The following is a 72,089-nucleotide window of genomic DNA, read 5'->3' on the forward strand; positions in this document are numbered from 1 at the left end:
AAAGTTAAGTATTAGTGATTTCACTCCACTTCAAATACCCATTTTTCTATCCGACCGAAAAGTAATGAAATCAATCGGTGTAATTGAAGATGTTTTGGTTCAAACAAATCAAATGGTAATCCCAACCGACTTCGTCATCTTAGATGATGCCCCCCTAGTCTTGGGAAAACCTTTTGTGCAAACTCACAAAGCTTTGAAAAACCGGAAATTCAACAATCTACCTCTTCAATTAGGGGCATTCAAAAGGAGCATAGATCTTGAGCGCTCAATGAAATACCCTTTTGGCAATAATGACCCCCTAATTGAAGATGAAGCTGAGCCACCCGATACAACCGACGAAGAAGACCACTTTGTCGATGAAGAGGTAGCCATAGAACAAACTTTTAAAGTTCTTGATCTAGATGAGCCACAAAATAAGGTGTCTCCTAAAGACCCACCCATTGAGCTCAAAGAACTTCCTAAAGGTTTGGAATATGCTTTTCTAGGCAAAGATGGTAGTTTACCTGTAATTATTTCGTCTAAATTAACTAGCATAGAAAAAGGAAAATTAGTTAACCTACTTAAAAAACACAAAAATGCGATCGCTTGGAAGCTTGTAGATATTAAAGGAATAAGTCCTTCCATGTGCACGCACAAAATTCTAATGAATGATGACTACAAAACGGTGATTCAACCACAACGAAGAGTGAACCCCAATGTTCAAGAAGTGGTTAAAAATGAAGTCATCAAGCTACTCGACGCCGGACTAATCTACCCTATCTCCGATAGCCCGTGGGTAAGTCCCGTCCAAGTAGTCCCAAAGAAAGGAGGTATGACGGTAATAACTAACGAGAAAAATGAATTAATACCCACGAGAACCGTCACAGGATGGAGAGTCTGTATAGATTATAGGAGATTAAATGAAGCAACAAGGAAAGACCACTTTCCTTTACCCTTTATTGATCAAATGTTAGAAAGATTATCCGGTCATAAATTTTATTGTTTCTTAGATGGTTTTTCAGGTTACTTCCAAATACCGATAGCACCAGAAGACCAAGAGAAAACAACTTTCACATGCCCCTACGGAACTTTTGCATATCGACGCATGTCATTCGGTCTATGTAATGCACCTGCAACATTCCAACGTTGTATGGTCGCCATTTTCCATGATATGATTGAAAAAACCATGGAAGTCTTCATGGATGACTTTTCCATCTTTGGAGACTCATATGATCAATGCCTCGATAATCTTGAACGAATGCTATCCCGATGTGAGGAAACTAACCTCGCCCTTAACTGGGAAAAATGCCATTTCATGGTAACAGAGGGAATAGTACTCGGGCATAAAATCTCAAGCGAAGGAATGGAAGTTGATCGAGCAAAAATAGAGACTATTTCTCGATTACCTCCTCCATCCTCCGTGCGAGCCATCAGAAGTTTCCTAGGGCATGCCGGATTCTATAGAAGGTTTATCAAGGACTTTTCAAAAATTTCAAGACCTCTAACAAAATTGCTTGAAAAAGATGCACCCTTCATCTTTGACAAGGAATGCAATCAAGCATTTCTAACCCTCAAGGAAATGCTAGTCAATGCACCTATCATGATAGCACCAGATTGGAAATTTCCTTTCGAAATCATGTGCGATGCAAGCGACTTTGCTGTTGGAGCAGTCTTGGGACAAAGAAAAGAAAAACATTTCCACCCAATTTATTATGCTAGTAAAACTCTAAATGATGCACAAGAAAATTATACAACTACTGAGAAAGAGTTACTAGCGGTGGTATTTGCTTTTGATAAATTTCGTTCTTATCTTGTTCTTTCTAAAACAATAGTTTATACAGACCATGCAGCCATCAGGTACCTCTTCAAGAAGCAAGACGCAAAACCCCGTTTGATAAGGTGGATTCTACTCCTCCAAGAATTCGACATTGAAATCAAGGACAAAAGAGGAGCAGAAAACACTGCTGCGGATCATCTCTCGCGCTTAGAAGACCCAGCTTTGGAGACAACCAGGGACGAGCAAATCAACGAAAAATTTCCCACAGAGTCCCTGGAAATGATGGAAAGCAGACAAGAACCATGGTATGCCGACTACGCTAATTTCTTAGCCAGCGGTATAGTCACCAGAGGATGGCCACATCATCAAAGAAAAAAATTCTTTGCTGATGTAAAGCATTACTTTTGGGAAGACCCCTATCTTTTCAAAATGTGTGCCGACCAATTCATCCGAAGGTGTGTCCATGGTAATGAAGCACGAAGAATACTCCGTCATTGTCATGAAGGTCCATACGGAGGACATCATGGTGCCGCAAGTACCGCAAGAAAGGTATTTGATTCGGGATTTTACTGGCCAACCATTTACAAGGATGCACAAAACCTTGTAAAGACATGTGATGCCTGCCAAAGATCAGGTAATATTTCTTCCAAAAATGAAATGCCTCAAAATGGCATTCTCGTTTGTGAAATCTTTGATGTGTGGGGACTCGATTTTATGGGACCCTTCCCACCTTCAAAGGGAAACAAATATATACTTGTGGCAGTCGATTACTTGTCTAAATGGGCAGAGGCCGAGGCTCTTCCAACAAATGATGGAAGAGTAGTGGTAAAATTCCTGAAAAAGTTGTTCTCTCGTTTCGGGACACCAAAGGCATTAATAAGTGATAGAGGTACTCATTTTTGCAATCATCAACTCGAAAAAATATTAACAAGGTATGGGGTCTATCACCGGGTCTCAACAGCATATCATCCTCAAACAAATGGGCAAGCCGAAGTAACTAATCGAGGTTTAAAACGAATACTTGAGAAAACCGTAGGAATAAATAAAAAAGAATGGGCCGACAAACTAGACGACGCTTTATGGGCTTTTCGAACCGCTTATAAAACCACTATAGGCACAACCCCATATAAACTCGTCTATGGAAAAAGTTGTCACTTGCCAGTAGAAATCGCTCACAAAGCCTACTGGGCAATAAAAAACGTAAACTTAGACTTAGAAGTTGCCGGTAAAAATCGATTTTGTCAAATAAACGAATTAGAAGAACTAAGGAATTATGCATATTCTAACTCCGAAATTTATAAAGAAAGAATGAAAAATTTGCATGATAAATATATTAAATCTAATGAATTTCGGGTTGGAGACCAAGTTCTATTGTTTAATTCGCGACTTCGATTGTTCCCTGGTAAGTTAAAGTCTAGGTGGTCGGGACCTTTTTCAGTCACCCATGTTTTTCCACACGGTGCAGTAGAAATTAAAACTCGAAATGGGACACCATTTAAAGTCAATGGTCAACGGCTGAAACTCTACAGAGGATCCATCGAGGATGAGGAAGAGGATATCGCACTTCAAACGGTCAACGAATAAACTCATACCCGACATGTTACAGGTAAGTATACGTTCAAAACCGGTAAAATCATCTAACCATTTTTCGGAAATAAGGGGCATGCACACGAACACGTAAAAAAAAAAAAAAAAAAAAAAAAAAAAAAAAAAAAAACTTCACCCGGCACGGGGCCGTGTCCGCTGGACACGGGGCCGTGTCGAGGCGACTGTCGGGATAAAACCCTCTTTTTCTATCAGTTACACCATTCCACACGCCCCGTTTCACCGAAAATCCTCTGGTTAGAGGCGATTTTCTGCAGATTTCGAACGTTACCACCGAACCTAACAACGTCAAGGTATGATTCTATCCTTCTTAGTAGTTAGATTAGTTACTTGCATGTAGTTGAAACATCAAAAATTGGGGGAAATCTAGGGTTCTTCATGTTCATCCGGATCGAACTCAAAATTTTTGATGAAAATTGTTAGTAGTAGTTTAGAGTAGAGTAGTAGGAAGTAAATAGACATGTATTGTTGATAGATTTGTCCGATTTCCAACTAAAAACACAAACCCTTGTTCTTGAACCGAAAAACACAAAATTGAAAGGGTAAATGGTTTGATTTTGGAAAAATGACACTTAGGGTTTCATTTTCGGGGGAAACCGCTGCTACTAGGCTAAAAATTTTCAGGTTTTCGAAACCGGGACGAAAAAATGAAAATTAGGTGTTACAGACGCCTGGACACGGGGCCGTGTCCGCTGAACACGGGGCCGTGTCCAGCCCACTGTTTGCAGTTTTCAACATGAATTTCCATGTTTCGCACTAACTTTTGTTGTATTCTTTTCAGATGTCTAAATTCACACGGTTTAATGCCAGCGAACTTGACGCCAGGGCTCGCTACGAGGTCCTACAAACAAGGCCCGAAGAGTATCCAAGGCGGGCATGTACTGATCTGCTGACAATGGTAAACCAACTGGACCGCTTCAACAACATAGTGACGGGTCCACTGCACGTCGCATTGACTGCCCGACTTCGGTCGGTCCATCAATGCACAATGGAGTTTTATAGCACGTTCGTCTTCAACTCGAGATGCGAACCGTTTGATCACGAGGCGGTCGAATTTCGATGTGGAGGTACGACCTATAGAACCTCCATGGCGCAGTTCGGATCAATCATTGGGCTGTACAAAGATGAAGAAGCAGGGAATGAAGAGAATACCGGGGGATTGCGAGACTTGGACGCAACTGAACGCCAAGCCGCATGGGCTCAAATCGGTGAAGGGATCTACAACCCAAGCAGCACAAAGAGCACCAAACTGAGGGACCCGTTATACCGCTACATCCACAGGCTCCTATCGTACTCGCTGAACCAATGCCACAACAGTAGTGGCGTTGTTGGGTTGAAAGATTTGGTTGTCCTTCACTGCATCCACAACCAGAAGCCTCTAAATGTTCTGTACCTCCTACTGCGAAACATGCACCTAAACCGCCTTGCCTCTGCTCCTACACCAATCTTCTTCGGAGGATGGGTGTACCGTCTCTTCAAGCACTTCACGAATATCCCAAGGTCCTTCGAAAGGAGTCCATGGTCGGGACGGGTCGATTATCACATTTGCCGATCCATGAACTTGCTTTATGAAGCGGAGGACGGGACGGTGAGCTTTCAGAGAACGCAAGGCTATGCATGGAACCCGCAGGAGGCTCTAGTTCTTCATGCACCACATCCCCATTTTCAGTATCCACCCCAAGGCGATGCGGGCCAATCCTCCTCCCAAGGAGGTGGTTTTCCTAACTTTCAAAGTTTACATGATCTTTTGCAGGAAAACCTCATGTGCTCAAGGAACACCTACAACCTCGCCAACAACACACACCACCGGGTTGGGGCTATCGAACGCAACATTAACGATATACAAGATGATATCGGTAGCATCCGGGAGTACATGGCGAGGCAAGGGGGTGGAGGTGATGGTAGTGATGAAGACATGGAGTAGGAGGCTTGGAGGAACAAGGGGCTAGCTGGTGATGAGCCCACAGGTTTGATTACCCTTCTTATCCATCGAACAATTCATGGCCTGCGTGCCATTTGTCAAACAATTTACTTTCCTTAACTACTTTTTATCTTTATTTTGTTTTTACTCTATGTTTGGATAATGAAAAAAAAAAAAAAAAAAAAAAAAAAAAAAACTTCTCTTCTACCTATTCCATTTGGGAGTGTAAGCCACATTAAAAGAGTTTTGCTTGAGGACAAGCAAAAGTTCAAGTGTGGGGGTATTTGATGTGTGTAAAATGCAACATATAAAACAAATCAATTAAGGCATAAAACTAACCCTTTTTAAGTACTAATGTTGGAAAAAGAGTGTTTTTGTCTTCCTTTTGTATTTTCAGGATGAAATGAGCTCAAAATCACAAAAGAAGCAAAAATACCACTAATTCTACCATAAATACAAGAAAAGGAACAAAAGTGGACTGCCCGGACCCTCAACGGCACCTCCCAAGACAAAGAGAAGAAAACAGAGTCTGAACACGCCCCGTGTCCAGCGAACACGGGGGCGTGCCCAGGAAGCAGCAGATAAGACAAACCAGTAGAAGCTTCCATTGCTGGATACGGGGCCGTGTCCAGCGAGCACGGGGGCGTGTTGAAAGTACAGCAGGCGCATTAATTGTAATTCGCAATTACAATTAATGAAGAGAGAGAGTGTCAGACGGGCACGGGGCCGTGTCCAGCGGACACGGGGCCGTGTCCAGCGGACACGGGGCCGTGTCCAGCGTTCTGTCCAGCCTATAAATAGAGGAGCTTGGTTTCATTCTCTCTCATCCCTTGGCACACCACCTCTCTCACACCTCATCCACCACCCACCACCACCATAACACCATCATCCACCACCATCATCCATTGTCCATCGTAGAGTGTGTGAGTCGTCTCGGGATCCAAGATTGATCGTAAGAGTTCTTGACAATCAAGGCCATGTTTGCCTAAGTCTCTTACATCACTTGGTGAAGACAAGTGTTTAGTATAATACTTTTTATTTTTAATCTTTTGCACTTTTTATTTGGTTTTGTATTAATGACTTTAATAACTAGTTACTTATGTTGAAGGTGATCTTTCCTTATCGTTTGTCCGTGGTGTCTTGGCATTATTTTACTGTCTATATAAAATAAAAGATTTTCACCATTCATATCTCCACGGTCTATATGGAGGTATGTTGGCTACCTGGTCGGGGGTTAAGGGAACGGTTTGGTAAAGGTCTTGCCCTTGTTCAGCGTTTAGAGGTCCTGCTTGGGACCTGGGTCAAATTTAGTAGGATTTCCTTCAATGCCCATAGGTATTGGATGGCGGGGATCCAAACTCTTTGACCCCCTCATAAGCTAACTACTATTAATACTATAACCCGGCTATTTAGGACTGTATCCTTGCTGACTCAGACTACTTAGCCGAGGGTAACGTCACCGCCAAAAGCGGGGCCTACCATAATTTGCATTAATAGCTTAATTCATTATCTTTCAATAATCCGACCCTTTAGGATTGTATCCTTGCTGACTCAAACTACTGGGTTGAGGGTAACGTCGCCTTCAAAAGAGGGGCCTACTACAATAACTAAGATAATCTCTTAAACAAGTGCAAAAGTGCGAAAATAATCAAAGGTTATACTAATACACGTGTCGGATCCAAGTGATTCATCTTGTCTATCTGTTTTTATTTTATTTTTATTTTCAGCATTTAGTTAGTTTTTATTTTTCTTAGTTTAAAACATTTTTCTCACTTTTTGATTTGATTAGACGTTGAGGATAAACCGGTATTAAAAGCTCTTGTGTCCTTGGACGACCTCGGTATCTTACCAACATTATACTACGTCCATGATGGGTGCACTTGCCCATATGTGTGTTTAGTGTTAGTGAATATCGTGTTTTATAAATTTAAAACTTGGCTAAAAGTGTAAAAAGGGTTTAATTATATATTAAAAACATATACACACTGACACGCATCATTTTCATAGTGATCACTTACTAGTTAGCTACTAACTAGTTTAAATATCCCAAAAACAGTTAGTTAATTATTTACATCATAAACATTGTCTACAACAAGATTAATTAAACGCGGAAGCTTCAAAATTTGTGTTTGGTTCTTCAAAACGTGCTTGATCGCCATCTGGATTAAGTTCCACTTCACCTAGTGTTAAAACCACTTAAAATGGAAGTTTTGACTTTATTATAATTCATAAAAACAAGTTCAAGAATCAAACAATCGAAAATAAAATAAAAATCCAGAATTTAGTCTGTCGCGTGTCGCACCAGGCCTTCCCCATTTCGTCGCGTGTCGCGAGGACTCGGTTTTCCAGTAGGTGCAGGTTTGAGACCTGCATTTCCTGCCCAGCTTCGAATTTCGCAATACGAACTTCAAATGCTCATAACTTTTGATCCGTAGGTCCGTTTTAAGCGATTCTTTTTCCTATGCGTCTGTAATTTAATTATTGACGCGTCTATTACATTTATTTTACCAAAATTCGAGTCTACAGACCGAATGTCTAAAATCACAATTTTGCTTAATTGACCCACATAGTTAATACCAATTCTACTATTAATGCTAATGTAACTTCATGGCGCATTTACCCAATATCCGGGGCTTACGATCATCGACACTTCATTACCAAATCTATGGTTTCATGCTCTTACGATCCGTCATCGCTAAATACTAACCAAAACCAAATCATTACTACGTAACACACATTTATTCGACCCGTTTGGCTCATTTATGGAATCCTCCATTTCTAATGACTACCAAACGTTTTTCAAAGCTAATTTATTTCGTTCAATTAAGTGATGATCACCATCACCTCAACTAATACAATTCCTTATACTAGAACACAACTTCAAATATCTAAAATATCAAATTTACATGATGTAACGGGACATGTTACTTGCCTTCAAAGCGCACCCTTCAAATGCGCGTCACCACTGGCTTGTCCACTAGACGCTCCGGTTTCCTTTACTATAGAGTTCAACCACAATATGTTTAGAACTCTTTTCTTAACGTCTATCGCATAGTTTGCCGAAACTTTACAAATATGCGTTTTAGCTCAAATTTCAGATTTAAGCCTTCTTTGAGGCATTTTTACAAACACCTTAAGGGTATATTTTCTCAAAATTTATAATCAAGTTCATGGCTTGTTATTTAGCCAATATTAACATCAACTAAGCATGTTCATATCAATTTCACATGATCAACATCTGAATTTACTTCCTAGAATTCAAATTACACTAGAACAACAATCAAATTCTACTATTTAGCGTGTTCCCACAAAACCCACTTATCACCTTCAATGGTGATTATTTATTCATAAGAATTAGGCATAATTTCAACACATAATTGTCTAGGGTTCACTCCTAGACTCAATATTGTTCCTATTCCATCAATATAACACTCATGCAACAACAATTTTCGAATTCTCTATGTTCATCCACAAATTCAAAATAGAGATTTCCTATAAAATTCTCATACCTTATGACCCCCTTACAGTGGGGATCACCAATCTAAGCTCGGATTTCGTTTGGAACTGATTTGTGCCTTCAATTTGTGAGTTTTGTGTGAGTTAGGGTTTTGGAGAAACCTGGTAGCCCCTACTGTGTTCTATTCGATCCACACACACACCAATGTGTGTTGGATTTTTAATTCTTTTGTTTTAATAAAACGTGTTTCACAATTGGCACAATTAACCCTCCTACTTTCATGAGGTTTTTAGTTTAAGTGTTTTAAACGCTCTAACTTAGTATCACTAGACTCTTATCTAACTATGTTAGTTTTATTACTAGTTAGTTTATCCCGTTTAATATCAACGTTGGATTTATAGTAAAAGATTTATATTTTAGGGGTGTTACATGTCCACCCCCTTAAAAGGGTTTCGTCCTCAAAACCGAGATATGTACCAAATAGAGTCGGGTAGAGGCGCCGCATTTCCTCTTCGGATTCCCATGTTGTATCCGAACCCTTTCTATGCTCCCACTTGATCTTAACTTGATTAATCTTCTTATTCCGCAAATCTTTAATCTTCCGGTCTAGAATCTCAATTGGTCTTACCGCATAGTTAAGGCTATTGTCCACTTCGATATCATCGTAGTGGATATAAGCCATTTCCTCACCTAAGCACTTACGGAGTTGTGACGCATGAAACGTGCCATGAATTCCGCTCAATTCTTCTGGTAACTCAAGGCGATATGCCACCTTCCCAACCCGTTTGATGATTTTAAAGGGCCCGATAAACCTTGGGCTTAGTTTCCCTCTTTTTCTGAATCAGATAACACCCTTCCATGGGGAAAATTTTAGCATAACCACGTCACCTACCTGAAATTCAATCGGTTTTCATCTTTTGTCTGCATAAGACTTTTGTCTGTCTTGGGCCGCTTTCAAGTGAGCTCGAACCACGTCAATTTTCTCGTTAGTGGCTTGGACAACATCTTTATGGGCCAGTTCACGCGGACCCACTTCACCCCACCACACTGGGGTTCTGCATTTCCTACCATACAACATCTCATACGGGGCTATGCCGATGCTGGCATGATAACTGTTGTTATAAGAGAATTCTGCTAATGGCAAATACACATCCCAACTACCCCTGAAATCGATAATACACGCTCTCAGCATGTCTTCCAGTGTCTGTATCGTTCTTTCACTCTGTCCATCCGTCTGTGGATGGTATTCAGTGCTGATAAAAAGTTTCATCCCCATCTGTTCATGGAAATTTGGCTAGAAGTGTGAAGTAAACCGGGTATCCCTGTCCGACACAATAGATACAAGTACCCCATGACGTGCCACTATCTCGTTTGTATATACCTCCGACATCTTTTCCAAAGTATATGTCTCACGTATCGGAATAAAGTGAGCACTCTTCGTCAATCTATCCACGACCACCCATATAGCATCAAATCCTCGGTTCGTCCTAGGCAGTTTGGTCAATAGGTCCATGGTGATATGTTCCCATTTCCAAACTGGAATTTCCAATGGTTGCAGTTTTCCATATGGTTTCTGGTGTTCCGCCTTGACTTGTAAACAAGTCAAGCACTTCTCTACATACCTTACAACATCCCTCTTCATTCCGGGCCACCAATATTTTTGTTTTAGATCATTATACATCTTGGTTGCACCCGGATGGATAGAATAGCGGGATTTATGAGCTTCATCGAGTAGAAGCGTCTTAACACCACATGAATTTGGGACCCATATTCTTCTGAATCGAGTCTTCAATTCGTTGTTACCATCCGCCAAATCCTTCAACTGACCAACTATCCTTTCCTTTTTCAAGTTTTCCTCTTTTATCGCCTCGGCTTGTGCTTCTCGGATACGTTCAAGTAAACCCGAGGTTACAACAAGCTGCATCGACCGCACTTGTATTGGGACATAGTCCGTTTTCCTGCTCAAGGCATCCGCGACAACATTAGCCCTTCCGGGGTGGTAATGTATTTCGCAGTCATAGTCTTTTACCGTTTCTAACCATCGCCTTTGTCGCATATTTAACTCCTTCTTATCGAAGAAGTATTTCAAGCTTTTGTGGTCAGTAAATATGGTGCACTTTACTCCGTATAAATAGTCCCTCCATATTTGTCACACCCCCAAAATCCACACGCGGAGTACCACCGCTTGGAGGCGTGACTGACCAGGATCAAGCCATCAATCATATCAAACCATAGCAATTAATAATAGAAGTAGTTAAAGTAAGTCACCACGACATGATTGATGCTCAAAATCAAATACTGTTTAAGTAGCGGAAGCAACATAAAGTAAACTCAAATTAAGTTATAAGTTCAATAATGTTCATGATCCATCTGCCACAACGACCTGCTCCTCCCTGTGCAAGCTCCGTAATGTACCTAAGGTCCTTCAAGGCATGCAGCAAATAATCAACAAACTAGTTGAGCGAGTTCACCGAAAGTAAGTTCATAACATAGTGCATAAGTATAGCTAGTGGGGGGTTTCCCATACTAGTGTGTACTAAAGGTGGGGGGCTTCCCATGTTTATCCCGGCTAATGAGGGCTTCTCATTAACGGTACTTACTAGACTAACTTCCGACCATGTGTTCTTCTTTACCGAGAACAGGAAAACGTACAGGGTCACGTAGGCTTTACGTGACGTGCCCTTCCCCGAGGACAGTGGTACGCGTGGGGGCTACGTAGGCTTTACGCAGCGTGGCCTTCCGACCTGGAAGCCAGTAGATGGTATTGGGTTACGTAGGTTTTACGTAACGTGTCCTCCCGACCCGGGAGACATATGGCAAATATACTGGGTTACGTAGGCTTTACGTAACGTGTCCTGACTAACCTGAGGACGATGGTCTATAGTCTGGTATATGCGTAAGTACGAGTAACTCCTTTTACAATAACATATCCAACCCAATTCCCAACCCGGGAATCCCATGCCTTGGCTGTGTGAACTCACCTTGGTTTGCTCGGCAGATACACAAATAAAGACTCTTGAACTAAGGGTGGTTAACCTCGTCCGATTACAAGAAGGAGAGTGTGATCCGATCGAGATGATGGTCCTGCCGTCGAGTTCTAAGCAAGCCGAGAGAGAAAGAAGCAACTAGGGTTTTCTTGTGTGTGTTTGTGTTTCGCAAAGGTAGTAAAACAAACCCCTTGTTCCGGTTTTGTGTTGCGAGTGGGGAGTGGGCCGAGCCCACTCGGCTGCCTAATGGACCCGAGAACAAGGAGTGGCCCAATGGGGCTTGTGCACTCATATGAAGTGTCGTGCGGTTCGGGTCATGATGTGCGGTTCGGGTTTGATTCGATAAACATACAAACATAATATACACACATAAAGCACATAACATCATAACATTTATTAGTTCGAAATGTCACATAAGCACGTAACGTTACATCAAAGCAAGTCTACAGTTCGAGTTGTCACATTATCCCCAACTAATTGGAAATTTCGTCCCGAAATTTGGTATGCACTCACTGAGGAAGCTAGGTAAACTGTATTGTTCACTGATTTTCCTGGGGTGTCACATCCTCCCCCCGTTGATCTGGAATTTCGTCCCGAAATTCCGAAGTAGTAGCTTCAGCCTCAGTAGTGGTAGCATTGGTTTCGAATAACTGGGGGTACTTTTCTGTCATCCTGTCTTCGCGTTCCCAGGTGTACTCTGGGCCACGTTTGGAGTTCCAACGAACTCGGACAAGAGGGATTCTCTTGTGTTTGAGGACCTTCACATCCCGGTCCGTGATTTCAACTGGTTCCTCGACGAACTGCAACCGCTCGTCGATAGTAAGTTCCTTAAAAGGAATGATGAGGTTTTCATCTGATAGGCACTTCTTTAAGTTCGATACATGAAAAACATTGTGAACTGCCCCGAGTTCAGCTGGTAGGTTCAACTTGTAGGCTACCCTGCCAATCTTTTCGATAATTTCGAATGGTCCGACGTACCGCGGATTTAGTTTGCCCCGTTTGCCAAAACGAACCACACCCTTCCAGGGTGAAACTTTCAATAAAACCCGGTCCCCGACCTCAAATTCCAATGGCTTTCTACGCTTGTCCGCGTAGGCTTTCTGACGGTCGCGTGCTGCCGCCATGCGTTGTCGTATCTGTGCAATCTTTTCTGTGGCGTCCACTACAATCTCTGGACCCGTAATCTGACTATCCCCCACCTCTGCCCAACAGAGAGGTGACCGGCATTTACGCCCGTACAATGCCTCGAAGGGAGCGGCTTGAATGCTGGTGTGGTAACTGTTATTATACGAGAACTCCACCAAAGGGAGATGCTTTTCCCAGCCGTTGCCGAAATCGATAACGCATGCCCTAAGCATGTCTTCGAGTGTTTGAATCGTTCGCTCAGACTGCCCATCCGTCTGAGGGTGATAAGCTGTGCTCATGTCTAATCGTGAGCCGAAAGATTTGTGCATTGCTTGCCAAAGTTCTGACGTGAATCGTGCATCGCGATCCGAAATGATAGACGTGGGCACCCCGTGCCTCGAGACAACTTCTTTAAGATATACGTCTGCAAGTGTGGAGAACTTGTCCGTTTCCTTAATCGGTAGGAAGTGTGCAGACTTGGTGAGTCGATCCACGATCACCCATATCGTATCGTTCCCACGCTGGGATCTGGGTAGGCCGGTAACAAAATCCATGGAAATTTCTTCCCATTTCCACTGAGGTATCTTAGGCTGTTGAAGTAGACCAGCTGGCTTCTGATATTCAACCTTGACTCTTGCACAGGTCAAGCATTTTCCAACGTACGTAGCAATGTGGGCCTTCATACTAGGCCACCAATAAGTAGTGCTGATGTCGTGGTACATTTTATCCGACCCTGGATGTACCGAATAGCGAGACTTGTGCGCTTCATCCATTACAAGTTCGCGTAAACCGCCATAAAGAGGGACCCAAATCCGGCCCGTTACATAGTAGGCGCCGTCTGCCTTCTGTTCCATCTGCTGTCGTGAGCCGCGTAAGGCTTCAGCCTTGACGTTTTCGGGTTTCAGTGCTTCTGTCTGAGCAGCTCGTATCTGTGCTGGAAGGCTAGACTGGATCGTAAGCTGTAGCGCTCGCACGCGCTTCGGTAAGGTGTCCTTTCGACTCAGGGCGTCAGCCACAACATTGGCTTTGCCTGGATGCGCATTCATAATCGTTTAGTAACTCGACCCATCGTCGTTGACGCATATTCAATTCCTTCTGCTTGAAGATATGCTCGAGACTCCTGTGATCGGTGTATATCGTGCACTTGGTACCGTACAGGTAGTGTCGCCATATCTTAAGCGCGAAAACAACAGCTCCCAGCTCTAAATCGTGCGTCGTGTAGTTCCGTTCATGAAGCTTTAGCTGACGAGAGGCGTAGGCAATCACTTTATCCCGCTGCATCAATACGCAACCCAGACCCTGTATCGATGCGTCGCAATATACAACAAAGTCATCCGTGCCCTCTGGCAATGAGAGAATAGGCGCGCTGCAAAGCCTATCCTTTAGGTATCGAAAAGCAGACTCCTGGGGCTCTCCCCAGCGATAAACGACACCCTTCTGTGTTAGTAGCGTAAGCGGTTGCGCGATCTTCGAAAAGTCTCTAATAAACCGTCTGTAGTAACCTGCCAAACCCAAGAATTGGCGTATTTCCGTCGGTGTACGCGGTGCAGGCCAGTTTCTGATCGAATCTACCTTGGATGGATCGACATGGATCCCATCCTTGTTCACTACATGGCCTAAGAAGTGGACTTCACGAAGCCAGAAGTCGCATTTAGAAAGCTTAGCGTACAGCTGTTCCTTTCGAAGGAGTTCCAAAATTAGGCGAAGGTGCTGCTCGTGTTCCTCCTGACTCTTGGAGTAAATCAGGATGTCGTCGATGAATACTATGACGAACTTGTCGAGATAGGGTTTGCACACCCTGTTCATTAGATCCATAAATACAGCAGGCGCGTTCGTTAACCCGAATGGCATGACGAGAAACTCGTAGTGACCGTAACGAGTTCTGAAGGCTGTCTTGGAGATGTCCTCATCCCGGACTCTCAGCTGATGGTACCCCGACCTCAAATCTATCTTCGAATAGTAACACGACCCTTGCAACTGGTCGAATAAGTCGTCGATGCGCGGAAGAGGATAACGGTTCTTCACCGTCACCTTGTTGAGTTCACGGTAGTCGATGCACATCCTGAACGTACCGTCTTTCTTCTTCACAAAGAGTACTGGAGCTCCCCAAGGCGAAGAGCTTGGTCGTATGAAACCCTTTTCCAAGAGTTCTTGCAGCTGCTTTGACAGTTCTTCCAATTCTGATGGAGCTAGACGATATGGTGCGCGAGCTATGGGTGCTGCTCCTGGAGCGAGCTCGATCTGAAATTCGACCTGACGGTGAGGCGGTAATCCAGGTAAGTCTTCAGGAAACACCTGAGGGTAATCACGTACAATTGGAATATCCTCCAATTTCTTTTCTTTTGCTGAGGCGTCTGAAACAAGAGCCAAAATGGCTGTGTGACCCTTACGTAAGCATTTCTGAGCCTTCAAGAAAGAGATGATGCCAACCACTGCACCACTCTTGTCGCCTTGAACTTCTAGAGGTTCCTGACCGGAACGAGGAATGCGAATAACCTTTTCGCTGCATAAGATTTCTGCCTGGTGTTGGGAAAGCCAATCCATTCCAATCACGACGTCGAAGCTACCCAAAACTATGGGAATGAGATCAATGGAGAAGGCTTGGCCAGCTAGGATAAGATTACAACCCTGAACTACGTGCGTGGCTTCTAGACTTTTACCGTTAGCTAACTCTACTACATGTTTGGTGGGTAAAAGTGTTGGTGCACGTTTTAGCAGTTGACACATTTTCACAGACATATAGCTTGTATCCGCACCCGAATCAAATAAAACAGTAACGTAAATATTGTCGAGGAGAAACTTACCCATAACAACGTTGGGATCGTTCACTGCGTCTCCTCTTCCCAAAACGAAAGCTCGACCTCTTGCCTCGTTGCCATTATTGTTGTTGTTCCCGCCGTTGTTGTTGCCGTTGCCCTGGTGGTTATTGTTGTTGTTGCGGTTCTGGTTCAACTGAGGGCAATCGCGTTTGAAGTGACCTTCAGCCCCACACTGGAAACATCCCCGGTTTCCACGTTGTGGCTGCTGCTGCTGCTGGTTCTGTGGAGCTGGTTGCTGAGGCTGCTGATTCTGATTTGCAGGCCGTGGACTCCTACAGTCTTTGGCCTCGTGACCCATCTTAAGACACCTTTGACAGCGACCCTTGTTACATGGGCCATGGTGATGCCTGTTGCAGTTGTGGCACCTAGGTTGACTACCCTGATATCTCCTTTGTCTGTGACTACCAGAGGATTGCTGACTAGGACTCTGATAGTGGTCGATCTTCTGCTGCTGAGCTTGTGGCTGAACAGTCGCTGAACCTTTACTCGAATCTCCATCCCATTTCCTTTTACTGTCACCAGATGTAGCAGGAATAACTGAGGTGGTGACGTTAGTAGTAGCATTAACACGCTTGGGCAGTTTATTCTGATCCACTGCCTGATCGGTGATACGGTGAGCAAGACGCTGGATTTCCTGTATGTTTTCGAGGTTAGCCGACGTCACGTGGCTCTGAATTTCTGGCGCCAATCCCTTGAGATACAACTCAATGCGCTTGTATGGAGGGTCCACCATAGTAGGACACAGAACGGCCAGCTCATTCGACCTTTTAGTATACGCTTCGATTTCTGACCCAACCATCTTCAGATTGTACAGTTCGTCTTCCAGCTTGTGAATATCCTCACGTGTACAGTACTCACGCTTGATGAGTTCCTTGAAATCGTTCCATGGGGTGGCGTTAGCAGCTGCCAACCCTAAGATCTGGACTTGGGCGTTCCACCAAGTCAATGCTATCCCTTCCAAAGTACCGGTAGCAAACTTGACCTTGCGAGCCTCAGGGCACTCGCACATCTCGAATACTGATTCTAGCTTCTCGAACCAGTGGAGGAGTCCAACTGCTCCTTCTGTGCCGCTGAAAGAGTTTGGACGACAGTCCATGAAATTCTTGAACGTGCAGACAGGCTGCTGCGCGTGTTGACCTATTGTGTACGAATAGGACGAAGTTAAATACGAGAGTTAATGTAGGATCTAAAGATCCTAGTGTGTGCCTATACTGCAGGATATACTACCTGCTTGAGCAGCCGCAAGTGCCGCTGTGACTTGGGCTTGAACGAGAGCCTCTAGCTGGGCTTGTGTCATGTTGATTCTTCCAGACATGATCTTCATAGTAACAAGTAGCATACATAAGAATGGTTCGCGAGTAGGGCGATGACAGAAAAGCGTAGGCACATAGGTGTTCTCATGTAATCAAAGCATGTGTATCTAAGCGTAATGCGAGCAAAGTTCTAAACAATTCTAGCATACAGGCAATAAACATAAACCTTATTACCTAGGATGTCGAGTCTTGCACGTGGAGCGAAGCGTCGTTGTGGATCGTTGAGAGCACTGTTCTGGTTATAGTCCGGTTTTAATAAAAACGTTTTCCCATATTAAAACCAAGTTCTCTATAACCAATGGCTCTGATACCAATCTGTCACACCCCCAAAATCCACACGCGGAGTACCACCGCTTGGAGGCGTGACTGACCAGGATCAAGCCATCAATCATATCAAACCATAGCAATTAATAATAGAAGTAGTTAAAGTAAGTCACCACGACATGATTGATGCTCAAAATCAAATACTGTTTAAGTAGCGGAAGCAACATAAAGTAAACCCAAATTAAGTTATAAGTTCAATAATGTTCATGATCCATCTGCCACAACGACCTGCTCCTCCCTGTGCAAGCTCCGTAATGTACCTAAGGTCCTGCAAGGCATGCAGCAAATAATCAACAAACTAGTTGAGCGAGTTCACCGAAAGTAAGTTCATAACATAGTGCATAAGTATAGCTAGTGGGGGGTTTCCCATACTAGTGTGTACTAAAGGTGGGGGGCTTCCCATGTTTATCCCGGCTAATGAGGGCTTCTCATTAACGGTACTTACTAGACTAACTTCCGACCATGTGTTCTTCTTTACCGAGAACAGGAAAACGTACAGGGTCACGTAGGCTTTACGTGACGTGCCCTTCCCCGAGGACAGTGGTACGCGTGGGGGCTACGTAGGCTTTACGCAGCGTGGCCTTCCGACCTGGAAGCCAGTAGATGGTATTGGGTTACGTAGGTTTTACGTAACGTGTCCTCCCGACCCGGGAGACATATGGCAAATATACTGGGTTACGTAGGCTTTACGTAACGTGTCCTGACTAACCTGAGGACGATGGTCTATAGTCTGGTATATGCGTAAGTACGAGTAACTCCTTTTACAATAACATATCCAACCCAATTCCCAACCCGGGAATCCCATGCCTTGGCTGTGTGAACTCACCTTGGTTTGCTCGGCAGATACACAAATAAAGACTCTTGAACTAAGGGTGGTTAACCTCGTCCAATTACAAGAAGGAGAGTGTGATCCGATCGAGATGATGGTCCTGCCGTCGAGTTCTAAGCAAGCCGAGAGAGAAAGAAGCAACTAGGGTTTTCTTGTGTGTGTTTGTGTTTCGCAAAGGTAGTAAAACAAACCCCTTGTTCCGGTTTTGTGTTGCGAGTGGGGAGTGGGCCGAGCCCACTCGGCTGCCTAATGGACCCGAGAACAAGGAGTGGCCCAATGGGGCTTGTGCACTCATATGAAGTGTCGTGCGGTTCGGGTCATGATGTGCGGTTCGGGTTTGATTCGATAAACATACAAACATAATATACACACATAAAGCACATAACATCATAACATTTATTAGTTCGAAATGTCACATAAGCACGTAACGTTACATCAAAGCAAGTCTACAGTTCGAGTTGTCACAATATTTTTAACACAAACACCACCGCCGCCAATTTGAGATCGTGCGTGGGATATTTCTTTTCATGCACCTTTAATTGTCTCGAGGCATAAGCTATCACTTTGCCTTGTTGCATTAAAACACATCCGAGCCCCGAAAGTGACGCGTCCGAGTAGACTACCAAGTCTTCGACTCCGTCCGGCAATGTTAATACCGGAGCGTGAGTTAGCTTCTCTTTTAGCGTTTGGAACACCCTTTCTTCTTCAACGCCCCATATGAATCTTTCCTCCTTTCGAGTTAATTTAGTTAATGGGGAAGCAATCTTGGAGGAATCTTGAATGAATCTCCTCTAGTATCCCGCAAGCCCAAAGAAACTTCTAATTTCCGAAGGATTCTTTGGAGAGCTTCATTTCGACACGGCCTCTATCTTTGTCGGATCTACCAATATTCCGTCGGCACTTATGATGTGGCCGAGGAATTGCACCTCTCGTAACCAAAAGGCGCACTTTGAAAATTTCGCACACAACCTTTCCCGTCTGAGTGTCTCTAACACCTCCTGTAAATGATGCGCATGATCCGCCTCACTTTTTGAATACATTAGAATGTCGTCGATAAGCACGATTACCGACTTGTCCAACATTGGCTTGCAAACCCGGTTCATGAGGTCCATGAAAGTCGCGGGTGCATTCGTCAGCCCAAATGACATTACGAGGAACTCGTAATGTGTGTATCGCGTGCAGAAAGTCGTCTTCGGTACATCCTCTTCCTTGACCTTTAATTGGTGATATCCCGATCTAAGTTCGATTTTTGAAAACCAATTCGCACCTTGTAATTGGTCGAATAAATCGTCTATTCTCGGAAGCGGGTATCGATTCTTTACCGCGAGTTTGTTTAACACCCGGTAATCAATACACATTCACATGCTTCCGTCTTTCTTTTTCACTAATAGTACCGGTGCGCCCCAAGGAGACACACTCGGCCTTATAAACCCTTTATCGAACAAGTCTTGAATCTGCGACATTAGTTCTTGTAACTCTGATAGCACAAGTCGGTACGGTGCTTTAGCTACGGGTTTCGCTCCTGGAACCAATTCGATTCCGAACTCCACTTCCCGTTTGGGCGGTATTCCCGGTAGGTCTTCCGGAAACACAACTTCGAAATCAAGTACCACCAGTACGTCTCCAATCATTAGTTGTTCTTTCTCGGGCTCATTCGCGTATATCATAAACGCTCTACATCCATGCCTCATGAGCTTGTGAGCTTTCAGCATCGAACATATTATAGGATTGCCTCCTTTTTCGCCATAGATGGTGAAGTGTTTTCCGCTCGGAGATGTTAGGTTTATCTCTTTACGGAAACACACGACTTTGTCGTGGTTCCAGTTTTGGTGCATCCGTCTGTCGCCTACGTCTTGTATCGAGTCTTGTTTAGAGTTAGTTAGATTAGGGCTCGGAATCCAAGAAAGTGATATATGTAAGTGATTCCGCTTGAAATGACCACTTGTCATTTCAAGCGAAATCTCATCCAAGTCTGATTCCGCTCGAATCATCAAGTCTGATTTCGCTTGAGATGAAACGATGTGATTCCGCTTGAAACACGTTCAAGAGGAATAAGGTTGCCTATAAATAAGGCTGTTTGGAGCGAAATCATTAGGGAAGTCTTCCGGTTTGCCACGAAGTGCTGCCGAAGTGTTGTCGTGCTTGTAAAAGGATTCTATATCAATAAAATCAACAAGTTAAAGTGAATACGGCTGAAATAACACTGATTCATTAGTTTCCGCCTATTGAATTGGTGAATTACTCTTCTGATCGACTCGTTCGGGTCTGAAAACGATCCTACAAGTGGTATCAGAGCACAGGATGAAAAGTTCTTGCCATTTCAGCTGTGTTTTCTGTTTTTCTGCACTTTCTTCTCTAAAATTGAAAATTTTTCACGGTAAAATCGGCTCAATTTCACACATAACACGCGCAATCATGTTTTGATAAATCCTTGAAAGTTTCAGAAGTAAAATCAATCTAAAACTTGAGATTTTTGATATTTCGCTTGAAATCATTTTCGGAAAAGATGACATCACTGTGATTCCGCTTGGATTTTGTCTTGATTCCGCTTGAAAATTTTGATTTCGCTTGAAGATTTTATCTGATCCCGCTCGAAACAGAGGTTCCGCTTGAAATTCGACCTGATTCCGCTAAAAGGTTGATTCCGCTTGGAAAAGCTTTGTGTTTCCGCTTGAAATATCACTTAATTCCGCTTCAAAGATGTAGGATCGTATTCTGACCCGAACGAGTCTATCAGAGGAGTCTTGATCAGTTACAGGTGCGGAAAACAAGTAACCAATGTAGAAACAGCTAGATCTTCACTTAAATCATGTTTATGATTGATATAACAGCTTGTACAGTCAAATCTCACACCGGCAGCACCTTGGTATGGAAAACAAGAAGTGTTACAAATGAATTCGTACATGAGGTATATATAGGATCTGAGATTTCGCTCATATGGATATGGTGTCCATAAAAGCGAAATCACCTTCTAGGTTTCCCACAAACGGACATCTTTCTGATTTCCCACATATGGACATAATTCTGATTTCCCACATACGGACATGTCCATATATGTGAAATCAACTTTCTTGGGAAATCTCGTACAATGTGCCCTAATCTAACACTCTAAGACTAAGACTCGATACAAGACGAAGTCGACAGATGCATGCACTAACAGACTCCCCCTCAGATGTTGACGAGTCTTAAGTGTCCAGTCTTCGCATCTTCAGTCTTGATCTGTCTCTGGGCTTCACTCTCTCAATCTCTTCTTGCAAGTCTTCAGACTCCCCCTTGCTATGTGCTGGTATTTCTTCAGTTCATCAGCATCATCAGCTTTAAGATCGTTGTCTATTTTTCCATCTCACAGCTTCTCAAGATCAATCAGCCTGGCTCTTCATGTTCCAAAATCGTTGCCTGGCTACCTCTAATCAGAATCCTCAGGTATCGAAACCTAGCTCTCATCTAGCTCAGATCTCAGGAACGAATAACCTGGCTCATCTTATCCTGCAAAAACTCTACCTCAAAGTAAATTTCTCTCACATACATATTTCAAACATATAGATTTGCACTAACTTAGACACTCTTTTAAAAACAAAACGTTTTTTCAATCTGATGAACCACTTTAAGGTTTGAAAAAAAATAATCAGTTTTAAACACTAACTCCCCCTCAAATTATACTCATCATGTTTAGCACTCAGAATTTTGAAAATCAGCTTTTCAATACCAGTTTTCGAAAATCTTTTTGGATTTTGAAATAAAGAAACATGTAATGCAGTAAAGAAATATTTACAGACAATATTTTTGTGAGTTCGTGTAAGAGGATCATATCAGTTTTTGAGACAAGTCATCAACACCGTTAAGCTTCATTTCATTTTAAGTTCTAAACAATTCACCTAGATTGTCAGTATATTTGTCCACTTAAATTTTCACACAAAGTTCAACTGTTTCGAGATATGATATTAATGTTTTAAGCTCTTGACCTTATCCGTGTGTCCCACTACTTGAATATACTCCCGTATCCAGATCCCAATATTCAGTCTTACAGGTGAGTATACCACATATGATATCTGTTCATGGGTTAAATGCGAGGGCCGTGAGAGCTCAGGTCGATACTTCCGTATACGCAGAGAGATGACGGCTTCGACTTTTCGGTGTGTCCCCTTTAGAGGATCTTTTTGTTTCAACAGCAGCGACTATCAATTTTATTGTTTCATCAGCTTGCTGAGGCGGCGCTTATATTTCAAAGCAGTTGCGAAAAGCATTATCCGGAGACTAGGTCAGTATTTCCATACAGCAGAAGTCCCGGGATAATACCCCAGATATCACTGAGCATAAAGACCTAGTATCTCAGAATAAGGGACCTTTCAAACAGGATTTCAGGGGTTACCTATATATTCAAGAAGTTGTTACCCACAGAATAAGCAAGTTTGAATTTTTAGATTTATATCTCGTCACAATCTACTAAATGTGCAAAAACCTACTTGCATATCCGCAGTGAGATTGTTTATCACATTTTTAACTCTCCAATACTTTAGCATGTTGTGACAGTCCACTGATGTACTATCATTTCCTCTTTTCACAACGAAACTCAATTTTTGAATTTTATCATGTTTTTCTCTTTTTCAAATTTTCTAATGTTTTTGGATTTTCTGAAATTTTCTACTCCCCCTAAAATGCAAACACATTAAGGAAATTTGAAAACAAACTAAACTTCTTGACCCACTTGAACTGTACAGAAACATGACAACCAATATCAAATCACCTCAATTCGCCCTTCACTAGGCATAAACAATCTGAACTCCCCCTTTCACAAACCATTTTCTCATTTAGATTTCAAAACACTTAAGTTTGTTTTAATCAAAATGATTTTTCTGGAAAATGAGTTTGTTTTTACCACTTGTAAGTTTACCACTTGTTTAAGTACGGGGATATGGTTCATTATCTTGTCAGTTTTATCAAATGTAGTAAATCAAGTACAACTTAATGTCCTTGATTCACTGTTTGCAATCAAGCAACCTCTAAACCACTTGTAAGAATAACCACTTGTAGATATAACCAATCAATACCAATTGTAGGAATGAGTCATCTACATTTTACCCATCAAAGTGCCGATTCCTGCTTCGCACTTACCAACCAGGAAGCTCCGGCGTAGTCATTCAACCTGTAAAATTTTAACAATTTTCAAGCATTTTCAAAAACAACCTTATTAAACCTGAAAGATGCCGATTCCTGATCCACGATTACAAACTTGGGATCTCCGGCAAGTCAGGTGTTTACTCAAAGAAAATGTCCACCCAAGCCTGACCGGCCTTGGGTGATTTCAATTCAGATTTTGTTGGGGTGTAAGTTGCTTTCTTTTTAGCGTAAAAGTCTTTTACCCCTTTCACCTTCCCATCAACCATTTTTCCGAAATTTTCTTTACTTTCCCATTAAATGCTTTCTCAACATCAAAATTATCCTTTTCAGAATAACCCTGATTTGGGATTTCAGACTTTCCAACTTTCCTTTTAAAATTCTCAGTCCTCAATGGTGGAAAGTTCTCATCATCCTTTGAAGGAACTGAGTTTTCATCACTCTCATCAAACCCTGGGTCCTCTGATTTTGTGGAATCAGATTCATCACCAGATTTTACCTCAGATTTCTTAACAACCCATTTTTGGTTGTCAAGTTTCACACTACGCCTGTAAAATCTCTTCGAACACTCACCAACTTCAAATGTTGAATTTTTGAAAACTTTAAATTTTTCAGTTGGTGGTTCGGTTTTATCAACAATAACTTCTTTCAGTTTTCCAGAAACTCCCTGTTTTGTCTTGGTTGATTTAGGACAATTCCATGCAATATGTCCAACTTCATTGCATCTAAAACAGGTTCTGGTTTCTTTTTCTGAACTTCATTCTGCTTTTTCTCAGCTAGGAAATTCTTGATTTGTTTGTCTCCAGAATGAGCTCTTCTTTTCCTCTTCAGCAGATGGTCCTGAAACAAATTTTGTATTTTTAGAGAATTTTTCATTTTTATAGTTTTAAGGTGGAATAAAACCTAAGCCTTTCTTTTTGTAGCTACGATTTTGGTTTGGTTTCTTTTGAAAACCAGAACCAGAATTGTAACCCTTTTTCTTGTTTAAACGTTGTTGAACTCTTGAAGTGTAAGGTCTTAGTTTTCTTGTAAGATTTACATCTTTTATTTCAGAAATATTAATTTATGTTAATTTGAAAACCTTTTTTATCATTTCTGGTTTAACACCTCTTATTGGAAACTCTTTATCAAAATATAATTTGTCAGAATCATTCAAAGTATACACAACTTCAAATGTTTCATCATTCAAATTAGATTTTGACAACAAAAATTCTTTGCTATAAACCCGTTTTCCCGACGATTTTGAACTCTTTTCGGACGAACTCGAACTCCCGACTGACTGAAACGAACTTTCGGACTCGGACTTTCACTCTGACTCCTCATCCTTATCCAACACCTGATCGACCACTCTTTTTATCAATTCGGACTCATGATCTGTGTCGGATGCTGTGAACGTGACGTCAATATTGTCCGGTAAAACATCGGTTATCTCGGATTCTAACTTAATATTGACTGCCTGTTTTAGTTCTTCCTCGTTAGGTTTTCTAGGCGAATACCCTTCCCAAATCGGAGGCGGACACTTATTAAAACAGACACACTGTTTCTTACCAGTATCCTTCTTCTTCTTTGACTTTGTTTCTTCACCTTTAAATGCTTCAAATCCTTCAACTGTTGGATAAATTCTATCGATTATGTAGTCACAACTTGTGTAGCTTCGCAGCAATATTCTGATTCTTTCATTCTCAGTTGCTTCACTACCCAACTCTTTCTTCCACTTTGCACATTCTTCTATGTACAAGTTGATCTCTTTCTGCTTTGACATCATGGTAGCATTCATCATCTTCAAAGCTTTCTCTCTTTCAGAGTTAGTCTTCTCCAGACTATTCACATGTTTGTTCAATACATCATACGACTTTTTCAAATTCTTTACATCAAACAACAATTGTTCTTTCAACTTTTCTAACTCACTAAACCTCTCATCTTTTTCTATACATTGTTTACAAGACTCTAAACATGTAAGACATGGTTTTCTGATTTCAACGATCTTCTCGACTTCAACTATCTTTTCAACTTCCACAATCTTCTCAATCACTTTGACTTCTTTCAATTCTTTTGCAGCTTTCTTCTCTTTAAGTTTCTTCAATTTTTCTGCAAAATAAAATTCAAAAGTGTCAGAAGATAAATGCGTTTTTCCAAGATTTATCTGTTCCATTTCTTCATCACTATCACTTGTTTCTGATGAACTGTTTTCAGATGAAACAGATCCTTCATCTTCACTTTTCTCTTCATCAGATAACACTTCCATCCATTCCTTCAGCATTTCTGGCTTTCGAATAATATGTGTAATAAACGCTTGAACATTTGAATCAGCTGGAATAAACTTGTCCCAGCTAAAACCTTCAGCCATTTTCTCATCATCTTGATCAACGATGCCATAATAAGCTTTCCTTTTTGCATCCTCGATCATTCATCCATGTGCCGTTTGAGCTTCTTTTTGTTGATGCGGTTGATGAGTGATTTGCTGATAAATGGATTTCCTATAATAATCATCTTTCCTAGACGTCTCCTTCGCTCCTCTCGGCTCCTGATTCTTGCATTCTCTTTTAAAATGACCTTTCTCCCTGCAACGAAAACAGACAACTTTAGATTTATCAAATCCTAGATTAGAAAGGTTTGCATCCAAGAAGTCATTTCTTCCTGTAATCAATCTAAACTTTTCTGCTCTCCTCAAAACACTCGCTAAAGCCCATTTAATATCCATCAGTTCCAGCTCCTCTGCATCGATTTGGTCATAATCTTCCTTTGTGAGCATTGGATTGCCAATTTTTCCTGTAATCAACCCTTCGTAAGACTCTAATGCAGTGACCAATAATCCCATATGATTCTTTACAACCTCTTCAGAATAATTTTGTCCATTTTGAAGATGTAGAGCTACATTGCACTGAATCAGATGACCATTTCCAGTAGATGCACTTTGAACACTTGGAGGATTCACCGTTGAGAACCCACTAGTGTTGACTGATCCTTGACTGCTTGGTGTAGATTGATTTCCAGCACTAAATTCAGTTTGTATCTTTGGACTGGCTTCAGCAGTTTGAACATTTCCTTTATAGTACAATTAATTATCTTGTTGATGAGTTAAACTGTTCATTCTAGCAATTTTCTGTTGCTCCAGATCCTGTGCCTCGAGCTTCTCGATAAACTGTGCAATTGATAGCCTGCTAAACTGTCCGGAATTCTTCAATATCATTAGATATGTACCCCATTCCTTTTGCGGTAACGCATCAGCAAGCTTTTCTACCCATTCTGCTAGAGTTTTTGTAATCTTCAATTGTGACATGGTACGTACAAGATGACAATATCTTTCAATAAGAGTCTTTGTTGTTTCACCAGGCATGCACGTAAACAGTTCAAACTCCTTCTTCAACAAAGCTGCTTTACTTTGTAGCATCTCAGTACTTCCTTCAAACTTCTTCTTAAGAGCTTCCCAAATAGAATAAGCACTTTCATCATGTTGAAGCAACAGAAATATATCCTCTTTAACAGCTTGTTGTAATAGATTGGTCATCATTTTTTCGGCTTTGTAACTTTCTCTCTCTTGCTCAGTGAACTCTGAAATGATTTTACCAACTCCAATTGAATTCTTTGGCCTCTCATATTCAGTTTCGATGCTCTCCCAAGCTCTAAGATGATTCGCCTGAACCAAATTCTCAAACTGTTTCTTCCATCCGTGACAATCCTCAATTCCCATAAGTTTCGGGGGTTTTTGCATTGTTCCGGTTTCATTCTCCATTGTCATGTTCTTAGCAATGTCGGATGGACTAGTCGGGGTTGTAGAAAAAGCGTTGTAGAACTCAGTATCCATTTTTCAATGCACGTTGTTCAAACACAGGCACTTTGTAGCGAAAGTAACCAATAATCAGCTTTTGAACAAAATCAGGGACCTGTAGGGACCTTATAAGCGAAATCAGAGACTTGTATGTGCCTTATGAGCCAAATCAAGGACCTGTATGGGCCTAATGAGCGAAATCAGGGTCCTTATGAGCGAAATAGGAGTTTTATTGCACCTATAAGCGAAATCAGGGTTCTTATGAGCGAAATAGGAGTTTTATTGCACCTATAAGCGAAATCAGGGTTCTTGGTGACCTTAAAAGCGAAATCAGGGACTTGTGCACCCTATGAGCGAAATCAGTGACTTGTATGTACTTAAGAGCGAAATCATATGGTCAAGGTGTCCCAAAAAGCGAAATCATATGGTCAAGGTGTCCTGAAAAGCGAAATCAGGGTTATGTAGTTTCCTTAAAAGCGAAATCAGGTCTCTTGAGTGTCCTTATGAGCGAAATTAGGTGTCTTGGGTGTCCTTATGAGCGAAATCTGATGTATATTGGGGTGAAATCAAGAGTTGTTCGTATGAGCGAAATCAACTCGGGGGGTATTTTGGACCATTTTTACTGTGAATTTTAAGCTCAAACTTTCAAGGATTTGTCTATGATCAATTTCCTTCAGTCTGTGAAAATTTGAACAAGTTTCGACCGTAACATCTCGTTCTGATGAAGAAAGAAGGTGTAGAAGTAAGAATTTATGATGAAATCCAGCAAATCTCTGTAGAACTCCTCCTCCTGAAGCTCTGATACCACTTGTATGATCGTATTCTGACCCGAACGAGTCTATCAGAGGAGTCTTGATCAGTTACAGGTGCGGAAAACAAGTAACCAATGTAGAAACAGCTAGATCTTCACTTAAATCACGTTTATGATTGATATAACAGCTTGTACAGTCAAATCTCACACCGGCAGCACCTCGGTATGGAAAACAAGAAGTGTTACAAATGATTTCGTACATGAGGTACATATAGGATCTGAGATTTCGCTCATATGGACATGGTGTCCATAAAAGTGAAATCACCTTCTAGGTTTCCCACATACGGACATCTTTCTGATTTCCCACATATGGACATAATTCTGATTTCCCACATACGGACATGTCCATATATGTGAAATCAACTTTCTTGGGAAATTTCGTACAATGTGCCCTAATCTAACACTCTAAGACTAAGACTCGATACAAGACGAAGTCGACAGATGCATGCACTAACAAAAGAGATATTTCGCTTGAATAAGTCAGTTGGTATTCCGCTTGAACAAGTCTTCAGTATTCCGCTTGAATAGTCATCGGTATTCCGCTTGAACAGACATTGATTTCGCTTGAAAGTATACTCTTGCTATTTCGCTTGAACTTGGGAGTTTGTGAACTTTTGAAAATTGAACAATGGACAACGAGTTCTACAATGCCTTTGCTAGTCCTATCACAATTACTCAGAATGCTTTGCTTGAAAATGAAACCGGAACAACTCAAAAACCGCCTAAGCTTATGGACATTGATGATTATAACGGTTGGTCCGAACGCTTTGGTAACTGGGTTGAGGCGTATCATTTGGATGCTTGGGATCATACTGAAGTGCCATATTTCAGACCCCTTGGCAGTGATCGAAAGATTATAACAATTAGAGAATTAAGTCCTGATAAGAAAAAGAAATACAAAGATGAGAAGCTGATGGTTAGTTTGTTGCAGCAGGCAATTAAAGAAGACATCTTGATCTTACTTCAACATGATGGTAGTGCATATTCGATCTGGAAAGAATTAGAAGCAAAGTCTCTTGGTAATGAAGATTTGGTTAGAAACAAAGTGTCTCTAATGAAGAAAGAATTTGATTTATTTCGGGATTTGAGAACGGAAAGCACCAAGCAGATTATTGAAAGATATTGTAACTTGGTGAAGAATATGACTAGATTGGGCATCCACAAAAGTAAAGATGAGCTGATTGAGAAACTGGAAGATGCGTTGCCACATGATGTTTGGGGAACGTTTCTGATGATGTTGAGGAATAATGAACATAATATAACGATCTAACTCTGGGAGGGTTCATCAAACATCTTGAAGCTCAAGAGATGGAGCAGAGAAAGATTGCTAGGATGACGAACTATGATGGAGAACAGGACATTGGTTTGTACTTTAAAAGTGGTGTTAATGAAAAGACAAATCTCTCTCCAAAGGTTGAAACTGCTTATAATGCAAAAGGTTCTTCTCAAAGTTCATCTCAAGGATCAAGCAGCACAACAGGATTCTCTTCATTTCCAACATATGATCCACAGTTTTCTACAACAAAGAGTGGCAAAGTTCTTCAATGCAACATTGCCTTAAAGCTTGAAACTGATCAGAATTATAATGAGGAAGTTGCTAAAAGTCACATGTCTTTGTTGGTGACAGTGCTTGAATCTTATGGGGGCTTGGTTGCAGGAAGGATCGGGAATCCAACACTCACGAAAGAGGATTACGATCAAATTGATGCCGAGGAAATGGAATTGATGGATATTAAATGGTGCATGGCTAGTGTGTTGAGACGGGCTGAAAAGTTCAAACAAATTACAGGCAGAGATGATTTTCGCGAGGCTCATGTTTCAACTTTAGGTTTTGATAAGTCTTAAGTTACTTGTTTCGTTGCAGGGAAAGGGGGCATTTCAAGAGAGAATGCACAAATCGTGAAGCGAGTGGAGCTCAAAATCCTTTCGGAAACAACGACTACTACAAAAAGGCGATTTATCATCAAGTTACAAAATAGCCATATCAACAACAACAGGCAACACATCAGGCACAAACTGCACATGGAAGAAAAGAAATTGAAGATTCAAAGAGAGCGTGTCTGGTTAATCAGGGCAAGGATGGTGGTTTCAGTTGGGATAAATACATTCCAACGGACAGTAAAGTATGCTTAGCAGATCAAGATGATGAAAAATTGCTAGAAGGTTTCAGTTGGGATAATTTTTGCCCAGACCAAGAATTCATGGCCAAAGAGATGCTAAACACTAAAGCCTTTGTTGCTAATGCTTATGATGAATATTGGGCCGAAAAATATAGAAAAATTAGGCAAGCTGGAGAAGAGAAATGGAAAAGATATGAAAAAGAAGAAGAGGAAGAAAGGAGAAAAGCTGAAGCTAAGAAAAAGAAAAGAGAAGAAGAAGTTCAAGTGAGAACAGTCAAAGAAGTTCCGGAATTTGAAATCAAAGTTGATGTTGAAGCAGTTAAAGTTCCTGAGAAGTGCATGAATTGTGATTCTCTGATCAAGCAAAACAATGAGCTGCTACACAACATTAAAAGGTTGAAAGAATCATATGATACATTGAACAGAGAAATGAACAAATACACCGAATCGAATAGTGAACAAGTTGTTGCAATGAATAAACTCAAAGGAGCTTACATGAGACAGCTTGATGACGTCAACTACTACACAGAGAAGTGTGCTGAACTGGAATTGAAGTTGGTAACACAAAGAATTGAAACTGAAAGAGTCAACAATTTATAGAAAAGTAACTCATGTTCTACTTTTGTTGTTGACAGGATTTATCCGATTGTGGAAAGATTGAAGACTTTTGAGGAAGAAAAGACTTCGGAAGAAAAGAAGTCCAAGACAAAAGAAGAGGATGAAGTAGAAATTTCTGGTAAAAAACCAAGTGTTGTCTACAATAGATGTCCGCCCCCGGTCGAAAATGGATATTCTCCTCGAAATCCAAATTCTGAAAGAGTCAAAAAGGCAATTAACTTACAGTGGGAGTCTGGGCCGTCAGATAACTTGCCGGAAAATATTGATGTCACGTACACATCGTCTGACACTGATCATGAGTCCGAATTGATAAAAAGTGTGGTCGATCAGGTGTTGGATAAAGATGACATTGAGGAGTCAAAATCGGAGTCCAAATCCAAGTCAAAGTCTGAGTCCGACACAACAATCAAAAAGGACAAACGGGTTTATGATAAAGAATTTTTGCTATCAAAATCTAATTTGAATGACGAACCAATCAAAGTAGCATATACTTTGAAAGATTCTGACAAATTATATTCTGATGAGATTTTTCCAATAAGGAGTGTGAAAGTTGAAATGATTCAAAAGGTTTTCAAAATCACAGAAATTAACATTTCTGAAATAAAAGATTTAAATCTTTCTGGAAAACCTAAACAATACACTTGAAGAGATCAGCAAAGAATTAACAAAAAAATGGGTTACAATTGTGGTTATAGTTTCCAAAAGAAACCTAACCATAATGGTAATGTCAAAAAGAAAGGTCTTGGATTTAATCAACCGAAAAATCATAAAAATGAAAAAGTTTATAAACCAAAAACTTTGTTTGTTTCAGGAAAATCTTCAGAGGCTGAAAAAGAGCAAGCATTCAGGAAACAGACAAATCAAGAATTCCTTGCCAAGAAGCAAGAAGAAGTAAAGAAGAGTGTTGCTCAAAAGAAGATAGAAACGAGAACCTATTTTCAGTGCAAAACTGCTGGTCATGTTGCTAGGAATTTTCCGAAAACATTCAAACCAAAACAGGAAGTTTCTGAAAAACTGAAAGAAAAAATTGTTGAGAAAATCAAACCACCAACACACAAACTTAGAGTTTTTGAAAATTCAATTTATGAAGTTGGTGAGTGTTCGAAAAATGTTTTCAAAAAGAAAGAGAAACTTAACAATCAAATCCGGGTTGTTAAGCAATCAAAAGCAAGTTCTGGTGATGAATCTGATTTCATAAAATCAGAAGAGCCGCATGTTGTTGTCAAAGAAGTGAAGCAAGTTCCGCCAGTGGATGATGTGAATTTTCCACCACTGAATGCTAAAAATTTGAAATCTAAAATTGGGAAAGTTGAAATTTCAAACCAATTCTTTTCTATAAAGAAAGAATTGGATGTTAAAAAAGCCTTTAATCCTGCAGTGAAAAATATTTTTGGAAAAATGATTGAGGGAAAGGCTAAAGGGGTAAACGAATTTTATCAATCAAAAAGGAAAGATGGAACCCCAAATGAGACTGAAAAGGTTACACCTAAGGCTGGTCAGGCTTGGGTGGATATATTATTCGTTGAATAGAAACCTGACTTGCCGGAGCTCCCAAGTTGGTAATCGCGGAGCATGAATCGGCATTATTCTTGAAAATGTTTTTTGAAAATTTAAAATTGAGAAGTGTAAATTGCCGGAACTCCCAGGTTGGTAAGTGTGGAGTAGGAATCGGCACCTTGAGAATTCAACCAACAGATGGTAATTGGTTGAAAATGTTTGATAGTTGATCTTACAAGTGGTTAATCGAGGTCATTAAGTTGAACTTGATTTAACTATCTATTCAAAAGTTTTGGTAAACAAAGTGATGAAGTGACCCCAAACCTACAAATGGTTGATAAACAAACTTATTTTCCGGAAAAACCATTTTGATTAAAACGAACTTAAGTGTTTTGAAATCATAATGGGAAAATAGTTTGTTGTAGGGGGGAGTTCTGATTGTTTATGCCAAGTGGATGGATAATTGAGGCGATTCAATATCAGTTGTCATGTTCTTGTACAGTTTGTTTTCAAATTTCCTTTAAATGTGTTTGAATTTTAGGTGGAGTAAAAATTTAAAATTTCAGAAAATCCAAAAACATTAGAAAATTTGTAAAAATCAAAAACATGATAAAATGAAAAATGAGTTTTTGTTGCATAAAAGAGGAATGATAGTAAATCAGTGGACTATCACAACACGCTAAAGAAATGGAAAGTTAAAAATGTGATAAACAATCTTACTGCGGATGTGTCAGTAGGTTTTTACTCATTTAGTAGATTGTAACGAGATATAAACCTAAATTCAAACTTGCTTATCTCGTGGGGAACATTTCTTGGATATATGGGTAACCCCCGAAATCTTGTTTGAAATGTCCCTCTTTCTGAGATACTAGGTCTTTATACTCAGTGATATCTGGGATATTATTCCGGGACTTCTGCTGAATGGAAATTCTGACCTAGTCCCCGTATAATACTTTCTGCAATTGCTTGAAAAATAGCGCAGCCCTCAGCAAAAATGATTAAACAATAAAATTGATAATCATTGCTGTTGAAGAAAAGATCCTCTAAAGGGGACACACCAAAAGTCGAAACTGTCATCTCTCTGTGTATACGGAAGTATTGACCTGAGCTCTCACAGCCTTCGCAATTTAACCCCTTTACAGATATCATCTAGGTATACTCACCTGTAAGACTGAATATTGGGATCTGGATACGGGAGTATATTCAAGTAGTGGGACACTCGAATGAGTTTAAGTATCTAAGACACTAATTTCGTATCTCAGAACAGTTGAAATTTGTGTGAAAATTTAAGTGGACCAATATACTGACAATCTAGGTGAATTGTTCAGAACTTAAAATGAAATCAAGCTTAATGCTATTAGTGATTTGTCTCAAAAACTGATATGATCCTCTTGCACGAACTCACAAAAATATTGTCTGTAAATATTTCTTTACTGCATTTATATTCATTCAAAAATCCAAAAAGATTTTAGTGTGTTTTAGCATAAACTTTTGAAAAATTCAAAAAGATTTTTGACATCTGATGTAGAAAAGCTGATTTTCGAAATTCCAAATGCTAGACATGAAGAACATGTTTGGATAAAGAGTGTGTGAAAATGATTGTATTTGAAAAATGGTTTTTTTTCAAAGATAAATCATTATTGAATGTTTCTTGCAAGAGGTTTATAAATTTTAAAGATTTAATCTTTGAGAAACTTATGTGTATGGTTGAGAATTTGCAGGTTTGAAGATAGATCAAAGCCAAATTCAGATATCTGAGCAGATGGTAATTTCCAGACTACGATCCCAGCAGATTGAGAGGGGGAGTCTAAAGACATCAAGAGATAGAGATTGAGTAAGGATGCTTACAATGGAGAATACTTCGGAGAGAAGCACAAAGACTGATAAAGACTGAAAGTTTGACAACCGAAGACTCGACACTGAAGACTCCGTCAACATCCGAGGGGGAGTTTGTTGGTGCATCCGTCTGCCGCCTATGTCTTGTATCGAGTCTTGTTTAGAGTTAGTTAGATTATGGCTCGGAATCCAAGAAAATGATATATGTAAGTGATTCCGCTCGAATCATCAAGTCTGATTTTGCTTGAGATGAAACGATGTGATTCCGCTTGAAACACGTTCAAGCGGAATAAGGTTGCCTATAAATAGGGCTGTTTGGAGCGAAATCATTAGGGAAGTCTTCCGGTTTGCCACGAAGTGCTGCCGAAGTGTTGTCGTGCTTGTAAAAGGATTCTATATCAATAAAATCAACAAGTTAAAGTGAATACGGCTGAAATAACACTGATTCATTAGTTTCCGCCTCTTGAATTGGTGAATTACTCTTCTGATCGACTCGTTCGGGTCTGAAAACGATCCTACAGCCAGGATAACCAATCCATCCCGACCACCACTTGAAATTCTCCCATCGACATTGGGATTAAATCTATTGAGTATTCCTCATCATTAATACTCAATTTACAATCTTGACAAACGTCACACACTATGAAACTCTTGTTATTTCCTATTTCAACCTCTAAGGGCACAAATAATTTTGTAAACACAAATGAAGGATGTCGAATAAATCCATGTGAAACAAAGGATTTATTCGCACCCATATCAAATAATACACGTGCAGGAATCAAGTTTAATGCGAATATACCTGAGACCACATCGGGTTCTGTTTTCGCTTCAGCCGCTGTTAGTTGAAAGGACCTGGCCTTCGCCTTTGAAGTTTCTGTTGGGAACTCTTTGGTGTCTTTCTTTCCAACCAAGTCCGGGCATTCGGACTTTTTATGGCCCGGTTGGTAACACTTGTAGCAAACAGAGACCTTTCCTGGACATAACGACGCGGTGTGCCCCGTCTTCCCACATATGGGACATGGTTTGTCCTTGAAGCGGTACTCACCCTTGTGCCCCTTTCCACATACTTTTCAACTTGGCGATCCACCCTTCGCATCCGTCTTCTTCACCGACTCAGTTGTTCCAGCCTTCTTTGTAGGGCTCGGGTTAACTTCCACTACCCTTCGTTCACCCCGTTTCATTTGCTTTTTAACTCGAGACCACAAGGCGGCCCAAGTGAGGTTCCGGCCCACTTCTCTTATACGTATGCATACACAATTAGGGTTGCTAGTTTTCACAATTCTCCTTGCAACAAAGAACACACACACACACAAACTCTCTCTCAACTCGGAACCAAGGGCTGCCGAACACGCTTCGAAGCTTGTTGAATCCGGATCCTTTCTCTCCATCTCGGTTAGTTTGAGTTCATGATTTTCGTGTTTATGTGATTTTGATAGTAATCGGACTTCATGATGGATTAGGATGTTACTAGTGGTTCGGTTCGTAACATGATGCATTATGATTTTCTGTTTTGTTATGATGTCGGGTATGATATGATTAATCGGTCCAAGTATATGTTAACCGGTTAGGGTGCTTGATAGTCTAATACACGGTTTATGTTCTGAAGGATGATAGGCTGAATCATTGATTAATTACTGTTATATATGTTCTTGTTAATGATGATTATATGAACGTGAATTGAAGGTATTATGAAATTGTTAAAAGTTGTTGATTGATCTGATTTCGAAACTGCCTAAACTGTTTGCAAGAATTACGGATTAATTGTTGCTAATGATTATGGAAATTAGGAAGTTGGTTACATTCTGATCTGGACACGGGTTGCGAGTCGAGACCAGCCTTTGCGACTCGAAACCTCAACACTAGCACAAGCAGCACAAGTCGCAACCGAGGTTGCGAGTCCTGTTGCGACTCGTAACCAGACCATGACAAGCCGAAATCACTGTTGCGACTCGTAATCTCCTGTTGCGACTCGAGATCACTGTTGCGACTCGAAATCACTGGTTGCGACTCGAGACCAGTGATGCATGCACGCTGATCGGACCATGCACTGTCACGAGCCCAACCAATTGGGCCAAACAATTTGGACTTATGTAGTTGACTGTTATGTTATTGGGCTGCTATGTGTTACTAATTGGGCCGGATAGTTATTGGGCTAGACTTGATTGCACAATCCAGTTCAGTCGCACAAGGTTACCGGGCCGCACAAATAAATCCTATTTTGTTATTTAGGCCGAGTATTATTGGGCTTATTCAAATCGTACAAGTAAATGTGTTGTGATCGTTACTGGTATTGCTTAACTGTCAAACGTTGCCATGATTTATACGTGATAATAATGCGTTAATTTATGTGATGCATATGTGTATTACCTTAGTCGAAACCTGACTTGTACAATGACCATGATAGGACGTGGTTGACCATTTACTAGCTTACCTGTACCCTTTGTGTATCTGCCGAGCAATCCAAGGTGAGTTCACACAGCCAAGGCATGGGATTCCCGGGTTGGGAATTGGGTTGGATATGTTGAAAAGAATTACTCGTAATTACGCATTCACTAGACTATTGACCATCGTCCTCAGGATAGTCAGGACACGTTACGTAAACCCTGCGTAACCCAGTAATTGCCAATTGTCTCCCGGGTCGGGAGGACACGTTACGTAAATCCTGCGTAACCCAATACCTTCTACTGTCTTCCGGGTCGGAAGGACACGCTGCGTAAATCCTGCGCAGCCCCCCACACGTACCACTGTCCTCGGGGAAGGGCACGTCACGTAAATCCTGCGTGACCCTGTACGTATTCCTGTTCTCGGTTTAAGAAGAACACATGGTTGGAAATAGTCTAGTAAGTACCATAATGGGAAGCCCCGTTATAAAGGATAAATGTGAGAATCCCTCACCAATAAAATATTTTTGCTTGGGAAGCCTTAATAGATGAACTTACGCATGATTATTACGAACTTACTTTCTGTGAACTCGCTCAACTAGTTGTTGACTATTTGCTGCATGCCTTGCAGGACCTTAGGTACATTATGGAGCTTGCACAGGGAGTAGCAGGTCGTTGTGGGATATGGATCATGAACGATATTTGAACTTATAACTATTTTGGAGTTTACACTACTATGCTTCCGCTACTTAAACAATGTTTGGTTTTGAAACATCAATCATGTCATGATGAACTACCTTAATTACTTTTATTATTATTAAATGCTATGTTTGATATGATTGATGGCTTGATCCTGGTCATGTCACGCCTCCAAGCGGTGGTAATCCGCGTGTGGATTTTGGGGGTGTGACAGATTGGTATCAGAGCCATTGGTTATAGAGAACCTGGTTTTAATATGGGGAAAACGTTTTTATTAAAACCGGACTATAACCAGAACAGTGCTCTCAACAATCCACAACGACGCTTGGCTCCACGTGCAAGACTCGACATCCTAGGTAATAAGGTTTATGTTTATTGCCTGTTTGCTAGAACTGCTTAGAACTTTGCTCGCATTACGCTTAGATACACATGACTTTATTACATAAGAACACCTACGTGCTTACACTTTTCTGTCATCGCCCTACTCGCGAACCATTCTCACTTACGCTACTTTTGCAATGAAGATCATGTCTGGACAAATTAACATGACTCAAGCCCAGCTAGAGGCTCTCGTTCAAGCTCAAGTTGCTACGACACTTGCAGCCGCACAAGCAGGAGGTATATCCTGTGGTTATAGCACACATTAGGATCCTTAGATCCTACACTCCTAAACTAGCCCTTGTAATTAAACCTTGTCCTATTCGTACACAATAGGTCAACCCGCACAGCAACCAGTCTGCACTTTCGAGAATTTCATGGACTGTCATCCAAGTACCTTCAGCGGCACGGAGGGAGCGGTTGGACTCCTCCATTGGTTCGAAAGGCTCGAAACTGACTTCGAGGTGCATGATTGCCCTGAGTCTCGTAGAGTGAAGTTTGCTACTAGAACACTCGAAGGTGTTGCATTAACCTGGTGGGAAGCACAGGTTCAGATGTTAGGGCTGGCAGCTGCTAACGCCACTCCCTGGAATGAGTTCAAGGACCTAATTAAGGAAGAGTTTTGCAGTCAAGAGGACATCCACAAATTAGAGGTAGAGTTCCTCAACCTACAGATGGTGGGGTCTGAAATTGAAGTCTACACGAGGAGATCAAACGAGTTAGCCACATTTTGTCCTACTATGGTAGACCCTCCCACCAAACGCATCGAACTGTATCTCAAGGGTTTAGTGCCCGAAATTCAGAGTCATATGACCACAGCTAACCTTGGCACTATCCAGCAAGTCACTCGACTGGCTCATCGTCTCACAGACCAGGCTGTAGAACAGAACAAACTACCGAAGCGTGCTGAGACTGATACTGCATGTGCTTCTAGAGATAACAAACGCAAGTGGGATGAAAACCTGAGCACGGGATTGATTTTGGTCCAGCCTCTGACGCAGAAGCAAGAGACAGATGACTACCATTGGCCCGGACGGCAGTTTTCTAGTAATCATGGGCAGAAAAGATATCGAGGAATTCACCCATGGTGCAACCATTGTAACAGACACCACAGTGGACGGTGTCGCAAGGAACGATGTCAGAGATGTCTTAAGATTGGTCATGAAGCTAAGGATTGTCGAAACTCACGTCCTGTAGGTCAGGAACAACAGCCTCAAGCCCCACAGGCTCAGTGGCAGCAGCAAAGTTTCAGAGAATGTTTTCAGTATAGTACAAAGGATCACTATGAGAGACACTATCCACAATTGAACTGGAACCAGAACCAGAACCACGACCATGGAAGCAGGAACGGCAATGGGGTTAGCAACGGGGGAAACAATGGAAACAATGACGCCCACGACCGTGTGTCTGGGATGGATCAGGGTGATGCAAGGGACGATCTTAACGTAATAGTGGGTAAGTTACTTCTTGTCGACTCTTATGTTACTATATTGTTTGATTCGGGTGTAAATACCAATTATTTGTCTTTGAAGTTAGCCGAATGATAAAACATACACCAACTCCCTTGAACACCCAACGTGTCGTAGTATTAGTTAATGGTAAGGTCTAGAGGCTATACTTAGTTCCGGGTTGTAATCTTATCCTAGCTGGCCAAGCTTTCTCTATAGATCTCATTCCCATAGTTTTGGGTAGTTTCGACGTCGTGATTGGGATGGATTGGCTATCCCAACACCAAGCGGAAATCTTATGCAGCGAGAAGATAATTCGTATTCCACGTTCTAGTCAAGAACCTCTCGAAGTCCAAGGCGACAAGAGTGGTGCTGTGGTTGGCATCATCTCTTTCTTGAAGGCTCAGAAGTGTTTGCGGAAGGGTCACACCGCAATCTTGGCACTCGTTACTGACGCATCAGCAAAGGAAAAGAAATTGGAGGATATTCCAATTGTACGTGACTACCCTCAGGTGTTTCCTGAAGACTTACCTGGCTTACCGCCTCATCGTCAGGTCGAATTTCAAATCGAGCTCGCTCCAGGAGCAGCACCCATAGCTCGCGCACCATATCGTCTAGCTCCATCAGAATTGGAGGAATTGTCAAAGCAGCTACAAGAGCTCTTGGAAAAGGGCTTCATTCGTCCAAGCTCTTCGCCTTGGGGAGCTCCAGTACTATTTGTGAAAAAGAAAGACGGTACGTTCAGAATGTGCATCGACTACCGTGAACTCAACAAGGTGACGGTGAAGAACCGTTATCCTCTTCCACGCATAGACGACATATTCGACCAGTTACAAGGGTCGTGTTACTATTCGAAGATAGACCTGAGGTCAGGTTATCATCAACTGAGAGTCCGAGAGGAGGACGTCTCCAAGACTGCATTCAGAACTCGTTACGGTCACTACGAGTTTCTTGTCATGCCATTTGGATTAACGACCGCGCCTGCTGTATTTATGGATCTTATGAACAGGGTGTGCAAACCCTATCTTGACAAGTTCGTCATTGTTTTCATCGACGACATTCTGATCTACTCCAAGAGTCAGGAGGAGCACGAGCAGCACCTACGCCTTATTTTGGAACTCCTTCGGAAGGAACAGCTGTACGCTAAGTTTTCGAAATGTGACTTCTGGCTTCGTGAAGTCCACTTCTTAGGCCATGTAGTGAACAAGGATGGGATCCATGTCGATCCATCCAAGGTAGACTCGATCAGAAACTGGCCTGCACCACGTACGCCAACGGAAATACGCCAATTCTTGGGTTTGGCGGGTTACTACAGACGGTTTATTAAAGACTTTTCGAAGATTGCTCAGCCGCTTACGTTACTGACACAGAAGGGTGTTACCTATCGCTGGGGAGAGCCCCAGGAGACTTTGCAGCGCACCTATCCTCTCTTTGCCAGAGGGCACAGATGACTTCGTGGTTTATTGTGATGCATCCATTCGGGGACTTGGATGTGTGTTAATGCAGCGCGACAAGGTTATTGCTTACGCTTCACGTCAACTCAAGATTCACGAACGGAACTACACGACGCACGATTTAGAGCTGGGAGCTGTTGTTTTCGCGCTTAAGATATGGCGACACTACCTGTACGGTACCAGGTGCACGATTTATACCGATCACAGGAGTCTCGAGCATATTCTTAAGCAGAAGGATTTGAACATGCGTCAACGAAGATGGGTTGAACTACTGAACGATTACGAATGCGCTATCAAGTACCATCCAGGCAAAGCCAACGTTGTGGCTGATGCCCTCAGTAGGAATGACATTTTACCTCGGCGCGTGCGAGCGCTACAGCTTACGATTCAGTCTAGCCTTCCTGCACAGATACGAGGTGCTCAGGCAGAAGCATTGAAGCCCGAAAACGTCAAGGCTGAAGCCTTACGCGGCTCACGACAACAAATGGAACAGAAGGCAGACGGCGCCTACTATGTAACGGGGCGTATTTGGGTCCCACTTTATGGCGGTCTACGCGAACTTGTAATGGATGAAGCTCACAAGTCTCGCTACTCGGTACATCCAGGGTCGGACAAAATGTACCACGACATCAGTACTACATACTGGTGGCCTAGTATGAAGGCCCACATCGCTACATACGTTGGAAAATGTTTGACCTGTGCGAGAGTCAAGGTCGAATATCAGAAACCAGCGGGCCTACTTCAGCAGCCTAAGATACCTCAATGGAAATGGGAAGAAATTTCCATGGATTTCGTTACAGGCCTACCCAGATCCCAGCGTGGGAATGATACTATATGGGTGATCGTGGATCGACTCACCAAGTCTGCACACTTCCTAGCTATAAAGGAAACGGATAAGTTCTCCACTCTCACAGACGTATATCTTAAAGAAGTGGTTTCTAGGCACGGAGTGCCCACATCCATCATTTCGGATCGCGATGCACGATTCACGTCAGAGCTATGGCAAGCGATGCACAAATCTTTCGGCTCACGATTAGACATGAGCACAGCATATCATCCTCAGACGGATGGGCAGTCTGAGCGAACGATCCAAACTCTTGAAGACATGCTTCGGGCATGCGTTATTGATTTCGGCAACGACTGGGAAAAGCACCTTCCTTTGGTGGAGTTCTCGTATAATAACAGTTATCACACCAGCATTCAAGCCGCTCCATTCGAGGCATTGTACGGGCGTAAATGCCGGTCACCTCTCTGTTGGGCAGAGGTGGGGGATAGTCAGATCACGGATCCAGAGATTGTAGTGGACGCCAGAGAAAAGATTGCACAAATACGACAACGCATGGCGGCAGCACGCGACCGTCAGAAAGCCTACGCGGATAAGCGTAGAAAGCCATTGGAATTTCAGGTCGGGGACCGGGTTTTATTAAAAGTTTCACCCTGGAAGGGTGTGGTACGTTTTGGCAAACGGGGCAAACTGAATCCGCGGTACGTCGGACCATTCGAAATCATAGAAAAGATTGGCAAAGTAGCATACAAGCTAAACCTACCAGCTGAACTCGGGGCAGTTCACAATGTCTTTCATGTATCGAACCTAAAGAAGTGCCTATCAGATGAAACCCTCATCATTCCTTTTAAGGAACTCACTATCGACGAGCGGTTGCAGTTCGTCGAGGAACCAGTTGAAATCACGGACCGGGATGTGAAGGTCCTCAAAAACAAGAGAATCCCTCTTGTTCGAGTACGTTGGAACTCCAAACGTGGCCCAGAGTACACCTGGGAACGCGAAGACAGGATGACAGAAAAGTACCCCCAGTTATTCGAAACCAACGCAACCACTACTGAGGCTGAAGCTACTACTTCGGAATTTCGGGACGAAATTCCAGATCAACGGGGGGAGGATGTGACACCCCAGGAAAATCAGTTTACCTAGCTTCCTCAGTGAGTGAATACCAAATTTCGGGACGAAATTTCCAATTAGTTGGGGATAATGTGACAACTCGTACTTTACCGACTCTTAGATTATGTGTAACGGTTTAGAACTTTGTGATTTCATTGGTTGATTGACTGTTACGTGCTTTATGATTTGATGAGAATGCATATGTTATGTGAACCAAATGCTAACCCAACCGCATACAAGCCCATTCGGGCCACACACCCAACTCGAGACCACAAGGCGGCCCAAGTGAGGTTCCGGCCCACTTCTCTTATACGTATGCATACACAATTAGGGTTGCTAGTTTTCACAATTCTCCTTGCAACAAAGAACACACACACACACAAACTCTCTCTCAACTCGGAACCAAGGGCTGCCGAACACGCTTCGAAGCTTGTTGAATCCGGATCCTTTCTCTCCATCTCGGTTAGTTTGAGTTCATGATTTTCGTGTTTATGTGATTTTGATAGTAATCGGACTTCATGATGGATTAGGATGTTACTAGTGGTTCGGTTCGTAACATGATGCATTATGATTTTCTGTTTTGTTATGATGTCGGGTATGATATGATTAATCGGTCCAAGTATATGTTAACCGGTTAGGGTGCTTGATAGTCTAATACACGGTTTATGTTCTGAAGGATGATAGGCTGAATCATTGATTAATTACTGTTATATATGTTCTTGTTAATGATGATTATATGAACGTGAATTGAAGGTATTATGAAATTGTTAAAAGTTGTTGATTGATCTGATTTCGAAACTGCCTAAACTGTTTGCAAGAATTACGGATTAATTGTTGCTAATGATTATGGAAATTAGGAAGTTGGTTACATTCTGATCTGGACACGGGTTGCGAGTCGAGACCAGCCTTTGCGACTCGAAACCTCAACACTAGCACAAGCAGCACAAGTCGCAACCGAGGTTGCGAGTCCTGTTGTGACTCGTAACCAGACCATGACAAGCCGAAATCACTGTTGCGACTCGTAATCTCCTGTTGCGACTCGAGATCACTGTTGCGACTCGAAATCACTGGTTGCGACTCGAGACCAGTGATGCATGCACGCTGATCGGACCATGCACTGTCACGAGCCCAACCAATTGGGCCAAACAATTTGGACTTATGTAGTTGACTGTTATGTTATTGGGCTGCTATGTGTTACTAATTGGGCCAGATAGTTATTGGGCTGGACTTGATCGCACAATCCAGTTCAGTCGCACAAGGTTACCGGGCCGCACAAATAAATCCTATTTTGTTATTTAGGCCGAGTATTATTGGGCTTATTCAAATCGTACAAGTAAATGTGTTGTGATCGTTACTGGTATTGCTTAACTGTCAAACGTTGCCATGATTTATACGTGATAATAATGCATTAATTTATGTGATGCATACGTGTATTACCTTGGTCGAAACCTGACTTGTACAATGACCATGATAGGACGTGGTTGACCATTTACTAGCTTACCTGTACCCTTTGTGTATCTGCCGAGCAATCCAAGGTGAGTTCACACAGCCAAGGCATGGGATTTCCGGGTTGGGAATTGGGTTGGATATGTTGAAAAGAATTACTCGTAATTACGCATTCACTAGACTATTGACCATCGTCCTCAGGATAGTCAGGACACGTTACGTAAACCCTGCGTAACCCAGTAATTGCCAATTGTCTCCCGGGTCGGGAGGACACGTTACGTAAATCCTGCGTAACCCAATACCTTCTACTGTCTTCCGGGTCGGAAGGACACGCTGCGTAAATCCTGCGCAGCCCCCCACACGTACCACTGTCCTCGGGGAAGGGCACGTCACGTAAATCCTGCGTGACCCTGTACGTATTCCTGTTCTCGGTTTAAGAAGAACACATGGTTGGAAATAGTCTAGTAAGTACCATAATGGGAAGCCCCGTTATAAAGGATAAATGTGAGAATCCCTCACCAATAGAATATTTTTGCTTGGGAAGCCTTAATAGATGAACTTACGCATGATTATTACGAACTTACTTTCTGTGAACTCGCTCAACTAGTTGTTGACTATTTGCTGCATGCCTTGCAGGACCTTAGGTACATTATGGAGCTTGCACAGGGAGTAGCAGGTCGTTGTGGGATATGGATCATGAACGATATTTGAACTTATAACTATTTTGGAGTTTACACTACTATGCTTCCGCTACTTAAACAATGTTTGGTTTTGAAACATCAATCATGTCATGATGAACTACCTTAATTACTTTTATTATTATTAAATGCTATGTTTGATATGATTGATGGCTTGATCCTGGTCATGTCACGCCTCCAAGCGGTGGTACTCCGCGTGTGGATTTTGGGGGTGTGACATGGCGATCCACCCTTCGCATCCGTCTTCTTCACCGACTCAGTTGTTCCAGCCTTCTTTGTAGGGCTCGGGTTAACTTCCACTACCCTTCGTTCACCCCGTTTCATTTGCTTTTTATGTTCGATTTCTCTCTCCCGAGCCATATTTATGATCTCGGTGAGCGTCTCATACTTGGAAGGGGTCATGAACTCTCGGTACTCAGCGCTTAACATATTATAATAATAATATATTTTCTGCTCCTCTGTAGTCACTAACTCATCACAGAACCTCAGCTTATCCATGAATATACCCGTGATTTTATCAATCGTTTCACCCCTTTGCCTTAACTGGAAGAACTCTTCCTTGATCCTGTGGATAACCGCCTTGGGACTGTGATGTTTAAGGAATGGTACCTTAAACTCATCCCATGTCATGACCCTTGCCGCTTCGGCTCCAATCTCTCTCTTTTTGTTATCCCACCAGTCCTTGGCTTGACCCCTCAACTGACCCGTTCCGTAAGCCACAAAATCGCTCACGTCACAGTGGGTCCATTCAAACACCCCTTCGACATCACTTAGCCATCTTTGGCATATTATCGGGTCAACTTCCCCGTTGTAAATTGGCGGTTTATACGCCATAAACTCCTTATATGAACAACCCTTACGTTCTCCGGAATTTTCTTTCATAAGGTTGACATGGTCTTCCAACCTTTTAACTCGTTCTTCAACTTACGATAGCACTGTATTTTGAATTTTGTCTATGAAACCGGATAGACTATCCTCAATTGCCTTTCCCACTTCTTCGGCAATTACCTCTTTCATTTGTTCGGTGACTGTCGGCACCAGATCATTGTCACTCCTTTCCGTCATCTTGAAACTGAAGTGTTTACATCAATTATTAAACATTTCATTTACAACATAGCTTTATTTGCTTCGGTTTAGCCAAGTTCGTAACTTGCTTTAACCGTTCTCATTTAGTGCACTTTCCGGGTTTGAGTGTGTTAACACGCTCTTCCCGTGCACATTAATTCACATCTCTTTTTCTCACATATGATAAAATTTACTAAAAATAAATAATTAATTCTTACCGGATGATCGATCAAGCTTGAACCGAACACACTTTGTTGACAACCTTGAGCTCTAATAACCAACTTGTAACGCCCTTCTAATTATTAACCAAATTTAATAAAATATGCATATTCTAAAACCAAAGTACTTCACTTCATTAAAAGTACAAAATAGAAGTTTTCATAGTGATCACTTACTAGTTAGCTACTAACTAGTTTAAATATCCCAAAAACAGTTAGTTAATTATTTACATCATAAACATTGTCTACAACAAGATTAATTAAACGCGGAAGCTTCAAAATTTGTGTTCGGTTCTTCAAAACGTGCTTGATCGCCATCCGGATTAAGTTCCACTTCACCTAGTGTCAAAACCACTTAAAATGTTAGTTTTGACTTTATTATAATTCATAAAAACAAGTTCAAGAATCAAACAATCGAAAATAAAATAAAAATCCAGAATTTAGTTTGTCGCGTGTCGCGCCAGGCCTTCCCCATTTCGTCGCGTGTCGCGAGGACTCTCGCGTCTCGCGCCAGATCCAATGAATCCTGTCGCGTGGTGCGGGGGACTCGGTTTTCCAGCAGGTGCAGGTTTGAGACCTGCATTTCCTGCCCAGCTCCGAATTTCGCAATACGAACTTCAAATGCTTATAACTTTTGATCCGTAGGTCCGTTTTAGACGATTCTTTTTCCTATGCGTCTATAATTTAATTACCGACGCGTCTATTACATTTATTTTACCAAAATTCAAGTCTATGGACCGAATGTCTAAAATCACAATTTTGCTTAATCGACCCGCATATTTAATACCAATTCTACTATCAATGCTAATGTAACTTCATGGCGCATTTACCCAATATCCGAGGCTTACGATCATCGGCACTTCATTACGAATTCTATGGTTTCATGCTCTTATGATCCGTCATCGCCAAATACTAACCAAAACCAAATCTTTACTACTTAACACACATTTATTTGACCCGTTTGGCTCATTTATGGAATCCTCCATTTCTAATGACTACCAAACATTTTTCCAAGCTAATTTATTTCGTTCAATTAAGTGATGATCACCATCACCTCAACTAATACAATTCCTTATACTATAACACAACTTCAAATATCTAAAATATCAAATTTACATGATGTAACGGGACATGTTACTTACCTTTAAAGCACACCCTTCAAACGCGCGTCACCACCGGCTTGTCCACTAGACGCTCCGGTTTCCTTTCCTATAGAGTTCAACCACAATATGATTAGAACTCTTTTCTTAACATCTATCGCATAGTTTTCCGAAACTTTACAAATATGTGTTTTAGCTCAAATTTCAGTTTTTAAGCCTTCTTTGAGGCATTTTTACAAACACCTTAAGGGAATAATTTCTGAAAATTTATAATCAAGTTCATGGCTTGTTATTTAGCCAATATTAACATCAACTAAGCATGTTCATATCAATTTCACATTATCAACATCTGAATTTACTTCCTAGAATTCAAATTACACTAGAACAACAATCAAATTCTAGTGTTTAGCATGTTCCTACAAAACCCACTTATCACCTTCAATGGTGATTATGTATTCACAAGAATTAGGCATAACTTCAACACATAATTGTCTAGGGTTCACTCCTAGACACAATATTGTTCCTATTCCATCAATATAACACTCATGCAACAACAATTTTCAAATTCTCTATGTTCATCCAGAAATTCAAAATAGAGATTTCCTATAAAATTCACATACCTTATGACCCCCTTACAGTGGAGATCACCAATCTAAGCTCGGATTTCGTTTTGGAACTGATTTATGCCTTCAATTTGTGAGTTTTGTGTGAGTTAGGGTTTTGGAGAAACCTGGTCGCCCCCTCCTGTGTTGGATTTTTAATTCTTTTGTTTTAATAAAACTTGTTTCACAATTGGCAGAATTAACCCTCCTACTTTCATGAGGTTTTTAGTTTACGTGTTTTTAACGCTCTAACTTAGTATCACTAGACTCTTATCTAACTAGGTTAGTTTTATTACTAGTTAGTTTATCCCGTTTAATATCAACATCGGATTTATAGTAAAATATTTATATTTTAGGGGTGTTATAGTTCATAACCAGAAAAATAAGTAACGAACTTTACCAAAGAATTAACAACCATTAAATGCCTATAATACACTAGTGGAATCACAATCAAAGCAGCCAAAATGGCTATGATACACTCGTGCGAATAACTTTCCATCCAAAACAATATAAACACACTAACACATTGCAAAGTAAACCAAATCATTCTTCAACAATAATTAAAAATAAAATAAAACCGCTTGTTAACCATACCCTCATTGCAAAAGAAAACTCAAAACCATCAACAAAAAAATGAATAAACAATGCATCAAGAAACACTAAGACCACAAAAACAAATCTTTTTACTCGATCTTGAATACTTAAAACCCCCCATTCTCTAAAACCCCCTAACAAACTTTTGAAACTCACCTCTCTTACAAACCTACAATAATGTCACACCCCAACCGATGGAAACGAGATTGCAAGAGATGAAAACGAGATTGCAAGAGACTTCATAACAACTATTTGCAACACGTATTTAATAATCAAAATTTCATTTCATACTAAGGGAAAGTACATCGTTTGGAAACAAATACAACAACTTGAACAAGAACAAAATACAATAACAAGTATGAAATTTAAAAGTGGGTTTCTAGTCATCCTACTAGATTCCATTCATCGTCATCATCAATTTCCTGCAATACGTATTAAAGTACATGTCAACAAATAAAGTATTGGCGAGTATACACGTTTGAGTATTATCATAAGTATAAATGTTTTAAACAAATCCACATGACATAATCGTAATCTAAGACTAAACAAAACAATACTAGCATGCAACTTATAATTGTCAACCCAAAGGTTCCCTATAGCGTAATCTTGTCGTAGCAACGACAAGACCGTTTTGTTTAACTTAACTTGACCTCAAGAATACGGGCAGTGCGTTACTCCTATAGCGCTATACATATTAAGGGAGGCGTGTACGAAGTTAATGACAAGTATAAAGCAAATAAGTTTCTAGCATGTATGAATTCTAGTATCACATATCAAGCATGTATGTTGGATTGTTTGTTGGTAAGCATGTTTATAAGTGTATGTGTGCGTTTTAATAAGGAATAAGTATTGCACCCAAAAGTGACGAAAAGAAAAAGGGTCATGTGCACTCACGGTTTTGCTAAGCTTTCCGATTAAACGCGAGTTGATGAGTTGATGAGAGTGGAGCACCGAAGTTACCCTACATTGGGGAAACAAATGTGTATGGGTATTCGGAGTTTGTGGAGAGTTTGGATTCGGAATTAAGTATAAAAAGTATATGTACACGAAAATATATCTTATCTAAATACTCGTTTGGACACTAAGTTTGTATGTGTTTTCATGGGTCCTAATTTGTCCATTAGAATCACAAACGAGAAGTCTAGAACGAAGGTAATATAACCTAAGTTCATGACATCTAACCAAAATCCAGCTAGTATCAAGAATTCGGTTAAATCTATATTATATAGCATAGTCCGTCATGTATTGTCATGTAAGTCAAGCATGGAGTTCGGATTAACCTCATTGTATGATTCACCAAAGCACAAAGTCTTCAACTTAGTTGATGACCCGGTTGGTCATGAATGAAAATAAAAATACAACTAACTAGTTTGTCAAGTAGCCAAGTAAGAATAACATGGGCGTGTCATACCCAACATGGCAAATGTTGGAGGTGAGGCGGGGTTATATTACTTTGATTCTTGGAAGCTACTTGAGACGAACACAAACAATTAAGCAGGTGAGGTAGTGGAACAAGTTTGGAGAGCCAAGGCTTCCATGGTTCACACATTACTCATACACATGTCTTCCAACATTGAAGGTTAGAAGCTTGGATGCTTTCAACACTTGGAACATTTTGGGCTGAATTTAGAAAGGTTTTGAGCCTTATTTCTTGGTGAAAATCAACCACACACAAACCCACAACTATAAGCTTAGTTGGGAGCATGGTGGGTACAAGATTCCACTAAGCTTTAAGCATTATATACAAGAAACAAAAAAGATAAATTAGAATAAAATTTTATGCTACTTTGGACCTCAAATATGGTGAGGTTCCACCTATGTTTGCCATGGTGAGGTTCCACTAAGCTTTAAGCATTATAACTTTAAGCATTATATACAAGAATCAAAAAGATAAATTAGAACAGAATTTATGCTATTTGGACCTCAAATATGGTGAGGTTCCACCTTAGTTTGCCATGGCAAACTTGTGAAACCTTCCTAGAGGTTGCCCAAGTAGTTTGAAAGAAGATTAGAAGAAGAAAAGTGAGTGATAACTCACTTAGAACACTTGAAAGATTCTTCCTTGCTTGGAATTCTTGAGAGGGTTAGAGAGTTTGGGAGTAGATTAGTGTGTGGAAAGTGTTTAGGAGGTAGTGGAGGCGTATATTTATTAGTGAGTATTAGGGTTTGGGAGTTAATGAAGGTGGAAGGTGATTGGAGGAGAATGGAGGTGGAGAAGGGTGAAATATGATTGGCTTAAAAAGGGTGGAAGGTGATTGGAGGAGAAAGGAGGTGGAAAAGCTTTTGGTTTTGCTCACTTTTAGTCCCTGCACTTTGTATTTCAAGTGTATTTCAAGTCCCAGTTTTGCATATCACATGTATTTAAAGATTGATTACATATACAACACAAATATGAAAGGTAACATGTATGAATATTAAAGTGAATTCCCATTATGATCAAAGTCTCGAGATTGAAACGAAATACGAATTACAATGTTTCTAAAAATAGAAATACGAATACACTTTCTAAAAAAGGAAGGTACAGAAAATGCGAAGCGTTACACATAACCCCACTATTGCAAAACCTCAACACACCCATTCCTCACCAACACGAAAAACATCGACAAACACATCGCCCCTAACGTCATTCTTCAATTCCAATCGACCAATCAAATTCAACCACCAAAACTCTAGATAACTAGCTCCCGCAAACCCTAACAACCAAAATTGTGCTACCGTTGAATCCTCCCCACCCAAACCCCTTCCAATTTTCATAGTAACCACCACCAGAACCAACACCAAAGCTGCCAGAGATTTCTTAGATCCGGTAATACATGGTGGAAATTAGATGTTGTGAAACTCGGTAGGCGAATTAGGGTTTTTTCGTGAGCATTGTCATTATTATTGGTGGTTTTAGCACATGTGATTATGGAGTTACGGGAGTAAGATACGTTCAGATGGACATTAGGATAGTAGATTCTTATAGGAAAAGAGTTGGTTGACGGAATTTGATCTACGGTTAAGGAATTTGAGAGGAGAATTGAGGATAGGGTTATGGATGGTTCGGGTATGAAATTACTATTTTGCCCTTGAAATTGAGGATAGGGTTATGGATGGTTTGGGTGTGAGATTACTATTTTGCCCTTGAAGAAAACAGTCAAACAAACAGTCCACTAACAGGGGGAGGCAATGTGTGAAGACATGCATCCTCGGGGAGGCAAAGTGCAAAAAATGAAAGATATGAAGGCAAAGTGCAAGCGCCACCAAACCACAGGGAAGCAAGTTACAGCCTACTTTAATAATAATAATAATAATAATAATAATAATAATAATAATAATAATAATAATAAAGATATTTAATAAGTTAATAAATGATATTGAAATATTGGAATAAGAAATAGGCAATGAACTATTTTTCCTACTGTTGTTTCCCTAGCTATAGTTTTGTTTTGCTGAATCTTTCCTAACAAAGATATCATCTTTAAATGTATTAAATTTATAACTAAGGGGAATGTCATGTATATCATTCATTATAGTAAGGGATGTTCTTCGGCTTTTTTTTTCGGGTTTCAGGTTTTTCTCTTTGAAAAAAGTGACCCGATAACCGAACCATTTAAAGTTCGGGTTATCCGGGTTTGGCTTATTCGGGTTTAGGATAGTTCTAGTTGTTCGGTTTCGAGTTTAGATGTAAAATAAAAAAAAAGTATATGTTTTTTTTCAAATATAAGCAAATTTCATTATGCTATTTAAAAAATATCATCAAAATTCAAACATCCTTTACAATATGGTATGCTAATGTTCAAAAGTACCAAAACTTAATGATCCAAATACCAAACACTCCAAACCAAAAAGCATCTATATAAAAAGACAATAAATGTTCAGGGTTTTTTTCTTGTTTTGAGTTTCGGGTCGAGTTAATCAGGTTTTTGGGCAGGAAAAAGTGACCCGATATTGTTAGTGCATGCATCTGTTGACTTCGTCTTGTATCGAGTCTTAGACTAGATAGGTTAGATCAGGACTCGTAGATCGAGAAAATAGGAGATTTTGTAGCTGATTTCGCTTGAGTGTGCATTTGTGAGAGATTCCGCTTGAAACGGTTTCAAGCGAAATCAACATATTGTGATTCCGCTTGAAGTCATTCCAAGCGGAACCCATATGACTATAAATAGGTGAAGTTCGAGCGAAATCAAAATAGTGGTAACATTTGCTGAATTCCATACCGAGGTCCTGCCGGTGTGAGATTTGATTGTAATCAGTGTTAGATCAATCTAATTAGTGTTTAAAGTGAAGAACAAGCTGTGTCTACCTTTGTTTCTTGTTTTCTGCACCTGAAACAAAGTAAAACTCCTCTGAACGACTCGTTCGGGTCAGCGACACGATCCTACAAGTGGTATCAGAGCTCAGGAGGAGGAGTTCTGCATTTTACAGCTGGATTTCATTGAATTTTCTATCTTCTACACCTTCTTTCATCATTTCAGCAAGATTTCACGATCAAAATTGGATCATTTTCTCACAGATTGTGAAAAATTACCTATTATCAAACCCTTGAAAAGTTCACAGCAAAATTCGGACTAAAAATGGGTGAAATGGACCTTAGATGTGATTCCGCTTGGACGAGCATTTATTGATTCCGCTCGAAACTGCGATATTACTTGTTTGATTCCGCTCGAATTTCCCTATTTCCGCTTTAAAAGTGAGATTCCGCTTGAAAGGATTCAAGCGAAATCAGAGAGTTAGTTACAATCAGAATCTGCTTGAAAAGTTGAGTGGGATTCCGCTCCAATAGTCTATTCCGTTTGAAAGGGTTAGTTTGGAGATTTCGCTTGAAAACAGAATTGGGATTTCTCTTGAAACTGTACTTTGCTATTTCGCTTGAAATGGAATCTTGATATTCCGCTTGAACTTGTATTTGGTTATTCCGCTTGAAAGTTACTGTTTTTTGAAAAACGTGCTACCGAATCATGGATAACGATTTTTACAACGCGTTTGCTACTCCATCTACTCCGGCTGTTGTGACAACTCGAACTTTAGATTTACTTTGTGCACGATATGTGATTATATGAACTTGATTATATGAACTTGATCGATTAATTGAAAGTATGATTATTACGCTTGTGTATGTAATGTATTTATGTATGGTTATGACCCGACCGCACAACACACATACACAACAATCGCACAAGCCCATGTTGTGCTACTTCACTCGCACACGGCCCAAGGGCAGCCCAAGCAAGGGCCGGCCCACTCCTTTTATTCGTACAAACACCCAAGTGGTGGGTTTGTTTCTCACAACTAGCAAACACAAGAAAACACACACAAGAACCCTAGACGACTTCTCTTTCTCTCGTTTTGCTTGAACCCGACGGCAAGATCATTCCATACTTGGATCACCCTTGCTTCTTCTCTAATTCGGTTAGTATATCTTTGATTGTGTTCATGTATGGTTCATGTGGTATTGCTCGTATTCATGCTAATTGATTGTTTACAGAATGATTGTAATCGAATGAGATGTGAATTATATGGATGGGTAATCATGTGCTAGGATCTATAATTATTATGTAATCGGGTTATGTGAAGGTGTTATTAAATCGGATTGCATGAAATAATCTAAGGCATAATAGATGTAAATCGGTCACTATATCATAGGTTCGGATTGTTTGAATGGTATGAATGTATAATGATGTTCTTGTTGATTGTTGAATCAAGATTAGGGTTCATGAGATTTAGAAGGTTAAAACTCTCATTTGATCGTGTATGAGCATGATTTGGAATTGATTAACGGTTAATTGATAGAATGTTGAATTTGGAAACAATTGATTGTTGTAACTGATTGCATAATTCATGGAAAGTTGTTAACTAATCCCACAAATGGATCAATCACACAAGACCGGCCGATCGCACAAGGGAGCCGCTCGTACAAGGTTCCTGGATCGCACAAGGTCTGTTTATTTGGGCCTGTTATACGGTGTTGTGTTGGGCTGGACCGCCCAAGGTTCCACGCGTACAAACAGATCAATCGCACAACTGATCTAGTCGCATAAGGCCAAACGCACAATACTTTTAGTCATTGCCTGATCGCACAACATCTGTGGATCGCACAAGCTAGTGCGGATCGCACAAGATGTTGGGCCATACACGTATACTGAACTATTGTTGAATGTTGGGCCACAAAGCCCATTTCCTGATCGCACAACCCAGCTGGATCGTACAAGATCAGCTGGATCGCACAACGTCATTTGTGTGTTTATTTTGGGCCGTGAATGTTAAACCATTTAACTGTATGATGGGCCGGGTATAGATTGGGCTTAGTCATGTGATCGCACAAGATGGTTGGGCTCGCACTAGCTCTTTGGCCCAACCATCCGAATCACACAAGTGGTGTTTATGACATGTTGACTGTTTACGTGCATGCGTGTTTGCCATGATGTATACGTGCATTTATTGAACCGAACCTGACTTGTGTGGTAACCCTGTTAGGACGTGGTTGACCACCCTTAGTTCAGGAGTCTTTTATTTGTGTATCTGCCGAGCAAACCAAGGTGAGTTCACACAGCCAAGGCATGGGATTCCCGGGTTGGGAATTGGGTTGGAATGTTTGTTATGGAATGATTACTTGTACTTACGCAATCACTAGACTATAGACCATCGTCCTCAGGATAGTCAGGACACATACGTAAATCCTGCGTAAACTAGTATCTACCATTGTCTCCCGGGTCGGGAGGACACTTACGTAAATCCTGCGTAACCTAATACCCACTACTGTCTTCCGGGTCGGAAGGACACTTACGTAAATCCTGCGTAAACCCCACACGTACCGCTGTCCTCAGGGAAGGGCACTCACGTAAATCCTGCGTGACCTAGTACGTATTCCTGTTCTCGGATTAAGAAGAACACATGGTTGCAAATAGTCTAGTAAGTACCATAATGGGAAACCCCCATTGTTAAGGATAATTGTGAGAATCCCTCACCAATAGTATATACATGTATGGGAAGCCCCCCACTAGATGAACTTACGCATTACTGTTATGAACTTACTTCCTGTGAACTCGCTCAACTAGTTTGTTGATTATTTGCTGCATACCTTGCAGGACCTTAGGTACTTTATAGAGCTTGCACAAGGAGGAGCGGGTCGTTGTGGACAAGGATTAATGAATGCTTACTAAATACTTATGATATTTCATACGTTAACACTTATGATTGGGTTTTACTTAAATGCTTCCGCTACATATAAAATGTTTGGTTTTCAACATCAATTATGTCTATGGTTATTATTATATACTATGTTTGATATAATTGGTGGCTTGGTCCTGGTCATGTCACGCTCCCAAGCGGTGATACTCCGCAGGTGGATTTTGGGGGTGTGACAGATTGGTATCAGAGCCAGGTTTATAGAGAACTTGGTTTTAATATGGGAAACGTTTTTATTAAAGCCAGACTATAACCAGAATAGTGCTCTCAACGATCCACAACGACGCTTCGCTCCACATGCAAGACTCGACATCCTAGGTAATAAGGTTTATGTTTATTGCCTGTTTGCTAGAACTGCTTAGAACTTTGCTCGCATTACGCTTAGATACACATGACTTTATTACATGAGAACACCTACGTGCTTACACTTTTCTGTCATCGCCCTACTCGCGAACCACTCTCACTTACGTTACTTTTACTATGAAGATCATGTCTGGACGAATCAACATGACTCAAGCCCAGCTAGAGGCTCTCGTTCAAGCTCAAGTTGCTGCGGCACTTGCAGCTGCTCAAGCAGGTAGTATATCCTGTAGTCATAACTTACGCTAGGATCTTTAGATCCTACATCCCTAAACTAGCCCTTGTATTTAAACTTTGCCCTATTCGTATACAATAGGTCAACCAGCGCAGCAAGTGTGCACCTTTAAGAACTTCATGGACTGTCGTCCAAGTACCTTCAGCGGCACAGAGGGGGCAGTGGGACTCCTCCACTGGTTCGAGAAGCTCGAGTCGGTATTCGAGATGTGCGAATGCCCTGAGGCTCGCAAGGTGAAATACGCCACTGGCACGTTAGAAGGAATAGCACTAACTTGGTGGAACACCCAAGTTCAGATTCTCGGGTTGGCAGCTGCTAACGCCACCCCATGGAACGATTTCAAGGAACTCATCAAGCGTGAGTACTGCACGCGTGACGACATTCACAAGCTGGAAAACGAGTTTTATCATTTGAAGATGACGGGGTCAGAGATAGAAGCATACACGAAGCGATCGAATGAGCTGGCTATTTTGTGTCCTACCATGGTAGACCCTCCGATCAAGCGCATCGAGTTGTACCTCAAGGGTCTAGCCTCGGAAATTCAGAGCCACGTTACGTCGGCTAACCTCGATAACATCCAAGACATCCAGCGTCTTGCTCATCGCCTTACGGATCAGGCGGTGGATCAGAACAAGATGCCCAAACGCATCAGTGCTACCACTTCAGCCACTACTCCCACTACACCCAGTGACAACAAAAGAAAGTGGGACGGGGATTCAAGCAAAGGTTCAGCATCCGTTCAATCCCAAGCTCAGCAGCAGAAGACTGACCACTACCAGAGTCCTAGTCAGCAATCCTCTGGTGGTCATAGACAAAGAAGGTATCAAGGGTTTCACCCCAAGTGTCACAACTGCAACAGGCATCACAGCGGCCAGTGCAACAAGGGTCGTTGTCAAAGATGTCTCAAGATGGGTCATGAGGCCAAAGACTGTAGGAGCCCACGGCCTGCAAATCAGAACCAGCAACCGCCACAACCAGCTCCACAGAACCCACAGCAGCAGCAGCAGCCACAACGTGGAAACCGGGGATGTTTCCAGTGTGGGGCTGAAGGTCATTTCAAACGCGACTGTCCTCAATTGAACCAGAATCAGAATCGCAACAACAATAACCAGGGCAACGGGAACAACAACGGTGGGAACAACAACAATAATGGCAACGAGGCTAGGGGACGCGCTTTTGTGCTAGGTCGAGGTGACGCAGTGAACGATCCCAATGTGGTTATGGGTAAGTTTCTCCTCGACAATATTTACGTTACTGTTTTGTTTGATTCGGGTGCGGATACAAGCTATATGTCTGTGAAAATGTGCCAACTGCTAAAACGTACACCAACACTTTTACCCACCAAACATGTAGTAGAGTTAGCTAACGGTAAAAGTCTAGAAGCCACGCACGTAGTTCAGGGTTGTAATCTTATCCTAGCTGGTCAAGCTTTCTCCATCGATCTCATTCCCATAGTTTTGGGTAGTTTCGACGTCGTGATTGGGATGGATTGGCTATCCCAACACCAGGCAGAGATCTTATGCAGTGAGAAGATCATTTGTATTCCTCGTTCTGGTCGGGAACCTCTTGAAGTTCAAGGCGACAAGAGTGGTGCTGTGGTTAGCATCATCTCTTTCTTGAAGGCTCAGAAATGCTTACGAAAGGGGCACACTGCCATTCTGGCACTCGTTACAGACGCATCAGTAAAGGAAAAGAAATTGGAGGATATTCCAATTGTACGTGACTACCCTCAGGTGTTTCCTGAAGACTTACCTGGCTTACCGCCTCACCGTCAGGTCGAATTTCAAATCGAGCTCGCTCCTGGAGCAGCACCCATAGCTCGCGCACCATATCGTCTAGCTCCATCAGAATTGGAGGAACTGTCAAAGCAGCTACAAGAGCTCTTGGAAAAGGGCTTTATTCGTCCAAGCTCTTCGCCTTGGGGAGCTCCAGTACTCTTCGTGAAAAAGAAAGACGGTACGTTCAGAATGTGCATAGACTACCGTGAACTCAACAAGGTGACGGTGAAGAACCGCTATCCTCTTCCACGCATAGACGACTTATTCGACCAGTTGCAAGGGTCGTGTTACTATTCGAAGATAGACTTGAGGTCTGGTTATCATCAGCTGAGAGTCCGGGATGAGGACGTCTCCAAAACCGCATTCAGAACTCGCTACGGCCACTACGAGTTTCTTGTCATGCCGTTCAGGTTGACGAACGCGCCTGCCGTATTTATGGACCTTATGAACAGGGTGTGCAAACCCTATCTTGACAAGTTTGTCATTGTCTTCATCGATGACATTCTGGTCTACTCCAAGAGTCAGGAGGAACACGAGCAGCATCTACGCCTTATTTTGGAACTCCTTCGGAAGGAACAGCTATATGCTAAGTTTTCGAAATGCGACTTCTGGCTTCGTGAAGTCCACTTTCTAGGCCACGTAGTGAACAAGGATGGGATCCATGTTGATCCATCCAAGGTAGACTCGATCAGAAACTGGCCTGCACCACGAACGCCAACGGAAATACGCCAATTCTTGGGTTTGGCGGGTTACTACAGACGGTTTATCAAGGATTTCTCAAAGATTGCTCAGCCGCTTACGCTACTGACACAGAAGGGTGTCACCTACCGTTGGGGAGATCCCCAGGAGACTGCTTTTCAGCACCTAAAGGATAGGCTTTGCAGTGCACCTATCCTCTCTCTGCCAGAGGGCACAGATGACTTCGTGGTTTATTGTGATGCATCCATTCGGGGACTTGGATGTGTGTTAATGCAGCGCGACAAGGTCATTGCTTACGCCTCACGTCAACTCAAGATTCACGAACGGAACTACACGACGCACGATTTAGAGCTGGGAGCTGTTGTTTTCGCGCTTAAGATATGGCGACACTACCTGTACGGTACCAGGTGCACGATTTATACCGATCACAGGAGTCTCGAGCATATTCTTAAGCAGAAGGATTTGAATATGCGTCAACGGCGATGGGTCGAGTTACTGAACGATTACGAATGCGCTATCAAGTACCATCCAGGCAAGGCCAATGTTGTGGCTGATGCCCTCAGTCGGAAAGACACCTTACCTCGGCGCGTGCGAGTGCTACAGCTTACGATTCAGTCTAGCCTTCCTGCACAGATACGAGATGCTCAGGTAGAAGCATTGAAACCAGAAAACGTTAAGGCAGAAGCCTTACGCGGCTCACGACAGCAAATGGAACAGAAGGCAGACGGCGCCTACTATGTAACGGGGCGTATTTGGGTCCCACTTTATGGCGGTCTACGCGAACTTGTAATGGATGAAGCTCACAGGTCTCGCTACTCGGTACATCCAGGGTCGGATAAAATGTACCACGACATCAGAACAACATACTGGTGGCCTAGCATGAAGGCCCACATTGCCACTTATGTTGGCAAATGCTTGACCTGTGCGAGAGTCAAGGTCGAATACCAGAAACCAGCGGGTCTACTCCAGCAGCCTAAGATACCTCAATGGAAATGGGAAGAAATTTCCATGGATTTCGTTACGGGCTTACCTAGATCCCAGCGTGGGAATGATACCATATGGGTGATCGTGGATCGACTCACCAAGTCTGCACACTTCCTACCTATAAAGGAAACGGATAAGTTCTCCACTCTCGCAGACGTCTATCTTAAAGAAGTTGTTTCGAGGCACGGGGTGCCCACATCCATCATTTCGGATCGCGATGCACGATTCACGTCAGAACTTTGGCAAGCAATGCACAAATCTTTCGGCTCACGATTAGACATGAGCACAGCATATCATCCTCAGACGGATGGGCAGTCTGAGCGAACGATCCAAACTCTAGAAGACATGCTTCGGGCATGCGTCATCGATTTCGGCAACGGCTGGGAAAAGCATCTCCCTTTGGTGGAGTTCTCGTATAATAATAGTTATCACACCAGCATTCAAGCCGCTCCATTCGAGGCATTGTACTGGCGTAAATGCCGATCACCTCTCTGTTGGGCAGAGGTAGGGGATAGTCAGATCACGGGTCCAGAGATTGTAGTGGACGCCACAGAAAAGATAGCACAAATACGACAACGCATGGCGGCAGCACGCGACCGTCAGAAAGCCTACGCGGACAAGCGTAGAAAGCCATTGGAATTTCAGGTCGGGGACCGGGTTTTACTAAAAGTCTCACCCTGGAAGGGTGTAGTTCGTTTTGGCAAACGGGGCAAACTAAATCCGCGGTATGTCGGACCATTCGAGATCATAGAAAAGATTGGCCAGGTAGCCTACAAGTTGAACCTACCAGCTGAACTCGGTGCAGTTCACAATGTCTTTCATGTGTCGAACCTAAAGAAGTGCCTATCAGATGAAACCCTCATCATTCCTTTTAAGGAACTCACTATCGACGAGCGGTTGCAGTTCGTCGAGGAGCCAGTTGAAATCACGGACCGGGATGTGAAGGTCCTCAAAAACAAGAGAATCCCTCTTGTTCGAGTTCGTTGGAACTCCAAACGTGGTCCAGAGTACACCTGGGAACGCGAAGACAGGATGACAGAAAAGTACCCCCAGTTATTCGGAACCAATGCAACCACTACTGAGGCTGAAGCTACTACTTCGGAATTTCGGGACGAAATTCCAGATCAACGGGGGGAGGATGTGACACCCCAGGAAAACCAGTGAACGATTGAACTTACCTAGCTTCCTCAGTGAGTGCATACCAAATTTCGGGACGAAATTTCCAATTAGTTGGGGATAATGTGACAACTCGAACTTTAGATTTACTTTGTGCACGATATGTGATTATATGAACTTGATTATATGAACTTGATCGATTAATTGAAAGTATGATTATTACGCTTGTGTATGTAATGTATTTATGTATGGTTATGACCCGACCGCACAACACACATACACAACAATCGCACAAGCCCATGTTGGGCAACTTCACTCGCACACGGCCCAAGGGCAGCCCAAGCAAGGGCCGGCCCACTCCTTTTATTCGTACAAACACCCAAGTGGTGGGTTTGTTTCTCACAACTAGCAAACACAAGAAAACACACACAAGAACCCTAGACGACTTCTCTTTCTCTCGTTTTGCTTGAACCCGACGGCAAGATCATTCCATACTTGGATCACCCTTGCTTCTTCTCTAATTCGGTTAGTATATCTTTGATTGTGTTCATGTATGGTTCATGTGGTATTGCTCGTATTCATGCTAATTGATTGTTTACAGAATGATTGTAATCGAATGAGATGTGAATTATATGGATGGGTAATCATGTGCTAGGATCTATAATTATTATGTAATCGGGTTATGTGAAGGTGTTATTAAATCGGATTGCATGAAATAATCTAAGGCATAATAGATGTAAATCGGTCACTATATCATAGGTTCAGATTGTTTGAATGGTATGAATGTTATAATGATGTTCTTGTTGATTGTTGAATCAAGATTAGGGTTCATGAGATTTAGAAGGTTAAAACTCTCATTTGATCGTGTATGAGCATGATTTAGATTGATTAACTGTTAATTGATAGAATGTTGAATTTGGAAACAATTGATTGTTGTAACTGATTGCATAATTCATGGAAAGTTGTTAACTAATCGCACAAATGGATCAATCACACAAGACCGGCCGATCGCACAAGGGAGCCGCTCGTACAAGGTTCCTGGATCGCACAAGGTCTGTTTATTTGGGCCTGTTATACGGTGTTGTGTTGGGCTGGACCGCCCAAGGTTCCACACGTACAAACAGATCAATCGCACAACTGATCTAGTCGCATAAGGCCAAACGCACAATACTTTTAGTCATTGCCTGATCGCACAACATCTGTGGATCGCACAAGCTAGTGCGGATCGCACAAGATGTTGGGCCATACACGTATACTGAACTATTGTTGACTGTTGGGCCACAAAGCCCATTTCCTGATCGCACAACCCAGCTGGATCGTACAAGATCAGCTGGATCGCACAACGTCATTTGTGTGTTTATTTTGGGCCATGAATGTTAAACCATTTAACTGTATGATGGGCCGGGTATAGATTGGGCTTAGTCATGTGATCGCACAAGATGGTTGGGCTCGCACTAGCTCTTTGGCCCAACCATCCGAATCACACAAGTGGTGTTTATGACATGTTGACTGTTTACGTGCATGCGTGTTTGCCATGATATATACGTGCATTTATTGAACCGAACCTGACTTGTGTGGTAACCCTGTTAGGACGTGGTTGACCACCCTTAGTTCAGGAGTCTTTTATTTGTGTATCTGCCGAGCAAACCAAGGTGAGTTCACACAGCCAAGGCATGGGATTCCCGGGTTGGGAATTGGGTTGGAATGTTTGTTATGGAATGATTACTTGTACTTACGCAATCACTAGACTATAGACCATCGTCCTCAGGATAGTCAGGACACATACGTAAATCCTGCGTAAACTAGTATCTACCATTGTCTCCCGGGTCGGGAGGACACTTACGTAAATCCTGCGTAACCTAATACCCACTACTGTCTTCCGGGTCGGAAGGACACTTACGTAAATCCTGCGTAAACCCCACACGTACCGCTGTCCTCGGGGAAGGGCACTCACGTAAATCCTGCGTGACCTAGTACGTATTCCTGTTCTCGGATTAAGAAGAACACATGGTTGCAAATAGTCTAGTAAGTACCATAATGGGAAACCCCCATTGTTAAGGATAATTGTGAGAATCCCTCACCAATAGTATATACATGTATGGGAAGCCCCCCACTAGATGAACTTACGCATTACTGTTACGAACTTACTTCCTGTGAACTCGCTCAACTAGTTTGTCGATTATTTGCTGCATGCCTTGCAGGACCTTAGGTACTTTATGGAGCTTGCACAAGGAGGAGCGGGTCGTTGTGGACAAGGATTAATGAATGCTTACTAAATACTTATGATATTTCATACGTTAACACTTATGATTGGGTTTTACTTAAATGCTTTCGCTACATATAAAATGTTTGGTTTTGAACATCAATTATGTCTATGGTTATTATTATATACTATGTTTGATATAATTGGTGGCTTGGTCCTGGTCATGTCACGCTCCCAAGCGGTGATACTCCGCAGGTGGATTTTGGGGGTGTGACAGCTGTTATTGCTCAAAACATGAATTTGGAAAACGAAATGGGAACTACCCAAAAACCCCCGAAGCTAATGAGCATTGAGGAGTACTACGGATGGAAAGATAGGTTCGAAAACTGGGTACAAGCTAATCATTTGAGATCATGGGAGTGTATTTTGAAGAGATATGTGCTACCTCGTACTGAATTGCAAACTGAAAAAGAAATCTCAGAATTCAATGACAAAGAACGAGAAATGTATAGAGCTGAAGAAATGATGATCAGTCTACTTTAGCAAGCCATCAAAGAAGACATCTTGTATTGCTTCAACATGACAAGACTTCAAAGTCAATTTGGGATACTCTTAAAGTCAAGTTTGAGGGTAGTGAGAATATGATTAAGAACAAAAAGGCATTGCTTAAAAAGGAATTTGATCTTTTTACAAGTCTGCCCGGGGAAGATACAAAGAAGCTTATCGAAAGATATTGCCACTTAGTTCGATCCATGTCGATGTTGAGCATAACAAAAGATCGTGAAGAATGGGTCGACAAGTTAGCGGATGCGTTACCGCAGAAAGAATGGGGTACTTACTTGATGATTCTGAAGAACACTGGGGTTTATGATGGATTGACAATTTCTCAGTTTATTGAGAAAATTGAAGGTCAAGATCTGGAACAGCAGAAGATTGCGAGGATGAACAATCCGAGTGGTCAACAAGACGTGAAAATGTACCACAAAGGCTGTGTTCCAGAAGCTGAAAGAAGCCCGAAAATCCAAACTGCATTTAGTGCTGGAGATTCATCGGAAAAAGTTGATCAGAGTACAAACAAAAGCAATGGGTTCTCTTCATATCCTAGTGTTAATCCCAAGAGTTCATCTGAAAGTTTTCATTCTCAAAGCACAAAAACGGGAAATGGTTATGTGATACAGTGCAACATTGCCTTGAATCTTCCGGATGGTCAAAGTTTTTCTGAGGAAACTGCAAAAGATCACATGGCTCTACTTGGTTCAGTTCTTCTATCTTATGAAGGATTGGTTGCAGGGCGAATCGAGAATCCTATGCTTACTAAAGAGGATTACGATCAGATTGACGCCGAAGAAATGGAGCTCATGGACATCAAATGGTGTCTAGCAATTGTCCTTAGAAGAGCTGAGAAATTCAAACTGATTACCGGGAGAAATGACTTTCTTGATGCACATGTTTCTACTTTAGGTTTCGATAAATCTAAAGTTACTTGTTTTAAATGCAGGGAGAAAGGTCATTTCAAGATAGAATGCAAGAACAGGGAAGCAAGTGAAGCAAAGAATCCGTTCGGAAAAGATGACTACTACCGGAAAGCCATATACCAACAAGTTGGCCAGCAACAACAGCAAGAACCACAAGTGGCTCATGGTAGATAAGTGATTGAAGATTCAAAGAGAGCATGTCTGGGAAATCAAGAAAACTTTAACTGGAACTTTCAGGATGATGAAAGATTACCTGAAGGTTTTAGCTGGGATATGTTTACAGATGAGAAAGGAGATTTCAAAGCTTTCATTGCCAAGATTGTGAAAGAACCAGACATGTTCACCGAATGGATGAAATCAATTGGTGTAACTGTGAAGAATGAAGATGAAAAGTCTGTTTTATCTGATGAAAGTTCACAGAGTTTTAAAGAAAGTTCAGAAAGAGAAATTGTTTTTGATCAAACACCATCTGATTCTGTTTCTTCGGATGATAGTTCTGAAAAATCAATAGAGTTCGATCAATCTCCAACAGATGATAGCAGTGATGATGAAGAAGAAAAACATATTAATGTTGCAAAATCTCATCTTTCTCCTGAAAGTTTTCACTTTATTTTGCAGATCGCTTGGAGAAACTGAAGGAGATACGAGCTGCAAAAGAACAAAAAGAAATGAAGTCTGAGAGTGATACTGAAAAAGATGAGAATATTCAACATGAAAAAGTTAAAGTTGTTGCTGAGGAGATTGCTGATGCTGAGAAGGTGACTGAAGCAGAAAAGGTGATTGAAATTAAGAAAATCATCGAAGTAGAAAAGATTGTGGAAGTCATCAAACCTTGCTCAAGGTGTCTAGAACCATGCAAGGAATGTGCAGTGAAAGATGAGAAGCTGGCAGAGTATGAGAAGATGAAAGAACAATTATTGTTCAATCTCAACTACGTGAAGGAATCTTACGATGTGTTGAATAGAACAGTAACTGGTCTTCAAAAGACAAATTCTGAGAGAGAAAACGCTTTGACAATGATGAATGCTACAATGATGACAAAACAAAAAACAATCAATCATTACATTGAAGAAAATGCTGAGCTGAAGCAAGAGTTGGAAAAGGAGAAAATTGAGAATGAGAGGATCAGACGTTTGTTACAAAGTTATTCTAGTTCTGGTTGTCTTATTGATCGAATTTATCCGACTGTTGCAGGTTTCGAAGCATTCAAAGAAGACAAGCCAAAGAAGAAAGATACTTGTAAGAAACCGACTGTTAGCTATAACAAGTGTCCACCTCCGATCTGGGAAGGTTATTCTCCCAGAAAACCAAATGAGGAGCAAGTCGAAAAAGCAGTCAATATAAAGTTAAAAACCGACACAACTGATGATTTACCAGAAAACATTGACGTCACGTTCACCTCGTCTGACACTGATCATGAGTCTGAGTTAATCAAAAAGGTGGTCGATCAGGTGTTGGATACTGATAAGGAGTCCGAGTCAAAGTCTGAGTCTGGAGGGTTAAGTTCGTCAGTCAACAGTTCAAAACCGATGGTTAAACGGGTTTACAGTAAAGAGTTTTTGTTATCAAAATCGAATTTGAATGATGAAACATTCGAAGTAGTTTATACTTTGAATGATTCTGACAAATTATATTATACCAAAGAGTTTCCAATAAGAAGTGTTAGATCGGAAATGATTAAAAAGGTTTTCGAAATGACAGAAATTAATATTTCTGAAATAAAAGATTTAAATCTTACTGGAAGACCTAAAAAATACACTTCAAGAGTTCAACAGTGTTTAAACAAGAAAAAGGGTTACAATTCTGGTTCTGGTTTTCAAAAGAAATCAAACCATAATGGTAGCTACAAAAATAAAGGTTTAGGTTTTGTTCCACTAGAAAATTATAAAAATGAAAAAAAAATACTAAAACAAAAACAGAATTTGTTTCAGGTGTAAGCGCTGAGGATGAACAGAAGAAATCGTTCTGGAAACAATCAAACCAGGAGTTTCTTACTGAGATGAAGAGAAAAGGAACTGGAGTGTTTCACAGAAAGGATACTCGAACCTGTTTCAAATGCAATGAAGCTGGTCACATTGCATCAGTTTGTTCTCAAATGGCAAAACCAAAACAGGAAGTATCTAAGAAACTGAAAGAAAAAGTTGTCGATGTTGAACCACCAACTGAAAATTTCAAAACTTTTGAAAATTCAACATATGAAGTTGGTGAGTGTTCAAAAACAAGATTTTACAAAAAAGAGAACTAAGCATGACAACCAAATGTGGGTTGTCAAAAAGGGTGATGAAAAGGTCGGCGATGAATCTGATTCCACAAAATCAGTGGAGCCACAAGTTGAGGTTAATGAAGAAAAATCTGTGTCTTCAAAAGATGATGTTGAAATTCCATCTTTGAATTTTGAAAGTATTAAGCAAAAAGTTGGTAATGTTGAGATCTCAAATCAATTCTTTTCTAATCAGAAGGAATTCGATGTTGAGAAAGCATTCAATGGGAATGTTAAGAAAATTTTTGGGAAAATGCTTGATGGGAAAGTAAAAGGGGTTAAGGATTTTTATGCGACAAAGAAAGCAACTTATAACCCAACTGAACAAGAGTTGAAAACACCCAAGGTTGGTAAGACTTGGGTGGAAATTCTTTTCCCTTGAAAAACCAGGACTATGTCGGAGATCCCTAGTTTGTAATCGTGGATCAGGAATCGGCATCATTCATGTTTAAATAGATTGTGTGAATGAATTTTCATGTGGTAAATTTTTACAAGTGAAGGACTATGCCGGAGCTTCCAGGTTGGTAAGTGTGAAGCAAGTGGTCAACAAGACGTGAAAATGTACCACAAAGGCAGTGTTCCAGAAGCTGAAAGAAGCCCGAAAATCCAAACTGCATTTAGTGCTGGAGATTCATCGGAAAAAGTTGATCAGAGTACAAACAAAAGCAATGGGTTCTCTTCATATCCTAGTGTTAATCCCAAGAGTTCATCTGAAAGTTTTCATTCTCAAAGCACAAAAACGGGAAATGGTTATGTGATACAGTGCAACATTGCCTTGAATCTTCCGGATGGTCAAAGTTTTTCTGAGGAAACTGCAAAAGATCACATGGCTCTACTTGGTTCAGTTCTTCTATCTTATGAAGGATTGGTTGCAGGGCGAATCGAGAATCCTATGCTTACTAAAGAGGATTACGATCAGATTGACGCCGAAGAAATGGAGCTCATGGACATCAAATGGTGTCTAGCAATTGTCCTTAGAAGAGCTGAGAAATTCAAACTGATTACCGGGAGAAATGACTTTCTTGATGCACATGTTTCTACTTTAGGTTTCGATAAATCTAAAGTTACTTGTTTTAAATGCAGGGAGAAAGGTCATTTCAAGATAGAATGCAAGAACAGGGAAGCAAGTGAAGCAAAGAATCCGTTCGGAAAAGATGACTACTACCGGAAAGCCATATACCAACAAGTTGGCCAGCAACAACAGCAAGAACCACAAGTGGCTCATGGTAGATAAGTGATTGAAGATTCAAAGAGAGCATGTCTGGGAAATCAAGAAAACTTTAACTGGAACTTTCAGGATGATGAAAGATTACCTGAAGGTTTTAGCTGGGATATGTTTACAGATGAGAAAGGAGATTTCAAAGCTTTCATTGCCAAGATTGTGAAAGAACCAGACATGTTCACCGAATGGATGAAATCAATTGGTGTAACTGTGAAGAATGAAGATGAAAAGTCTGTTTTATCTGATGAAAGTTCACAGAGTTTTAAAGAAAGTTCAGAAAGAGAAATTGTTTTTGATCAAACACCATCTGATTCTGTTTCTTCGGATGATAGTTCTGAAAAATCAATAGAGTTCGATCAATCTCCAACAGATGATAGCAGTGATGATGAAGAAGAAAAACATATTAATGTTGCAAAATCTCATCTTTCTCCTGAAAGTTTTCACTTTATTTTGCAGATCGCTTGGAGAAACTGAAGGAGATACGAGCTGCAAAAGAACAAAAAGAAATGAAGTCTGAGAGTGATACTGAAAAAGATGAGAATATTCAACATGAAAAAGTTAAAGTTGTTGCTGAGGAGATTGCTGATGCTGAGAAGGTGACTGAAGCAGAAAAGGTGATTGAAATTAAGAAAATCATCGAAGTAGAAAAGATTGTGGAAGTCATCAAACCTTGCTCAAGGTGTCTAGAACCATGCAAGGAATGTGCAGTGAAAGATGAGAAGCTGGCAGAGTATGAGAAGATGAAAGAACAATTATTGTTCAATCTCAACTACGTGAAGGAATCTTACGATGTGTTGAATAGAACAGTAACTGGTCTTCAAAAGACAAATTCTGAGAGAGAAAACGCTTTGACAATGATGAATGCTACAATGATGACAAAACAAAAAACAATCAATCATTACATTGAAGAAAATGCTGAGCTGAAGCAAGAGTTGGAAAAGGAGAAAATTGAGAATGAGAGGATCAGACGTTTGTTACAAAGTTATTCTAGTTCTGGTTGTCTTATTGATCGAATTTATCCGACTGTTGCAGGTTTCGAAGCATTCAAAGAAGACAAGCCAAAGAAGAAAGATACTTGTAAGAAACCGACTGTTAGCTATAACAAGTGTCCGCCTCCGATCTGGGAAGGTTATTCTCCCAGAAAACCAAATGAGGAGCAAGTCGAAAAAGCAGTCAATATAAAGTTAAAAACCGACACAACTGATGATTTACCAGAAAACATTGACGTCACGTTCACCTCGTCTGACACTGATCATGAGTCTGAGTTAATCAAAAAGGTGGTCGATCAGGTGTTGGATACTGATAAGGAGTCCGAGTCAAAGTCTGAGTCTGGAGGGTTAAGTTCGTCAGTCAACAGTTCAAAACCGATGGTTAAACGGGTTTACAGTAAAGAGTTTTTGTTATCAAAATCGAATTTGAATGATGAAACATTCGAAGTAGTTTATACTTTGAATGATTCTGACAAATTATATTATACCAAAGAGTTTCCAATAAGAAGTGTTAGATCGGAAATGATTAAAAAGGTTTTCGAAATGACAGAAATTAATATTTCTGAAATAAAAGATTTAAATCTTACTGGAAGACCTAAAAAATACACTTCAAGAGTTCAACAGTGTTTAAACAAGAAAAAGGGTTACAATTCTGGTTCTGGTTTTCAAAAGAAATCAAACCATAATGGTAGCTACAAAAATAAAGGTTTAGGTTTTGTTCCACTAGAAAATTATAAAAATGAAAAAAAAATACTAAAACAAAAACAGAATTTGTTTCAGGTGTAAGCGCTGAGGATGAACAGAAGAAATCGTTCTGGAAACAATCAAACCAGGAGTTTCTTACTGAGATGAAGAGAAAAGGAACTGGAGTGTTTCACAGAAAGGATACTCGAACCTGTTTCAAATGCAATGAAGCTGGTCACATTGCATCAGTTTGTTCTCAAATGGCAAAACCAAAACAGGAAGTATCTAAGAAACTGAAAGAAAAAGTTGTCGATGTTGAACCACCAACTGAAAATTTCAAAACTTTTGAAAATTCAACATATGAAGTTGGTGAGTGTTCAAAAACAAGATTTTACAAAAAAGAGAACTAAGCATGACAACCAAATGTGGGTTGTCAAAAAGGGTGATGAAAAGGTCGGCGATGAATCTGATTCCACAAAATCAGTGGAGCCACAAGTTGAGGTTAATGAAGAAAAATCTGTGTCTTCAAAAGATGATGTTGAAATTCCATCTTTGAATTTTGAAAGTATTAAGCAAAAAGTTGGTAATGTTGAGATCTCAAATCAATTCTTTTCTAATCAGAAGGAATTCGATGTTGAGAAAGCATTCAATGGGAATGTTAAGAAAATTTTTGGGAAAATGCTTGATGGGAAAGTAAAAGGGGTTAAGGATTTTTATGCGACAAAGAAAGCAACTTATAACCCAACTGAACAAGAGTTGAAAACACCCAAGGTTGGTAAGACTTGGGTGGAAATTCTTTTCCCTTGAAAAACCAGGACTATGCCGGAGATCCCTAGTTTGTAATCGTGGATCAGGAATCGGCATCATTCATGTTTAAATAGATTGTGTGAATGAATTTTCATGTGGTAAATTTTTACAAGTGAAGGACTATGCCGGAGCTTCCAGGTTGGTAAGTGTGAAGCAGGAATCGGCATCTTGATTGGTAAAATGGTTTGTGTAGATGATTTATTCCTACATGTGATTAAATGTTGTGGATATTTTTACAAGTGGTACAGAGTTTGATGGTGCTAATGTGCAAGTGGTAAATCAGGGACATTAAGTTGTACTTGATTTACTACAAGTGGTTAAAATTAACAATATGATGAACCAATCCCTTCAAGTGGTAAAAAGTAAAAACAAACTTATTTTCCGGAAAAATCATTTTGATTAAAACAAACTTAAGTGTTTTGAAATATTAATGAGAAAATAGTTTGTTGAAAGGGGGAGTTCTGATTGTTTATGCCTAGTGGATGGCAAAATGAAGTGATTCTAATATCGGTTGTCATTTTTCTGTATAGTTTGTTTTTAAAAATTTTTAAGTGGGTCAAGAGCTCAGTTTGTTTTTCAAACTTTCTTTAAAATGTGTTTGCAGTTTAGGGGGAGTAGAAATTTCAGAAAATCCAAAAACATTAGAAAATTTGAAAAATCCAAAAACATGATAAAATCAAAAATGAGTTTTGTTGTCAAAAAGAGGAAATGATAGTACATCAGTTGACTGTCACAACATGCTAAAGAAATGGAAAGTTAAAAATGTGATAAACAATCTCACTACGGATATGCCAGTAGGTTTTTGTACATTTAGTAGATTCTGACGAGATATAAACCTAAATTCAAACTTGCTTATTTTGTGGGTAACATTTCTTGGATATATAGGTAACCCCTGAAATCTTGTTTGAAAGGTCCCTCTTTCTGAGATACTAGGTCTTTATACTCAGTGATATCTGGGGTATTATCCCGGGACTTCTGCTGAATGGAAATTCTGACCTAGTCCCCGTATAATACTTTCTGCAAATGCTTTGAAATATAAGCTCGCCCTCAGCAAAAATGATTAAATAATAAAATTGATAATCATTGGTGTTGAAGAAAAGATCCTCTAAAGGGGACACACCAAAAGTCGAAGCCGTCATCTCTCTGCGTATACAGAAGTATCGACCTGAGCTCTCACGGCTCTCGCAATTAACCCCTTTACAGATATCATCTGTGGTATACTCACCTGTAAGACTAAATATTGGGATCTGGATACGGGAGTATATTCAAGTAGTGGGACACGCGAATAAGTTTAAGTCATTAAGACATTAATATTGTATCTCGGATCAGTTGAACTTTGTGTTAAAATTTAAGTGGACCAATATACTGACAATCTAGGTGAACTGTTTAGAACTGAAAATGAAATGAAGCTTAACGGTGTTGGTGATATGTCTCAAATACTGATATGATCCTCTTACACAAACTCACAAAAATATTGTCTGTAAATATTTCTTTATTGCATTTCATATAAAAATCCAAAAAGATTTTCAGTGTGTTTTAGCATAAACTTTTGAAAAATACAAAAAGATTTTTGACAACTGGTGTTGAAAAGCTGATTTTCAAAATTCCAAGTGCTAAACATGATGAGCATACTTTGAGGGGGAGTCTATATTTGAAATCAAATGTGTTAATCATTTTTTTACAAGTGGTTCATCAAGATTATTGAGTTAATTTTGAGAGGGAATCTGAGTTAGTGCATGCCTCTATATTTGAAATGTGTAAATGTGTGAAATTTACTTTGAGGTAGAGGTTGTGCAGGTGTATGTTTGAGCCAGGTGACAATCCTGAGCAGGACGAGAGCCAAGTTACGATCTTGGAACAACATCAAAGAAAGCCAGGTTGATCGATCCTGAGAAGCTTGTGTTTAAAGAGACAGGTTTCAGTACCTGAAGTCTCGGTAGACAAAGGTTGAGCCAGGAAACGATCTTGAACCTGTGAAAGCCAGGATTCCAATGCCTAAGAACTCTGAATTGAAGAATAGAGCTAGGTGATCTTGGAATATGAGTCAGATTACGATCCTGAAGCAGATGATGCTGATGAACTTAAGAAATGCCAGCATATTGTTAAGGGGAGTCTGTTGATGCTGATTGATAGAGTGAAGCCCAGAGACTGATCAAGATTGAAGATGCGAAGACTCGACACATTAGACTCGTCAACATCTGAGGGGGAGTCTGTTAGTGCATGCATCT

At 41.0% G+C, this 72,089-nt stretch overlaps 2 protein-coding genes across 2 annotated transcripts; one reads left to right on the forward strand and one right to left on the reverse strand.

Annotated features, from left to right (window-relative positions):
• The first annotated feature begins 30,032 nt into the window (after positions 1 to 30,032).
• On the forward strand, positions 30,033 to 38,904 carry LOC118492081 (golgin subfamily A member 6-like protein 1). The gene is made up of 4 exons (XM_035989858.1): positions 30,033 to 30,505; positions 30,587 to 30,687; positions 31,381 to 31,524; positions 38,558 to 38,904. Exons 1-4 carry the CDS (start codon positions 30,033 to 30,035, stop codon positions 38,902 to 38,904), a joined length of 1,065 nt encoding a protein of 354 aa, XP_035845751.1.
• A 4,057-nt stretch (positions 38,905 to 42,961) lies between these two features.
• LOC110942850 lies at positions 42,962 to 45,185 on the reverse strand. The gene is made up of 2 exons (XM_022184612.1): positions 44,534 to 45,185; positions 42,962 to 42,966 (listed from the first exon to the last, which is right to left on the reverse strand). The coding sequence occupies exons 1-2, from the start codon at positions 45,183 to 45,185 to the stop codon at positions 42,962 to 42,964; spliced, it is 657 nt and encodes a 218-aa protein (XP_022040304.1).
• Positions 45,186 to 72,089: the final 26,904 nt, after the last annotated feature.

This window comes from Helianthus annuus, chromosome 5 (assembly GCF_002127325.2).
Source record: "Helianthus annuus cultivar XRQ/B chromosome 5, HanXRQr2.0-SUNRISE, whole genome shotgun sequence".
Lineage (NCBI taxonomy): Eukaryota > Viridiplantae > Streptophyta > Magnoliopsida > Asterales > Asteraceae > Helianthus > Helianthus annuus.

Excerpts from the sequence above, each read along its gene's own strand:
- LOC118492081 (XM_035989858.1), top strand. The coding sequence starts at position 30,033 with ATGGCCAAAGAGATGCTAAACACTAAAGCCTTTGTTGCTAATGCTTAT. Across the intron at positions 30,688-31,380 it reads GGATGAAGTAGAAATTTCTG|GAAAATCTTCAGAGGCTGAA; the intron begins GTAAAAAACCAA and ends TGTTTGTTTCAG. Across the intron at positions 31,525-38,557 it reads TTTTCAGTGCAAAACTGCTG|GTCAGGAACAACAGCCTCAA; the intron begins GTCATGTTGCTA and ends CACGTCCTGTAG.
- LOC110942850 (XM_022184612.1), bottom strand. The coding sequence starts at position 45,185 with ATGAAAGAAAATTCCGGAGAACGTAAGGGTTGTTCATATAAGGAGTTT.